The sequence below is a fragment of the Pogona vitticeps genome, chromosome 1 (genome assembly GCF_051106095.1).
Source record: "Pogona vitticeps strain Pit_001003342236 chromosome 1, PviZW2.1, whole genome shotgun sequence".
Classification (NCBI taxonomy): Eukaryota; Metazoa; Chordata; class Lepidosauria; order Squamata; family Agamidae; genus Pogona; species Pogona vitticeps.
In genome coordinates, this window is record NC_135783.1 from 96,836,321 (window position 1) to 96,895,266 (window position 58,946).

Genomic DNA, 58,946 nt, shown 5'->3' on the forward strand with positions numbered 1-58,946 from the left:
AGAAACACACACTTTGAGAAAATGTGTAGAACAAGTGGAGAGAGAAACTTTCGTGACCCAGTTAACTAACTGTAGAAGTGATACGGGAAGCCTTGGGTTTAGCATAGTTAGAGTGCCATCTGCTGACCACACGCAGTTGCTGAAAACTACACATCAGTTGGCAGCTTTGGAGCTAGAATAACTAACTGTTCAACACTGACAAATTGATTGTGGGCTAGGTCTGCATAGGCTGCAGCTCAGTTCATCAGATGAATTAACTGTTACCCAGAATTTTATGTTGTAGCTGGTGCCACTGGGTATATCAGTAGGCATGCCTGGGTATTTCAATACTTCCATCCCAGCTTTCATCCTTAGAGATTCCAGGGCAGCATATAATAAAAATACAATATAATGGAAACAACAACAACCCTCAGACGTCAGTAACAATAAGCCTAAAAGGCAGCAAGATTGTAAGAAGACCATGCAGATCAAAAAGATCTGTATTTTTAATTGCATTTTAATTGTTTTATCTTTTTACTGTATTTAAATTGTTGTAAGCCACCCAGAGACCTTTTGGGTAGAGTGGGTGGCATATAAGTTAAATAAATAAATAAATAAATAAATAAATAAATAAATAAATAAATAAATAAATAAATAAATAAATAAATAAATAAATAAAATAAAGATCAGTTTAATGTACCTGTACAAACAGAAATGTCTCAACTGGATGTGAAAAAGATTGTAGTGTGAGACTTTAGTGTAAGGCACCTCATCAAGTAGTGGTACTTCACAAAGGATTTCATGGGAACTTCTTCAACTGCTAATATTTCATTCATTTTTCTTTTGCATTACATACTTCATTGATATAATTCCCTGTTGTCTGGTAACGTATGTCCCATCGCATTTGCTTCATTCTCCCATACTGAGAGCCAAGCTCAGGATAAATCCTCCTCACTTATCACAGAGGCTAGTTTCTTTCTCCCTCTCTCTGGACTTTTAAGAAATTGACAACATTGTCAATTTCATTGTAACAAAACAAACACTTCGTTTTAAATTAACTACAGTTTATCAGGTCATCCAAAATCTAAGTTGTTGTTATTCTTGTGCTATTGACAGTGCAAGTACACCAGCTTCAGTAGTAAAATCTGACATTCGTTTGCTTCCAATAATCAGAATTAAGACCGGCCACATTTTGTCTGGGTTCAAACGACACAAAAGAATAGAAGAAATCACAAGTAAAAGCCTCTGCACTAATGGCTCAACTGGAAGAGTTTCAGTGTGGTAGTGGAACACATTAGGCCAGGAGAAGGCTAAGACTTGTCCTTGTAATGCTACATTACAGCTTAGTGTCACAACTTCAAGTCAATCTCTACTCTTGATTACATAAGGCCCACAAAAGGAGGCAATGCATTTTGAGGACTTTGTTTTATTTAAATCCTTCTTTCCTGCTCCTAATTGTTTTTTTTTTTATTTCCAAATTCTGCTATAGGTATACAGGTCTGAAATGGCCTTTGTACAAGTCTGACAATCTAACCTCTTATATTCCACCTTTTCTTTTGATTTCTTTCTTTCTATAGGAAGTTTTATGGGATCTTTTATGAATATCTCTGTTGCTGCACAATTCTTTTGTGCTACATCTGGTTTTATCTCATCTGTTCACCAAGCAAACACTGTATACTGATTCACAGTTCATTGTTCTTGTGTCATATATGCTCTCCAGTGCTTACATGCAAATGTTACAACCAAAATCTCTCAAATGTCCAACAAGATGCAGTTGATTTTGCAAAGTATCTCTGGACACATTTGTCATATTCAGAAACAATAATAAAGGTAGCTGCAGAAACATAGTTGGTCTGATACTTGCTCATGTTCTCTGATTGTGTAGGGGTTTCCAAATGACGGCCTGTGGGCCAGATCTGGTCCGCCTTGCCTTTTTATCCAGCATGTGCATGTGTGCAGGGTGTGCGCATGTTTGCAGGCAGTGGGTGTGTATGCAGGACTGCGTGCGAGTGGGTGGTAGTGCGTGGGTGTGTGGGCGGGTGGGAGTGCATGTGTGTTCCTTCGGCCCTCAAAAGTTTTGAAAATATATGAAGTTTGGAGACCCCTGGTGTAGACTCATATACCAGGTTTGGAAATATATCAAGTGATTGTAACTGTGCCAAGAAATCTCATCCCTGCTATAAATTGCATCAGGCAGCAAACCTTTCTTTGAAGTAACAAATTAATCCATGTGCCATTTGAGGCTCCTGTTCTCTCTCTCTTTTTCTTTGATGGAGTGATACTGACCACCAAACAGGACACTGATTTATTGCTGTTACATGTTGCTCAATAGGTTTTAATAACAACTTCCCTTATACATCCAAACATTACTGAAACAGCGACGTCTACGTTGGCGTAGGCACGTCGTGAGAATGGCTGATAGTTGGATTCCAAAGGATCTCCTGTATGGAGAATTAGTGCAGGGAAATCGCCCCAGAGGGAGACCATAGCTACGGTACAAGGACATCTGCAAGCGGGATCTGAAGGCCTTAGGAATAGACCTCAACAAACGGGAAACTCTGACATCTGAGCGTTCAGCCTGGAGGCAGGTGTTGCATCACGGCCTCTCCCAATTTGAAGAGACCCTTGTCCAGCAAGCCGAGGCAAAGAGGCAATCCCGAAAGCAGCAAAATCAGGGAGCTGGACAGGGGAAAGATTGGATTTGTCTTCAGCGTGGAAGGGATTGTCACTCTCGAATTGGCCTCCTCAGCCACACTAAACGCTGTTCCAAGTCCTCCATACAAAGCACGTTACCATAGTCTTTTGAGACTGAAGGATGCCTACCTATGGCTGATAGCTAAAAGGTTGCAATACCCTACTCAATTGTTTGGCAGTAAGTCCCACTGAACCCAGTGGGTCTTCTGAATAGGTATGCAACAGATTTTCACTGTAACTCATTACATGTACTGTATCAGTCTATAAGCTAAACCCATGGGGGAGTAATAACAGTCAACACAGGCCATGTGCATAGGATTACATTATATGTTATCTATTATGCCTCTTCTCTCTTAGGAAATATTATCAAAATGTCCTGTGATCTAGGATTGTCAAATTTACATGAACAGATTCACCTAATGGGAATTTCTTTCATGCCTGCTTGCACTCCAGATCTATTCTGTAGGGCCACTGAACTTTCCAAGCACATCTGGAGAGGGCTTGTCAGCAGAGGTGGCATTTGATCCACCAGCAATAGTTAGTCATCTGACTGGGACAGGGAGCCCACAGGATGCCATTCCCAGTTAGAAGTCCACCTCTACTTCTGGTTCCTGGTGGTTTTGTTTTTACATGCTAGTGAGTGACCAGATACAAAAGAGAAAGGATAGACGGCATTTCAACAGGTGCAGCATGCAAGGCGAGCTTTAACCACAAAAAAATCACATACTCTACACAACTATTAATTGCATAGGACTTGTGCTCTTATTTGCAGTTGGTCTCTCCAGTGCTATTCTTCATTTTCTGCTCTTTAGGATTAGACAGACTTCTACCTCTGAGCCATAACTTCTCTTCCCCCTGTGAGGGTTCAATGTGACGATCCCGGGATTCTTCCCTTTCCCCAATAACTTCACCGGACACCATTTGTATTGGTAATGATGGGACATTTATTTTTGGACTGGCAAATAAACCATTTTCTTGAACTGGCACACAGTTTCTTTCTCCTTCCTCCAATGTGTTGGGAAGGGGTTTCCAAACTTCTAAAACGAAGGGGTTACCAAAGCTGGAATTCCATGGTCTTGGTGGCTCTGCTGGTGACCATAGTTGTTCCCATCTGTACAGGTGACAGGGACATGTCTCCAAGGAAATTCTCCTACTTGGGATATCCCCCGGGTTCCAGTGCCTCCCAGGCCTGCTCCAGTCAGCCATCTTCATCATCTCCCATATTCGCCATTCAATCTTCTCCCTTCTCTCTTGTTCTACTTTGTCTCTTTCTTCTCTTAACTTCTTCCTCCACTCCTTAGCTTCTGCTTCTTCCCAGTAAGACGGTCTGGGAGGAATCACCTCTCTTTTCCTATGGTCTGCCTCTTCCCTAGGCACCTTCAGTCTCTCTCACTTCTGGGTCCAAGGATCTTGCAACCAGATCAATTCCCAACCTGGAGGTAATGACTCCCCTCTATCTCTTCTCCTTTTGCCACTTCTATCTCCTCCCTCTCTCTACTTCCCTTTCACACCTCTTTTAACTGCTCTTCCATCCCCCTCAAGCCCTGGGGCAATTCCTCCTCTTCTGCCCCCTAGCTGGACTCCTCTGGGGCTTTCTCTGGAGTCATATTACCCTCCTTTCTCTGTTTCCTTGGTGGGAATGGGCAGTGCTCCAGTGAGCAGTGACCCTGTATGAAGACAGCAATACTGTTCAGGATTGCTTTAACAGTGCAATGCTACACATCAAAGGTGAGCAAATTAGGGTCTTTCCAATGTTGTTAGACTGCAGTTTCCACTAGTCCTGGTCACCACAGCCAATAGTGGGGATTGATAGGAGCTGTAGTTCAACAGTTTTTCTAGGGCCTCATGTTGCCCATTCAGATGTATAGCACTGCATAAGAATATTATATACTTTAGAACGGGATTTAGTGGACATCCATAGTTCACGAAAAGGCTGAAATCCTGTTGCTCAGTGTAGCAAGTCAAACTAGAATAGGCCCATTAAATCAGTGGGGGGTTGGTGTGTCAATTCCTCCATCAGTTCCATGATTCAAATGGGCCTTCTCTAGCTACAGCTATCTTTAATATCGTCGTCGTTTAGTTGTGTCCGACTCTTCGTGACCTCATGGACCAGAGCACGCCAGGCCCTCCTATCTTCCACTGCCTCCTGGAGTTGGGTCAAATTCATGTCAGTTGCTTCAATGACACTGTCCAACCATCTCATCCTCTGTCGTCCCCTTCTCCTCTTGCCGTCACACTTTCCTAACATCAAGGTCTTTTCCAGAGAGTCTTCTCTTATCATGAGATGGCCAAAGTATTGGAGCCTCAGCTTCAGGATCTGTCCTTTCAGTGAGCACTCAGGGTTGATTTCCTTTAGAATGGATGTAGTACGAACCCAAGTACGTTTACAACCACAGGGTCGGTGGTTAACCGAACACTCTAACAATCTTTGTACAATGCCATCCAGTGAGTAATTGGGATATGTACTTGTGCATAAAACTGTCAGGCCTGGAATCCAGAGTTATGCTATCAGAAGTAGTAAGTAATGCAGTTGTTATGATAGTCCACCTATGGAAGCTTTCCTGATACATCCTGGCATTTTCGATCCTGTTTCCACGACAAGGTCTAGGAACGGCCCTTATGAAACTACTTTCTTAAAAGTGAAAGTGACAGGAAATAAGGATGGGGGGTAGCCTTGCTCAGAGGATGAAAGGAGCTGGCAGACAGTGACAGCCCCCTTTTCCAACGGACCTCCAGCCAACCGTTTGTCAGCGCGAGCCTCTTCGTAGCGACCGTCGACCCTAACGCAGCACGACCAACCCGCTGCAAGCGTTAAGATAAGCCCCGCCTTCCGGCCTCCCCCAACCAATCCAGCCCCACAAAGGCGGGAGGATGGATGAATGGATTCCCTGCGCCGTCAATCCAAGCCCGGGCAAAAGAGCCGGAAGCGCGTGCCTTGCGTCACAATAGTTGGGGTGGCGACTGCGCAGTGACACGTCTCCCTCCTGCGCTCGAGCAGGCTGTGCCGGGGGTTTGGGGGAACGGGGCTAAGAGCCAAGGCGCGAGGAGGGTGGAGGAGGCGGCGGCGGCGGCGAGCAGCAGAGTTGGGGGCTTGCCCCCCGTTCTCGCGGGATCTTGTGGCGAGGTCGCTGCTGGACTGGAGGTGGCCCGAGAGCTAGAGCGAGCGCGGGGGGCCGGGCCGGGGCCGGGCCGTGAGGTGAGCTGGCGAGGCCATGGCCGGGCAGCAGTTCCAGTACGACCACAGCGGCAACACCTTCTTCTACTTCCTCACCAGCTTCGTGGCCCTCATTGTCATCCCCGCCACCTACTACCTGTGGCCGCGGGACCAACACGCCGGTGAGTGGCGGGCGTCGCCTGCTTTCCTTTCGCTCCCTTCCCGAAAACTCTGGCCGCGACGGGCCTACGGCGTGCGTGAGGAAAGAACCGCGTCCTCCCTCCCCCTCTCCGGGGCTCTCTGGTAGCCTCGCCTCAGCCGGGCCTCGGTGTGTGTGTGTGTGTGTTCCCGGCCTCCCCCTCCCCCCTCATCCCCGGGCCCTGCTGAGACCTGTCGAGCGAGCCTCCTCTGCAGCCCCTTTGGCATTTTAGCCCACCAGGCTCCCTATATCCTTGCATGCCAGCTGGAGAATTATCTGAGCGTCGACTCCTACACAGGCGAGGGCTGGGGCGGTCAGAGGACCGCAGAGGCCGTCCCCCCCTTCCCCCCTCCCCGGTAGCCTAACTCCCAACAGTGCTTCAAACTGAAGTCTTCCTCCTTGGGTTTCTGCTGACCACGGTTGCCCTCATGAAAAGAAGGGGGTGGGTTGTATTTCAGTCAGTGTGGGCTCTTTTTGTTTGGCTTTGGGAGGTGCTCTTTACTGGAGGAGGTGGAAACTCCTGCAAGAACACGGTGTCATCTGTAGGAGGAAAAGCAATGTGTGTGGGAGGGGGAGGGAAGCCTCAGGTGAGCATGGATCAGCCTGCAGTATAAAGCATTGTTTGATGCATTGTTGCATTCAGCATTTCATTAATTTGGAAAAAATGTCCCTATTTGCTCATCTGGCCTGGCAGATGGTCTGTGGAAAGAGGAGAATTTCTCTTCATTTTTTTGTGCATGTGTGTGATGGGGAGTACTGTGGAGTGAGGATTCAGTTGCTTTGTGACATACTCAAGGCATGTGAATGATCCTTGTCATTTGAGTGAGTGTTCAAAACCAGTGGCACATTGAAATGAGCTGCCTTTCAATATAACATTCACAGAAAAGAGAGAGAGAAAAGGGAGAGGGAAGCTGTGTGGTCCTTCTATGAAACCCATAATTAAGAGTGAGTAGTGTCTTTATTGGACTACAGTACTAACATCTCAAAAACAGGCAAACTTTCAAGTGCTCCAGCAGCCTTCATTAAGCTGGGCATTCCAGAGTTTGGAGAGAAAAGAGACAGAAAAGTCCAGAAATCATGTTGGCTGGATGTTAACGCTTCAGGGTCTTGTAGTTTGAAGTTAAGTAATAAACTTTAGGCTGCATACTTGTAGAACCACTTTAATGTGTCATATGTCATTGGGGTAGTGATAATTGCAGAATCAATTGTTTCATTTCAGGTCGCTCAGTGTCTTTTTCATTGCCTTATATTGAAATATATGGATCCTATTTAGATGGGAGTTGAGGCACTCAGGAATATGGCAGTCCATGTGTCAAAGAAATGGAAAAGATGATGTTTGGGCTTTCCTGTTTCACCTTCCCAAACTTTGCAAGGCCTGTTCTGGTGAAGAGTCCTGCAAGACTAGAAAGCTTGTCTTGGCAGGAGAGGAAGTTGGACACGTTCCATATGCATTGTCTCCAACACATTTTTAGTATCACCTGGCAGGACAAAGTTCCAAATAGAGTAATCCTAGAATGAGCTGGAATTTTTAGCTTGTACACATTACTGAAACAGCGATGTCTACATTGGCTTGGGCATATTGTGAGAATGGCTGACGGTCGGGTTCCGAAAGATCTCCTATATGGAAAATTAGTGCAGGGAAAGCGCCCCAGAGGGAGACCACAGCTGTGATACAAGGATATCAGCAAGTGGGATATGAAGGCCTTAGGAATGGACCTCAACAGATGGAAAACGTTGACATTTGAGTGTTCAGCAGGCTGAGGCAAAGAGGCAGTCCTGAAACCAGCAAAATCAGGGAGTTGGACACGGGACCGATTGTATTTGTCTTCAGTGTGGAAGGGATTGTCACTCTTGAATTGGCCCTCTCAGTCACACTAGGCGCTGTTCCAAGACCTCTGTTCAGAGCATGTTACCATAGTCTCTTGAGACTGAAGGATGCCTACAGTATTTATATTAGGCAACAACAAATAAAAATTAATTTGAGAAAGGTGTTGGTGGCAATCTATAATTTTTGAAGGATTGTATTCCTACATAGTGTTCTTTTTCTTATTTCTGTTGCACTCAAGTACACACAAGCCAACTGTATGTTTTTTATATTGCCCTTTGTTTTAATAATAATCATGTGCTATCAAGTCAGTTCTGACTTATAGCTACCCTTTTCAGGATTTTCCAGGTAGAGAATACTCAGAAGTGATTTACCCCCTTTTTCTGGAGGCCTCTGGGACTCTGCAGCTTGCCAAAATACAGCACATTTTTAATGATCACTAGCTTATACTCACTGGTAGCATCAAATACTTCTGCTCTGTAGTTTCTTGATGATAGACTGCCCTACTGCCAAACTGTGAAGTCTGTGTACATTTATTTGCATGAGAGATAGACAAGAGAAGAAAAGATGGGGGCGCGGTTACATTTTGAAGAAAAATATTTTGTACATATATTTCAATATGTATGTCAGATGTCTTGATATTTAGAAAATATGTTCTTTCCAACAGGGTAGCAAAACATTTTTGCACAGTTTAGGAGCTAGTGGAGCCAGAGGTTGAGATTTCAGTTCCACACTGTGTATCCCAGGAGAGCCAACCTGTGGCTGCAGGTATGGGTGCAGCAACCAAGCTACTGCTGTGACTGGTGTGCTGGTCCGGCGGGGAGTGGGAGACAATCAGGTCATCCATCTATGCCAGGGAGCTTTGCATTCTTAGATCTAGTAGTAAGTCACAGCTAAATCATGCCCATTGAATCAGTGGAAATTTGGTGATTCAACTCTTCCATAAATTTCCTTGATTCAAATGGACCTACTCTAGTTGCAACTTATTCTTGGATTTCAGCCTCTGAGTGTTATCCTGAGCATGTATGAAAACTTCCATTTGGATAGCCCAACCATTGTTATTCTATATTGTTTTCTGTTTTGAATTTTCAAAATGAGATGCTCAGGGTGGGTGCAAATTATGTAATTTAAGAATACCCATAACAATGAAATGAGAACAAGTCAAATCAGCAGGTACTCAGCAGCATAATATTCAATAGCAAAATTTAAGAACCAGTCAAGAGAGCTTGAGGAGAGAGGCCTATTTGAATTTTCACAACTTCACCTCAAGATAGAAAATCATGTCATGAGCCCTTTTATTCATTGTTCTGGTGACAGGGCATGAAGCAAAACCTGTCTTTGAGATCTCAGTTAATAGGCAGAAAAATGTAGCAGGCCATGGTCCTTCAAGTAACCTAATCCCAGTCTGTCTAGCTAAGAACTCCAGTTTTTGCAGTGCACCAGTGAAGAGAGGTATCACAGTGAATGTTTGCATATACTAAAAGGTTAGTTAGCCTACTTGCTTCCCTCAGATGTGTGCAATTGCTTGTAAGTTAGTATATTATCATTTTAGTATTTTAAAAAATTGAGGTTGAGGATAGACCTGAGTATTGAAAAATCACATGTTTGAGCTTTCTGCATGTTAAATTGGTAGACTTAAATTGTATGACGGAAACTTAATAAGGTCCAGATATTCTAGAGCAGTGGTTCTTAACCTTTGTTACTCAGGTGTTTTTGGACTGTAACTCCCAGAAGCCTTCACCATCAGCTCTGCTGGCTGGGGCTTCTGAGAGTTGCAGTTCAAAAACACCTGAGTAACAAAGGTTAAGAACCACTGTTCTAGAGTATATAAGATACCATGATATAGTGTACTGATACAGTATATTGCAGAGTCCTATATGGTAAGTTGCTGGGTTGTGGTTGACAGTTTCTTTTGGAAAGAGAAGTATAAATTGTGTTTCATTTCTGTATTTAAGATATCTCTTAAGCTAGCAAAAATATGGTTGAACAACCCTACTGAGTAAGTCTCTCTCACACACACACACACACACACACACACACACACACACACACACACACACACACACACACACACACACACACACACACACACACACACACACACAATGGCCATTTTGACATTGATTTTGATCATTCAGTCATCTTGCTTACATTTACATGAAAGAGGCACTTGTAGGTCAGAGAAATATAACCTTAAGTTTATAATGAAATAACCACAAATGTCTTTTCTGTGCTCACATCATTATTAGTTTTTATTCAACCCCCAAGTGACATTCAATCTTAGTACTTAGTACAACATCCTTTTACAGTTATAACAGCTTTTAAACATGAAGCATAGCTTGACACAACTGTCTTGCAGCAATCTACGGGTATCTTCGCCCATTCTTCATGGGCAAAAGCCTCCAGTTCAGTCAAATTCTTAGGCTTGCGCACTGCAACTGCTTTCTTTAAGTCCCACCAGAGGTTCTCAATCGGATTTAAGTCTGGTGACTGCGATGGCCACTCCAAAATGTTCCAGCCTTTCCTCTGCAACCATGCTCTAGTGGACTTGGAGGTATGCTTGGGATAATTGTCCTGTTGAAAGGTCCAACGTCTCCCAAGCCTCAGGTGTGTGACGGACTGCATCACATTTTCATCCAATATCTCCTGGTACTGAAGAGAATTCATGGTACCTTGTACACGCTGAAGCTTCCCTGCACCTGCAGAAGCAAAACAGCCCCAAAGCATTATTGACCCTCCGCCATGCTTCACAGTAGGCAAGGTGTTCTTTTCCTCATATGCCTTGTTCTTCCTCCTCCAAACATAGCGTTGATCCATGGAGCCAAACAGTTCTAATTTTGTTTCATCAGTCCACAGAACACTATCCCACAACTTTTGTGGTTTGCCCACATGACTTTTGGCATACTGCAGTCGACTCTTCTTATTCTTGGGAGACAGCAAGGGGGTGCGCCTGGGGGTTCTGGCATGGAGACCTTCATTACGCAGTGTGCGCCTTATTGTCTGAGCTGAAACTTCTATACCCACATCTGACTAATCTTTTTTCAGTTCCTCAGCAGTCACACGGGGACTTTTCACCACTCTACGCTTTAGGTAGCGCACAGCAGTCAAAGTCAGCATCTTCTTTCTTCCACGACCAGGTAGCATTTCAACAGTGCCCTTTGCCTTGAATTTGCGAATGATGCTTCCTATGGTGTCTCTTGGTATGTTTAACTTCTTTGCAATCTTCTTATAGCCATTGCCCTTCCTGTGAAGACAAATCACCTCTTCTCTTGTCTTCCTGGACCATTCTCTTGACTTCACCATGTTTGTAACCACACCAGTAAATGTCTAGAAGGAGCTGAGTATCACAGTCATTTTAAAGCTGCCTAATTGGTGCTTATTATGCTTGATTGGTGCTCGGTGACATCCACAGGTGTTTTCAATACCTGATCGAAAACACCTGAATGAACCTCTCTTCTTCAGAGTGGTAGTCTTTAAGGGGTTGAATAATTGTGGCAATGAAGAAACCACAAAAGAAACATTTACTACTGTATTACATAAACAATTGATGTTATTTTAGTTGCATTTGGTTCTTTAAAACCTCCTTGTAGGATTTCATTCTGAATACAATTCCAAATGTACACTATAGTCCCTAAACCCCTTTACAGCATTGGGGGTTGAATAATTTTGAACACAACTGTATGTATGTATGTGTGTGTGTGTGTGTGTGTGTGTGTGTGTGTATATATATATTTGTTTTCATGTTGTACATGAAAAAAAAATTAAAACTTCCCCTGAAAATAAGTCCTAATGTATATAATGTATATATATAAAACAAAGAATTAATTTGTATGGGATGTGATTGTGGTATGGCTTTCTTCAAGAACATGTAGTTAATAATTGTGGGAAGCAGCTGCTGATAGCTGGCAACAAATACTAAGCATGTTCACAGTTAATTGGCACAGAATCTAGGATCATTTCAACAGAATGATGTTTTGTTTCTGTTCTACTTGAAGTGATTGGCTAAAGTTACAGTCCTTATTAAGCATTGCATTCCTTCTGTGTTCACCATTCAAATTGTGTAACATAAATTGGATTGAGGAGCAACTCTAGATACTTTTCATTATTTGCCTGTCCTGTTTCTTGGCCAGACTTAGGGCAGCTCAGAGCTCACAATATTCAGAAGATCAGATTCTATTTAAAACCTTCCAATTTAAACATAAGCCATCAGCATTGGCTTCTAGTGGTCCCCAGATCTTTGGCTTGTTTTTGTTGTATTATGAAGTTTATTTTTTCAGTGTTGAGAGCAGCCCCTGCATCTTCTTCCATGAAGACACCAAAAGTATTAACAGAAACAGGCTGTTTTATTGGAGCAACTCAAGACTAACAGAATCAATGTGGCTCAGCAACAAAACTTATGTAATACTATGGGCTCCAGGGAGTTAACTGCACTCCCAAACAGTTCAGGTTAACAGGACGAGCCCAAAAGAGTCTCTGTTGCTGGGAGTTGCAGAGCCCCACCTCCTCTACGAGCTCCAAAACACCTCTCAGGTGTGCCAAGCACAGGGAACTGCAACAGGGCGCTGAATTGAAGGCACTCAACTCTTTCTGGAGTAGAGTAACCTAGGCACCTTCCCCAGCTACTCCTTGGTAGTCGCCTCTAGCAGCTGCTATCCCATATGTGCAATACTTGTTGGAGGCAAATATTAACAATTAGTACCAGCAAGAATGAGTCTCTACATTTAAAAATCATCATTTAAAACTAGTCTTACTGTCTAGTGATTTAAATCATGATTCAAATTGTGATTTAAATTGACTTGATTTAAATCTAATCCACTCTGCTCCCAACCATCTTCATTTCATGCAGAAAATTTAAGATGACAGATTTTAATTGATGTCTGCAAATTGTAAAAGTTAGAGTATTTCAGGCACTTAGTTATTTGTATGTAAAATTAAAACTATCAACTTATAATAGGAATATATGTAATTATGTTTGAATTGGGTTGCTTGTTTGCATTGGTGACTCCTATCTAGTTCACAGTGTTGTACCAGAAAATAAATCGTTATGTGCAGCTTAGTTAGTGACACACAATAATAAACGAATTAGAAAAATAAACATTTTTATTGCATTATGCCTTCAAGTCAGAAAGCTATTTGCTTCTTTGAAGAATGTTAGTGGAAGTTGACTCTAATATAAGGCATACTTAGAATAGACTTACTGAATTGATTTGGAGTTTCTTAGTCACAACTACTGTGTTTCCCAAAAAACAAGACAGAGTCTTATATTAATTTTTGCTCCAAAAACACATTAGGACTTATTTTCAGGGGAAGTTTTAATTTTTTTTTTCATGTACAACAATCTAAATTTATTCAGATATAGTCATGTCATCTTCTGGTTGTTGCACAATGAGTCCCTGGTGGAGGGCAGTATTTCACTTAACTGGGGCTTATTTTTGGAGTAGGGCTTATATTACGAACATCCTGAAAAATCATACTAGAGATTATTTCCAGGTTAGGTCTTATTTTTGGGGAAACAGGGTAAGAAATCCAATTTCCTCCAATTTACTCTAATTGGGATTAACATTTTGTTTATCCTAATGAAGTTTGGACTTTCAAAAATAATATGCAATTTAAAGTATAAATTCATGTGAAATAGTACATAGTGACTAAATAGACATAGTCCTTGTGTATGGAAAAGCAGAACTAATATTTTCATAGTGTATATTGAAAACTAGGGCACAATTGTAGAGTGAAAATCTAAAAAGAAAGATCTGTGATTAAAATTTATTTTAAATGTTTGTAGTAAATTAATATTTAAAAATTAAATGGCCAGCTCATACAAGTATAAATGGCAGGGCAGATAGCCCCTTCTTCCTGCACCACCTTCTGTGTTATTCTGGAGAATTTCTTAACTCTTTGGAGCAAATTTGGGGTAGGGCAAGTATGGCTAGGGGGCATTGGTGAAAACCAGACCATACAGATGGGGTTTTTGGAATAAAAAGACTTCCAGTCCCGTAATTGGCCAGAAATCCTAGACAAAATTATGGAAAGGAAAACCCTCAAATGAAAAGGAGATAAAGCAGCTGTCTCTACATCTGTCGTATTCACCTATTTGAGTCATAGGGAATCTTGTGACTACTACAGTGTAGTGATGTGCTTTTCGTAACAGATTGAAGTGGCAGTAGCACAGTAACGACTGCCCTACCTCTATTTGGTTTGGGTGCTTTCACTCCCATAATTCAATCTGGGGTGGGGGGTTCTGGCCAAATTATGGGAGTTGAAGTCCTTTGATTCTGAAAGTTCCATCCCTAGAAACCACTTCCTCTCTGCTTTTGTTAGCAGATAGAATTGACTTGATGGCGCAGAATTTTTATCATTGTTAGAGTCATTTAAGCCGCCTAGAGTGGTCTAGTATGACCAGATAGGCGGGATAGAAATAAAACAAATAAATAAATAAATAAATAAATTTACTAGATTCAGAAGCAAGGATGGGGAGACAGTGGCCTTCTCCCTGTTCTTGAACTGCAGTTGTCAGTATGCATGGTGTCATGTTGATCTGCAACAATTGTGTCGATATCAGACAAAAAACAAAAAACAAAACACACACATCTTAGCCTACTTTTGCACCATTCTTTAAAATCCTCAAAATTAATGTCTGATAACTTCATATTAATAAACTTCATATTAATAAAAATATTTATTTTTATAATGCTTTTTGTAACTTAGTCCATACTGCTTAAGCTTTAAATAAGTTTGATATTAGCTGGTATTTGTATTCTTATTGTTGCGTAAGAGTTGAAGAGAGCATAAAGAGTACAGTTTGCAGTATGAAAAGTTAAACAACATTGTCTCTGTGCTTAAATTCATACTGAAACTATATTATGAATTAGTGTCCTATAACATTGCTTTTTTGCTTTAATTTATGTTTGCTGCAGCTCAAGAAGATGGCTTTCGAACATACATCTTCTTTTGAAAGTAAATTGGTAATCTCTTTGGATTGTTGCACAGAGAAGTACTGAACCATTGCAGGTGTCAAGTGTGCGGTCATCTCAGTAAACTAGTTATTGAAGCTGACAAGTAATTGAATGATGCTGTGAAAACGCAGACCTTCTGGTCTTCTTTGCTGGGCTTGCATTATTTTAATTTTGCTTTAGGATTTGAGCAGATGCTAGAGGAAATCTTCGTTCAAAAGATATTTTGCTGCTACCAAAAATGAAAGTAATTTTCCTTCTCATCTTCTCCCCCACTAGAGCAAATTCGCTTAAAGAATTTAAGAAAAGTGTATGGAAGATGCCTGTGGTATCGATTACGGCTGTTAAAACCCCAGCAGAATATTGTTCCTACCATAAAGTAAGTTTGCTTTCAGTTCTAATGTTGCCTTTTACTTTTTTTGGTAATAAGAACCATATTCATTTTAAAATAAAATAAAAATTAACTTTGCACAGTATGATAAAAAAAAAATCAGTGTTGTAACAGTAGGTGGCATCTGTAAAAAGTGTTGTAACAGTAGATGGCATGAGGAAGATAAACTCTAAATAATGAAACACATCTTCTACATAATGAAACAACCTGCACAATTCTAGAAATGAAATTAATAACGTATAACTGAGGAGGTATGCTAAAAAATTAGGGAAATATTTACTACCACTTTGTTTAATGGGCAGCGATGCTTTCATACAATTCACTTTATGTTCAGAAGCTGTATGCTCTAGAGAGTCCTTTAGGATTGCTGCCTGTAATGATATATCTCCTTCAACTTTCAGTATATAATTTGGCTATATGTAACTTATTTTCAGAATTTAAAGCATTTGAAAACTGATAGTTTTAACTTTTTTAAAAAATTTCAACAGGAAGGTAATCCTGCTTGCTGGATGGGCGCTGTTTTTGTTTCTTGCTTACAAAGTTTCGAAAACAGACAGAGAATATCAAGAATACAATCCATATGAAGTGTTAAACTTAGACCCAGTAAGTAATATTTTCCAATGTTTAATACTGTAACCCAGTTTGATATAAATATCTTTATACTCTCAAATATTATATCCAGTATTGTGGGAGTGACTTTCTTCTGTTTTTCCTTGATTTGGAAAAGCTAGAGCAAATTTGCAGGGATGCAGTCAGGAGCTGGGGGACCCTTTATAACTGGTGACCTAGAGCAGTGATCCTCAACCTTGGACCTCCAGATGTTCTTGGACTACAGCTCCCAGAAGCCTTCACCACCACTTCTGCTGGCCAGGATTTCTGGGAGTTGAAATCCAAGAACATCTGGAGGCCCAAGGTTGGGAACCACTGACCTAGAGAGAGCTAAGGGGAAAAGGAAAGTGTAGAAATTTCTTTTTCTATCCCATTTTTCTATCCCAAAATGGGTTAGACATTTTCTAAAATGCTGTTGAGGACAGCAAGAACAAAAGTAAATTAGTATGACTGCATATTAATGTAAAATATTTAAGCATCTGAGTTTTCCAAAATCAGATTATATATATTCATATAGAATATATGGTCTTGCCCAGAGCTATACAGGCTGGCTGTTCTCCTGGGATGCACAGTAGGAACTGAATCCCCAAGCTCTGGTTCTGCTGCCAGATATCTAATTCACTGAGCTTTTTAGCCAAAATGAAACAAACAAAAAAAAGGTTTCATTTACAATATACTTTGAATGGGAGAGTTAGACAATTCATTCTCATTGAACAGAAAACTTTCAATATTTTCCCTTGTTACAATTATTTGTTGAATGGTGGTGAGAAATTACCGTAGGTTTCTGAGGTGCACATAAATGATAGTGTACTACTCTTCACAATACAGTCCTAGCCATGTGTTTAATGGTAATAACTCCAGGTAAGAAAAGCATAGAATTGTAGGCTTAATGTACTTTATGTAACTAATATGAAACTTTTTCTCAACAGGGAGCAAGTGTGTCAGAAATTAAAAAACAGTACCGTTTGTTATCATTGAAATACCATCCAGATAAAGGAGGTGATGGAGTTATGTTTATGCGGATTGCTAAAGCTTATGAAGCGTAAGTTCTATGCATGGATAGGGTAGTTGATGCAAGCTAACGTAGAGACTTATTAGATTAGTTAAGTTTCTTTCTTTTTTTCTTCAAGGAAGTGAGTTGTGCATCATAGATGTTTTTCCTTGGGCTGATGAATATTTGTGCAGTATCCTGTGTAGAAAGCTGGTAATGTATTCGTTGTTCCTGGAACAACACATACAGTACCAGCCTTCTTCACAGGATACTGCACAAATATTCTTCACTACAAGGAAAAACATCTATGATGTACAACTTGCTTCCCTGAAAACAGATACTTATTGACATCCTTATCTAAATCTTTGAGTCAGTTGGTCTGCTTTTGGCATGAACAGTTGCTGCAATACTAGGAAAATAAGATCAGTAGTGATTTTGTGGTTTCCTAAATGGTATACCTCTTAGTTTAATGTGTGCTGAAACACTGAATCTTAGGGTCATGATGTCAAAGTCAGCTTGAAAAGCATAATGGGAATTACACATCTTTATTTTCTTTTATAAATGACAGCTTGTTATGGCAGAACCTGGACAAAATGTGGTTAGTCTTTGTTGTGGACTAAGTGAACAAAAGCTAGTAGGCTTGTTGGGTTTGTTTTGACAAGTTTCACTTTCATTTGTTTTGCATACATGTCTAGGGAGCTATCTAAGCTTTTAAAAAACTCCTAGGAAAAAAGGATTTGAAATATTAGTTGTACTTGGGGTTGTATTCAGCATTTCATTCCACTTGCAGCTTCCACTGCCACTTTCCCCACTGCTTTAGAGAGTCCTCCAACATTCCCAGACATATTTGTGGATTGACATAATGGATTGCACAGGGAAGGGGAAACAAATTAAAATCATATTCTCCATTCTGCCACTGGAAATGTTCCACTGGATGTGAAGCTTCCCACAGACAGAATAAGTCCCCCTATCTACTGGAAAATAATACTGGATTTAACTAAATATTTCGTATAGCTCCCTTCTACCTATTCGTTTTGGCTGCATTCATAGGCAGACCTATGGAGATAATTGCTAAGTCTAGCAATGATAGTATCTTGAGACTCTCACATTGATGCAGAATGCATGTTTCCCCATGTCTAACATGTTACATGCCATCATTAAAATGTATGACCTTTTAAAACAAGCTTGTTTTAGGACTAGGCTATTTGAACTAAGAAAAAAAATCACTATGGAAGAAAATTATGAGGTGCTTTCTAACTTGCTGTCCTCCTTTTGTTAGCTTAACAGATGAAGAATCTCGAAACAATTGGGAACTATATGGCAATCCTGATGGACCACAAGGTAATTCTGATGCATATTTTTTAATTGTATCTCAGTTTGTCAGTACCTGAAGTTTTGTCCTATGGTGTTTTTTTATTATTATTCGGTTCATTGCAGATGTACTATTATTTCAGTCATTTTTGTACCAGTCCTCTTAGACTGAGAAGTAGTGACATGTCCCAGGATCATTTGGAATAACTTCAATGGCTCACATTAACATACAGTATTTTTTCATGCACTACATTTCATGGATTGTTATTCAAAAAGCCAGCCTTGTAAACTTACATATGTATTGGTTTTGGGGTTGTTAGATTACAACCTTATAGTAAGCACAGGCTGTCCATACAGCATTCTAGCTCATTAATGGGAACGAATGGTGTGGACATACATGTAGAAATGCAGGATTTTAAAAAATATTCTTGTACTACTTGTTGGAAGAATCAGAAATAGGTGGGCAGGCCTCAAATAGCTGCTCGTACAGTCACACATGGAGTTTAGCCTCTGTGCAGAACTAAGTGCAAGACCATTCTAGAGCAGGGGTCCTCAACCTTTTTGTAATGCGGACCGGCGGAGCCTCTGAGGGAGGTGGGGTGGCCCCTTCTGCTCGCGCTCTCCAAAGCTTGCACTCTCCAACCCACTGCTTCACCTGCGTGCCCACCCCACCCCTGCATGCGGGGGCATACTTGAAAGGGTGAGGAAGTGCGTAGCGGCAGCGGCAGCCTGGGAGTCTGAGCATGGCAGGGGGGCCATCTAATTAGCCACAAACTGTATCTTCTCCCCTAAAGTTACTATCAGAACACAGATTGGTTCTATGAATCTTTAATTTTTAACAGAGAGCAGCTGCCCAACAGAGCAGGCAGGCTTGGGTGAGCTAGACCAGCGCCTTGCAAGCATGGCTACATTTTGCATGCCGTCTGGAGCAGCCACCTAGATCCCGAGCATTGAGCCCGCCTCCAGCCATGCTGGTGATGAAGGAGCTAGGGAGATGTATTCGCGAGCTGGGGAGAGTCTCCCATCCCAGCTATTTCCACCCTCACCAAAGAGCAGTCTCTGAGGGTGGCATGGAGTGGGTGGGTGGACTGGTCGTGAAGATAGCAACTCCCCCCCCCAGCATCAGCCCCCTCGAGCCAAGCAGTGCCCAAGACTCGCAGCTAGATGGAGATGAAACATCACTGCAGAAGCAGTAAGGGTGCCAGGAAGCGGGAGGAAACTGAATTTCCAAGCAAGGCGGGAAACCTAGAGCTTTGTTCACACAGGCTTTTCACAGTCCTCCCCCTCCTGCCGTCACAACATTCTCCTTGGCCCTTCCTTCTGCATGTGTACCACTCCTGCTCCTCTCCAGCCCTGTCATCTCCTTCCTCCTCCTCCCCTGCCACCTCCATCCCTTCCCCGCCCCTCTCTGCTCTATCCCAGGAGTTCCGAGCTCCTCTTTTCCTGAGGCTGCTTCGAAGCTCTGCAGGCGGATGGACAGCTAAGGGTCTGATTGTCTTTCCAGCTTGTGCAACAAGACAGGAGCGAGCACTCCTACCACTTCCAAGAGGAGGAAGAGAAGAGCTTGGCAATGGGCTGGAGCAGTTCCTCTCTCTCTTTTTCTCTTGGGGAGAGATCCACATGTGCCGAAGGAAGAGTGCCTTGCCAGGGGCTTTTCTCTAGTCTTTCCGAAGGCTGTCCCTTTTCAGTTGGGGCTGCTGCTTTTGTAGAAACTTAGCAAGGTGGACCTAGATACAGTGGTGCCTCACACAGCGAGGTTAATCCGTTCTGGATTAACCCTCGCTGTGTGAAAACATCGCTGTACGGATCAAAAAAAGCCATTGGAACGCATTAAACTTAGTTTAATGCGTTCCAATAGCAGCTTTACTCACCATACAGCGATGTTTCTCCGATGGCCGGCAGCCATTTTCACGCCCTCCCCTCGCTTAACGAGGGCGTGAAAACGCTGTGCGTGGCCATTTTGGGGCTTCCGGCGGCCATTTTGAAGCTGCCGAACAGCTGATCGGCGGGTCGCAAAGCAAAGGTCGGTGAGCGAACCGCTTACCGACCTTCGCTCTGTGATTTTGAGCCATAGGGGCCTTCGGTGGAACGGCTGGAATGGCCCCGTTGTGCGGATTCATCGTTCTACGGTGCACTCGTTGTGCGAGGCACCACTGTATTTCCCTTGGAGATTTCCCCTTCTTCCTCTGCGATTGCTAGGAACACCGGCCTGTGGCTTTGCTCTGCCCATGTTTTTGGCCACCCCCATCGTCGCTGCTACCGGTGCTGGCGCCGGGCTGTGAAGCCAGAGCTCATACGCTCCCCCATGCGCTCCCCTCCCACAGCTGCTTTGCATGCAGGGGGGCATGCGTGAGGGGGTGAGGGAGTTCTCATCCTGGTGCTGGCACGAGCACGGGTGCATAAAGCAGCTGTGGGTAGGGGAGTGCGGGGGGGGGGGGAGAGGTCTTTGCAGCCTGGTCGGGCTCAAGCCAGGGACCAGCAATGGGGACCGGGGGTTGACAACCTCTGTTCTAGAGCTTGAGTCAGAACTGGCACTTTGGTTTCGTTTCCTCATGGAGATAATGTAAACCTGTGTGTGCCTTGAGAAGCTGAACCAGCAAAATATGTATACAGCTTATGTAAACATTTTGCTGTATTTTATAACTTTCCCTCTTTATTCTATGCAGCTACGAGTTTTGGAATAGCATTGCCAGCTTGGATTGTAGATCAGAAGAATTCTATTTTGGTAAGGTAACATTGTGTTTATTGCCAAATTATCTGTGTCAAGTTGAAGTCCCCAATATACATTGTGTAATTTTACATTGTTTCCTTTCCATAACCATTTGTGGAAAAGCTACAAGCTTTGCCTGCATAGTACATGTTAACCTTGGTTTTTTAATAGCCTGTTGTCTGGAAGGCTATACTCTTAACCAGTTCAGAATAGTGGCTCAGAATTAACACATGCCTACCTAGCTCAGTTTAGCATGGTGCAATGTAATCTGCCTTTGATTTGTTTGAAATTGAGTCCTGGAGGATCTTTTGTCTTTATAGAGAAATGTTTAGTATAGTTGGGAGATCTATATTAATTTAATCCTCCCTTTGAGATTTAAAAACTCAAAGCAGTGTAAGAATCCAAATATAGGCAATTTGGCAACTCTTTCCTGGTTATGCCATAACTTAAATGATAATAGCATTGATAAAGTGATTTGTTGACTTTGCACAGGACAGTGACAATTCACAGTTGCTGAAGAGCAGAGTAGTTGAACCTTATTGGAACTATTTGGTTTGTTCTATAGTTTGGGGGATTATTTTTATTTATTATGTTGGACTTGAAGGGTGTGGGGAGTCTGGGTTTATATAATATTGTAATGACTGCCCAGAGTATGTAGTAGTTCCACTATGTTGGGTGGGTTATAAATGTTTTAAAATGAATAAATAAATGATGTTGTAAGGCTGGTGTAATGCTAGTGGTCAGGATATTTTTCTCCACGTAAGCTGAAGAACTGCTCTGGAATGTTGCCATCCCCCTGCAGCAACATTTGTGGCACATGGGGATTTGGATGGAGTTTCCACCCCACCCCCCCATGATGTTGATGGACGCCTACAAAGGAATAATCACATTGGGTTTTGTCCTACATATATTTTTCCTTTTCCTCCCCTTCCCCTTCTTCTTCTTCCTCTTCTCCCCTCCACCTCCACCTCCACCTCCACTTTCTTCTTATTGACATGTGTCTCTTGGAACAGTTTAAAACTGCCAAATTAAAAAAAAGTGCCTTTCAGTGTGAGGCTTATGAAATAGTGCCAAATTGTTTGTAAGGTTCCGAAATATTTGCTGCAATTCTCTTCAAATGTCTTAAAAGATGGCTGTAGCAGTTATGATTTTGTATCACTTTGCCTATCCTATACAGCTTCTATTAAATTTATTAGAATATATTTGATATTTCTTCTTTCCCTTATATCCCTTTAGGTTTTGCTGGTTTATGGATTAGCATTTATGGTTATTCTTCCAGTGGTTGTAGTAAGTATTGCTTTAAATATAAGGGACAGGGTGCATTGTGGTAAAAAGTGAAACAGTGTAAACCTTTGGCTCACAACCATTCCCTCTTCCTTCCTAATATCATGGAAACCTACTTTTATGAATAAATGACTGCTGTATGAAATGAACAGTTTGTTCCTGTTTACTGGACATTATAGAATAACATTTGCCTTCCCTTTCTGACATTCCAAGTATGCTATGTTTCCTGATAGTCCTTGCACCATCAGCCTATTGCTTTCTGTTTTGCTCACTTCACAAGCATTAGAACAATACATACCTTAAGTGTCTTCATTCTTTGCAGTCTGTTGAGAACTCCAGATGCTTTTTCCAAAGACTAGATTCTTTGGAGATTTTTAACTTCTTATTTTGCAAAGCTAACTCCGGCCTAGATAGAACTGTGGGGCTTTCTGTACTTTGTATTTAGTAAAAGGGTCAGAAAAAAAGGATATATCAGTCTATTAGTTTATTTCAGTTGTTTCTGTATATCACTAAAAGCAGTCAATTTTTCTGTTTTACATGATTTAGGGTTCCTGGTGGTATCGATCAATACGTTACAGTGGAGATCAGATTCTCATCAGAACAACCCAGATTTATACCTACTTTGTTTACAAAACAAGAAATATGGATATGAAAAGTAAGTCTTACGGTGCCAGTTAAACATAAAATGTTTGCAACAATTTATTTCACTCTTGTTTACTGATAAAAATATAGTTTTCCTTGGCATGTCTAAGTAACTTGTGGATTATGATTTTTAATAGTCGTTATGTTGTACTGCCTGATTCTTTTACAGCTCTTTTTCCAGAAGGCACAGTGGGGAATTGAATTCCCAACCTCTGAATCCACAGCTAGATACCAAACTCTCACTGCACTGCTATTTATTTATTTAAAATATTTACAGCCCACCTTTCTCTTCAAGAGGACCCAAGGTGGCTTCCAGAATTAAAACGAACAATATTAAAAGCTTTTCTAAAAACTTGCCATTACCTTGTATTGTACTGCCTGATTCTTTTATGGCAGCCCTTTCACACCTTAGATCAACCCTGTTGGCAAAAAAAAAGGTTGGAATTACAGAGGGGGGACCCATGGCAGGTTAAAATTGCTTTGGGTTGTGTGTGGGAAGTAGACTGCATTTTTTACAGACGTGCTGAGTCTGTACGTAGGCCGTACCTGCTTCAAGCATCATCTAGAGACTGATGTGAATGATTTTTTTCTCCTATGCTATCCATTAACACTTTAAAAATGTGTTAGTATTCAGTCCAAAAAGTTTCTTCTATATGTTGAAGGTAAATTCAATATATGTAAGTGATGGTTTACAATCATCATGAGTTATACCACTTCTTTCTTTGCAGGGCTCATAATGGTGCTAGCAGGAGCTTCTGAATTTGACCCACAGTATAATAAAGATGCAACAAGCAGACCTGCAGACAACATTCAAATACCACAGGTTTGCAGTTACTGAGAGATGTTTTACTGTTTGCATTGGTGTTTAAATGTCCTTTACTTACCTTTCCCTTTTTTCCTTGTTTTAGCTCATTCGAGAAATTGGGGGCATAAATTTAAAGAAAAATGAACCTCCACTTACTTGCCCGTACAGCCTGAAAGCCAGGGTGCTCTTACTGGCTAATCTTGCCAGAATGAAAATTCCTGAAGCGCTTGAACAAGGTATCTATCTTGCTTTAGAAATCATGAAGGTGTAGGGCTCAGGCCAGATGATAAAGTGGATCTTGACAAGTTATAAAATGTGTATTTCAACCTTGTTTATTCCTCTGAACCTATGACCTAGGATGTATTTGCACTCTGTCTATCTGTTATTTTATATCCAGAAAATGAAAAGCTACTAATATGCAGCTGTCTGTGTTTCTTCTAAATCTGCTGTGGAGACTTGGAAGAATAGATTAAATATAGATTTGGAACCTTTAGAACAGATTTCAAGGTATGCAAGGGGAGAAGTCCCATTGTATGATGATAGTTCTGCTTGCCCATAGGCAAGGTTCAAACAGCTGTTTGACATCCTGGACTGTTCAGTATCTCATGTCTTTCAGATCAGCAGTTTGTCTTGAAAAAGTGCCCTGCATTGCTTCAAGAGATGGTTAATGTAATCTGTCAATTAATAATCATGGCACGTAGCCGTGAAGGTAAGAATGAGTCTTGCTTTAATTTTTTGTGCCTTCTACAAGATATTTGAAATTTTGCCCTCAAAACTGGTTGTCAACTGCTCTAGACAAATTATTAGGAAAATGAGACAATATTGCTGCTCTGGCATATCCTGTGAGGAAGGAGAAACCTTGAATTTATTCCTAAATGCTGTGTTGCAATACTGGTATTTAATTCCACCCCCTGGAAGCTTTTATTGATTCTTCTTGCGTTATTACCAAAATATCATGAGCTATAAAAATGATAGTAAAATCAAGTTCCAGCTTTGAAGAGTACAAATAGAATATGGGTTAACATGAGTATGGTTTCTGACAAAGAGCAGTGTTTTAGAAAGAAGCTTCCTTTTTCATAATTGAAAGTGAAGCCAGAAAGTATATTCTAGCTTCATTAATATATTCAAGACCATCTTGGGATAGTCGTGTGAGTTGCTTATTGTACGAGATGCCTTTACTGATCCATTGTGTTGCACATTCACACTCGCAGTTGAGTCCCTCATATATTTTTAATCCCACTCCCTCAGAAAGGGAGTTCCGTGCTCCCTCATTGGGGTCCCTGGAAAACTGCATGAAACTTTCACAGATGACTGTCCAAGGGCTTCAGCAATTTAAATCTCCACTCTTGCAACTCCCACATATTGAAGAGGACAATCTCAGACGGGTCTCTAATCATAAAAAGGTAAAACATTAAAGAAAATCTTGTGCCTTCTTAAAACTAACTAGCTTATTCTGCAGATTTAATTCTATGAGAGGCTAGTTCAGTTAGGTTTTCATTGCAAAGAGCTGTATTCAGGGCCACACGATGAAAGAGGAAGCTAGTGAGGACACAATTTGTAGGCAGGTGTATTTCCATACCTGGATAATGCAGCTAATATTTTCTATACCAGGTGGCAGCAGCAGCAGTAGCCATTCTTTCAAATTGCAGTTATTAATTCTCTGACTGTGTGATGTTAAGTGGGTGCTGAATGCCAGATTTTAACAACACAAGAGAGAACTGTCTGTTCCGACCACAGTTGAGTTTGTAGCAGATCTGCATTTACTGTTGTTGCTGTGGCTTCTGCTACAGTTCAAAAAGGTGGATTGAAGAGTTAGTAGATTTGCTGTTAGTATGGTTCAAAGGGAAAGAGGGTTTGAAGCTAATGGGAAAAGGGGAGCATAGCCACACCTCCAATTTCTTCTTCCTTGCAAAGGTTTGTGGCCCTGCTATTTGTACTAATACAAGTACATTTTAAGGAAAAGCCTGCCATCTTTTTTGGGCAATCACTTTGAAAAAATTATTTGTAAATATACTTTTTTCACTTCCATTTTTACCTTTGTTTAGAAAGCTTGTTGAGGAAGCATTTATGATGTTTTGTTCCATGTGTAAATTATGGGCTTTCATTTTAAATCTTAACAGAAAACCAGGTTTTGTAACAAATTTACTAACTTTTGTAAATCTTGATATGTTAATAGTGCCTTGTGCAAAATTTTGTATGCAGTGAAGTTCATTGATATTCCAGTTGCATATTTTCAACAGTCTTTGGATACAAAATCATATATAATAGAATAAATAAAGAATTTATGTATAATATGTGTTCACACAGTAAAAATGTGTATTTTTTCTTTTTTAAAACTCAGTATAAAATCAAAACAATCCAAGACTTAGTGAGTTTAAAAGCATCAGATCGTCACAATCTATTGCACTTTCTTGAAGATGAAAAATATGAAGAGGTTATGGCTGTTCTTGGTAGTTTCCCGCATATCACCATGGATATAAAACCCCAGGGTAAGTAGTGTTGTTGTTCATAGTTTCTTCTCATTTGATTATTTGGACTGTACCTATGGATTTCAAGTAGCATATAGAATATGTTATGGATTGTGACTACTTTTGATAGGTTATGTGAATTTATTTGAAAGAGTATAGAAGAATAGTTGAAAATCTCTAATCTTGATCAAATATGTGTGCCTTATGATTAGAATAAAGACCAGAAATTAATGAAATTGTGGTCCTTTCTAGCCATCCCTCTTTTTTTTCTCCATTTTGCATTTCTTGCACTGTATCCCTTTGTTTTCTCATACAGTATATTTGCCAGTCCAGCTGAGGATTTAAGCCTCAAACATTTTCTGATGCTTTTTCCTTCAAAGACATTCTTAAACAAGAATAATCTACTTTGATATCACCTACTCACAAAAGAGCAAAGGTATAAGGGAGTAACCAGAACAAATTCATATGCCTATTTCTCCCCTCACTCTTTTTACTTTAGTTTTGGATGACGAAGATAGCAACAACATCACAGTAGGATCACTGGTCACAGTTTTGGTCACCCTTACAAGGCAGACAATGACAGTGAGTACTATTTATTTGTAGACATTTTTCTTGTACCTGCTGGAGCCCCTTGCCTCTTTCTACTTCTGTAGTCCTTTTTACCTCTTTTTAGGAATGGAAGCTCTAGCCTTGGTGGAAAACCAGTGTGGAAACTTCCATATTGGCTGGACAAGGCATCTGAGATTAGAGTGTTTTTGATAGTCCTGGAGGAGACTTTTGATATGTTTCTTGGCTGAGGGATGTGTTCCTGAGACCATAGTATTACAATCTTTGAGATTTTCAAGCAACATAGGTATTTGACATGAGCTTTTAAATATTAGTACCATGCAGTGGTGACATTTTATATTTCAACTTGTTAAAAGAATTAAGCCTCTTTTTCCATTTTTTATTTTAAAACAAAAACAATTATAACAACAAAAATAGAAAAGTACAAAAATACAAATAATAGTGCTAATTGAGACTACATTCTAATGTGCACCCCATACCATGGGACCCCATTGAACAATTTTTATTGCAAATTTCCTTTCCAAAATTGTATAGGTTGTTGCTTAGAGGCTTTCCTCTTTCCTTTCACTAATATTTTAATTGCCCTTTTCCTCTTATCTACAAACCTTCAAAACAGCTTGAGCGTGGTACCTTTGTTGATAAATGACAAAATCTACCAGTGAGTTCCATTTATGAATGGTGATTGCAAATCCAAAACTACAGATGGATCCTCTTTATAGCTCATTGCATATAGTTTAGTTGCCTCGTACATGCAGCTAACTGTGGCTAATCTTTGATCTCCTGGGGCATGTCTTGGTTGTGTGCCTTGTCATGTAGCCAGTTGTGCAACCACGATGTACCCTGACACCTCATCAATTAGTTGCAGAAAGTTATGTAAACGTTACATGAGCACCAATAAAGTTTAGCCATTGGTTAGCCAATTTTCTAGATCAGAAGGGCAGATACCAGATTTTAAATTGGAAATGCATGTTCAGAAACATCGGTTCCCCTAATTCTTTTAAGTGTGCATTCCCCTGGAGCCATTATTTTTGTATCTTTCTTTAGGAGTAAAAGAACAGTACAGAAGCCTGAAGTCAGTCTGTCCTTCTCTAGATTTGCTGTTGAATGAAAAGTGCCCTTTCTTAATAATGAGAATTTTAAAGTTAGAGTTCAGTGTCTTCCCTAATATTTTTGTAGAATATTTAATTGTTGACTGTTCTTTCACAAGAAGACTAATAGATTTCACTTGTCCTTCTATTCAGGAAGTGTTTGAGAAGGAGCAATCAACATGTTCAGCTGAAGAGCAGCCTGCAGATGATGGGGTATGTTGAAAATGAATTACTGATTACATTAATTTTATCAAGTCCTTAGATTCACCTGAAACATTTTTATTGGAAAGCTAGCTGTGTAGGAAGTATGGTCTGCTTCCATTTCCATGAGTACAACATGAAGCACCCTACTTCTGGCAGAACAGCGAGGTATCTCTTAGAACAGGGGTCCCCAACCCCCAGTCCACAGCCCGCTGCCAGTCTGTTGTTGCCTTTGCAGGACTGGGCAACGGAGGCAGATCTCTTGCCCCCCTGCACACATCCCCCCCATATGCCCACATGCAAGCACAACCTGCCCACCCGCACGCATGGGTACCCTATCCACCCACATGCAAGTGCACCCTGCTCACCCATGAGTGTGCCACGCTCACTTGCACATGTGCGCAAGTACACCCCTTACCTACGAGCATGCCCCACCCACCTGCGAGTGTGCCCCGCCCCCTCAACCAGTCCACAGTTTGGAAAAGGTTTGGAACCACTGTCTTAGAAGATAGAACAGATCCACCTCACCTTCTAAATTCCATGTATAGCAGCGATTCCTGAGTTCATATATTAATTTATTGTATCATTTGTAAACCATCTTTCTCTCACTGAGGAGAACCAAGATGGCATTTAACAATGTTAAAACAAGAGACACTAAAAGTGCAGTAAGTTACAGATTAAAAAACAATTAAACATGCAGTGATAATTAAAAACCCATTAATTCATTAAAAAGCATTTTAAACTTAAAGACACAGTTAGAAAAAAAACCCCAATATATCTTTTATTGGTGGTTTCAAATCCTTAAGCTAGCCAAATGGACTATATTGAAAATACATAAATGTTGTAAGTAGATACCTTTTTTAAATGATAGTCTCAGTCCTGATATTTATCAGTGTTCTTGAGTACTAGCTATCATGTGGTAGCCAGCTTCCAGAAAGGTAGCTATTCTCAACTGAAGTGGTCAAAGGAAGGCCAGAAGACTTTTCATACAGGCTGCTATCTTCCCACAGATAGAAAAATGTTCTGTTCAGGCTGTCTGTTTAAACTAGCAGACACTGACAATATTAAATATTCCTTGTTAACTTTGTAGCAAGGTGATACTAACAAAGTGAAGAACAAAGGATGGCAACAGAAGACGAAAGGGGCAAAGAAGGCTTCAAAATCAAAGAAGAAAAAACTTGTGAAGAAGAAACCTGCTCCTGTACCTCTGCAACAGACAAAGCAGCAGAAGCAAAAGCAACCAAATGGAGTAGCTGGAAATGTATGTATCACTTCAAATGGATTTGATGGGATCTGTCTTAGGATTTAATAAAAAGTTTGTAGAAAAACATTTTCCTGAAAAAGTCTCATGAGTGCTCCTGGCAAACAAAATTGCCTGTAAATTGTTGAAAGTAGCAGGAATCCTATTGGTCTTTTAAAAAAAAGTTTGTATGTGTTACTGTATCTAATTGTGGCTAATTGATGATGTGCTGGAATGCTTCTCAGTTCTGCAGTCTAGTATGTGACTAGGCACCTGAATGTGACTTACCCTGGCACCTTGTTAATTAGCCACAGTGCACAATCCTTATATGAACATCAGTAGATTTCTGGTCATTAATAAGTACATCACCTCCCTGTGCTGGATGAAAATCCCTTTATTTTTTTTAACTCATCGCTAGGTCCCAGTAAAGACTGACAGACAACCAGACCTTCTGGGGAGAAGAGCCCTGGTTGGCTGCAAAGTGCTTCTTAGCAATGGTGAAAGTAAGACAAGTTAAAACTAGACCAGACTTGGGAGGGGAAGGGGCTGAATCAAGGACTGCATGAGCAAACTTTACCTGTTGTGCAAGCAGTTTTCTTTTCCCCCTCAGTGTGGGAGGATTTCAGTCTGCTAATGGTATCCATTCAGCTAGTGAATGGGCAAAACTGTATGGAAGCTCAAGTTCCTTTTTCATGTTTTAAACACTATTATTTTGTAGCATGGCTTTATTTTTTTTATTAGCAATTATAAATATCAATTATCAATCTTTTTGTAGGAGGTTCTCTATCATAAGTAATGCAATAAACAGTTTGGTTCAACGAAGTATAATGACTATGATGTACCTTACTGTAGTTCTATTTTTAAAGCTTAATCTGTTCTGAGTAGTATCACTGTTTAGAATGCAAAAGAATCACACCGTTACCCTTTTTTATTTAGGAAATTGTCAAGGAGGAAGATGATGATGTTTCTGATAAAGGAAGTGAATCTGATGAAGATGACACAAATAGAGACTCTTTAAGTGACAAAGATGATGGAAGTGATAGAGATTCTGACAGAGAACAAGATGAGAAACAAAGCAAGGATGATGAAGCTGTAAGGCTTTTTTTCCCAAATTATCTGGTGGAAATTCTGTGGGGCTGGAGAAATAGCATGGTGGTCAGTTGGTCGAGCCATGTTTATTGGAAAATGTCTCTTGAATTTAAAGAAATCCCTTTAATCCACAAAGGAGTGAACGGAATATTGTTTCGTTGTCTGTAATGCTATAGAGATCATAGAGGAATCTGGACGTTTTTTGTAGGTGCCTTGTCATAATGGATTAGGTTTCTGTAAATACACCAAAATTTGTTTCAATATTGAATGCTGAGATAATATTCTGAGCATCGTATTGTATGACTTTGCCAGCACTTGGTTCTAGAGCTAGAATTTCAGAAGACTGAGTCTCCCTAGTAACATTTAAAATATGTTCTTACTTCCTATTCTAGGCTATTTATTTTAATGTGATACCAGAGATAAGGTGAATGCTGTAGAAGTATGGTACTGAAAAGATAGTACTATGAGCTTGATTGTTCCCAGACTTTGTTTCAGAATAACTCATTTTCTCTGTTCTCATAGATGTCAATAATATTCAGATGTGTTTTTACTTTGTTCTATCATTCTGGACTATTACTTTTTGAAATGCTACACAAATGAGCAGTGTTAACTATACTGAATTCTTTTTGTGTCTCCATCAGGAGTGGCAAGAATTACAGCAGAGCATACAGCGAAAGGAACGTGCTCTTTTAGAAACCAAATCAAAAATAACACATCCAGTTTACAGTCTCTACTTTCCTGAGGTCAGCAAAAGATAACAAAGTAATATTGAAATCAAACATTTATCATATTGAGAAATTACAATGACAGTTTGCCATTTTGACAAAGTATAATGTCAACTTTAAGTATCATCATAGGTCAGAATCCTGTTGATTGATTACACTGGTGTAAGTGCAGTGGTAAAATGTGCAACAGAAAACTGCCATTATCCAACAAGTTGCCATTTGTACCTCATGATGAAGGAAACAAGTAGTGACATTAACCAGCAGCAGTTTCATAGAATCATGAAGTTGGAAGGGGCCTATAAGGCCAATGAGTCCAAATCCCTACTCAGTGCAGGAATACAGATCAAAGAATATCTGCCAAGTGGTTGTCTTAAGTTTCTCTTGAATGCCTCCAGTGTTGGAGCACTCACTACCTCTCGGGGTAATGGGTTCCACTGTCTGTCTTACTACTCTTAACAGTTAGGAAGTTTTTCCTGATACTGAACCGAAATCTGGCTTCCTGTCACTTGAGCCCATTCTTGTGTGTCCTGCATTCTGGGATGATTGAGAACAGATCCTGTCCCTCCTCTGTATGACCTTTCAAGTATTTTGAAAACTGCTATCATATTTCCCCTAAGTCTTATTTTCTCAAGGCTAAACATGCCTACTTCTTTCAGTCTTTCCTCCTAAGGCTTGGTTTCCAGCCCTCTGGTCATCCTGCTTGCCCTTCCTCTGAACTTGTTCCAATTTATTGGCATCCTTAAAGTGCAGTGTCTAGAACTGAACATAGCACTCAAGATGAGATGTAACCAGTGTCAAATAAAGGGGAACTAGTACCACATGGGATTTGGAGACTATGCCTCTGTTAATGTACTGCATTTGCTACTGCTATTGTACTTAATGGCAGCATATAATGAGCAAATAGGCTTATGGCTAGCTACAATCATTTAAAAAAAAAGAGATTTTCTGATCTACTAAAGTGCTTTCCAACCTTGAGTCCCCATATGTTCTTAGACTATCACACCCAGAAATACTGGCCTGCACAGCTTGTGGTGAAGGCTTCTGCGAGTTTAGTCCAAGAACATCTGGGGACCCATGGTTGGGAACCATTGCTTTAGATTTAGAAGATTTGTCCTGTAAAATGAGATGGTCCTCAGAAGACTGGGTCTCATCAGTGGCATTTTAAACACATTTCTGTTTCTTTTGTGTGTGTGTGTTTGTGATTTATTGGTGCTCTGCATACTTAATATTCTTACAAATTCCCTTACATATTCAAGACAGTTTCTCTGTAAGTGCTGTTTTGATAGTATAGGAAGTGGCAATCCATGAAATCATCTGCTATTCTTGATTATGACCATTCTGTTTTCTTGATAAAAAATATTGTTTTGCTAAAGTAGGGGCTGCATTTGTGGAACCTTTTGATATGCAGCCTCCCACTTTATCCCTCCCTCTCTGTGAGTAGGTGAACAAAACCCAAAAGAGGAGAGTTTTACATGATATCTGAACCCAAGTTTATGGCTTATTGCATGCAAATGAGGGAGGATTTCATAAGCCAACAGCAGACTCTGATTTAAAGCTGGCTTATGATCATAGCTTGTTTGAGTATATTTGATCATCATGTCACATTCTGACATCACACAAGGAAAATCACCTGAAGGGGACAACAAACACACCTTGTGCCCCTAAGCCAATATATCTGCCTCTTATGTTGAAATGAAGCTTAAATCTTCTAGTCATACATAATTTTTGAGAGTATATTTAGGAATTGCACAGATTGCCTTTCTGTTCAGCGCAATACACATGCTGGTTCCTTGGCATGCCTGCATTTGCTCTCCATCTGTTTTAAAAGGAATGTTGCCCACTTGGCAGGTAGTTGTGCCAGCTTAATTCAGGCAAGTTCTCTAGATTTTAACAATGATCTACTAACAAAATAAATACTTAGGACAAAAATTAACATCTTCCTTTTCAAATAGTGTCAAATATGGAGACCACATGCTTAGTTTTGTCTGATACCTAGGGCTAGGCTATGCATGTCCTTGAAAATATGCCTGATAATCTTACTAATATTGGCTTTCTGTTAACAGTTTCTTCTTTGTCCATCTGTCTAATAATATGCAGAAGGCTGTAACTGGCCTTTGTGATATTTTAATGATACAACAGTATTTATTTTTTGTAAACAATGTCCCTGTTTAATCCCTGATTAGACAGTGTGCCATTCAGAGGGCAAATTAAGGCAATTCACCTTTCGCTTGACCTATTTTGTGGATATTGGAAATAAACTGTAAACATTCTTGAGCTTTGCTTGAGAGAAAGAACAGAATAATGTAAAAACAAGTGGGACCTGTTAGAAAATCTGACAGGCATACCCTTGTCCTCAGGGACAAGACAAACTTATTCTACTCTAGGAAACAATAGACTAGCAACAGGAAGTATTTCAACTGTTCGTATCTCCTCTGTAGGTTTCTGTGGCCTCTGGGCTCCTTCAAACCCATACAGCTAAATTTAAAACATGCATAAATTCATGTATTGGTCACAAAGCCACTTTAAAACAAATATTTCCTACTAGTTTTCAGCCAGTATGCCTATTTTCAGTTCCATAGAAAATGAACATTGTCTTAAGGTTTTAGACCAGATGTGTGCTTTTAGCCTTCCAGATGTTACTAGCCTGCAGTTCCCATTAGCCTTAGTTGTTGTTGTTGTTTAGTCGTTAAGTCGTGTCCGACTCTTCGTGACCCCGTGGACCAGAGCACGCCAGGCCTTCCTGTCTTCCACTGCCTCCCGGAGTTGTGTCAAATTCATGTTGGTAGCTTCGATGACACTGTCCAACCATCTCATCCTCTGTCATCCCCTTCTTCTCTTGCCTTCACTCCTTCCCAATATCAGGGTCTTTTCCAGGACGTCTTCTCTTCTCATGAGATGGCCAAAGTACTGGAACCTCAGCTTCAGAATCTGTCCTTCCAGTGAGCACTCAGGGTTGATTTCCTCAAAAATGGATAGGTTTGTTCTCTTTGCAGTCCAGGGGACTCTCAAAAGTCTCCTCCAGCACCACAATTCAAAGGCATCAATTCTTCGGCGGTCACCCTTCTTTATGGTCCAGCTCTCACTTCCATACATCACTACTGGAAAAACCATAGCTTTGACTATTCGGACTTTTGTCGGCAAGGTGATGTCTCTGCTTTTTAAGATGCTGTCTAGGTTTGTCATTGCTTTCCTCCCAAGAAGCAGGTGTCTTTTAATTTTGTGGCTGCTGTCTCCATCTGCAGTGATCATGGAGTCCAAGAAAGTAAAATCTGTCACTGTCTCCATATCTTCCCCTTCTATTTAAATAGTTTTTATCCTAGAGCTATAATTGCAATTAATAATGAGCTTAAAGACCACCAGTAGTGAATAATTAGTTGGACTGTGTTACTTGGCCTGCAGTGTAGATGTTTGTATTTTTAGTGGGGGACTTCTAGTGGGTGGGGAGTGTTTGGGGAATGTTATGTGTGTGCATGTGTCTGGTCTCTGGGTGTCTGTGAATTTCGTTGTATGGTATACTGTGTATATACTTACAATGACAATAAATTATTATTATTATTATTATTATTATTATTATTATTATTATTATTATTATTATTATTATTATTATTATTATTATTATTATTATTATTATTATTATTATTATTTGCCAGCAGGTGACGGGACCAGTGGCCATGGTCTTAGTTTTCTTTATCTTGAACTTCAGACCATTTTTTGCGCTCTCCTCTTTCACCCTCATTAAGAGGTTCTTTAATTCCTCCTCACTTTCTGTCATCAGAGTGGTATCATCTGGTCTTATGTATATACTCACAGCAGCTAGATTACTCTGGGCCCAGAAATGGAAAACAGAAGAGGTTCCGACGATGGAAGAGCTGTTAAAGAAACTATGGGACATGGCAGAGTTGGACACTCTATCAGAAGCATTGCGGGAACAGCCAAGAGATTATGTAAAACAAAGCTGGGGACTAATATATCTCTGGGCCCAGAAGAAGACTGAAGTTTAGGGTGAAATTTAGGATATATGTAGAAATTTATTAATATATACTGTAAACAGATATAGGGAGAATAGAGGACTAACGAGGCTGAAATCTTTGACTCCGTGGGGGGGGGGGTACTTCAGATAGAGGGGTTAGTTTAGTTTTTTTTTTCTTTGCTATATGGTCTTTTTTTTCCCCCCGTCTCTTCGTTTTGGTTTTCTTTTTCTTTTTTGGTGTCTTGTGGTTTTATGTATGTTAGAGACTATCAATAAAAAAAAAGAGTGTTATCATCTGCATGAGATGGTTGATATTTCTTCCGGCAATCTTAATTCTGGCTTCATCCAGTCCAGCCTTTCACATGATGTATTCTGCATATCAGTTAAATAAGCAGGGGGACAATATACAACCTTGTCGTACTCCTTTCCCAATTTTGAACCAATCAGTTGTTCCATATCCAATTCTAACTGTTCCTGTCCCACATATAGGTTTCTCAGTAGATAGATAAGGTGGTCAGACACTCCCATTTCTTTAAGGACTTGCCATAGTTTGCTGTGGTCCACACAGTCAAAGGCTTTTGCATAGTCAATGAAGCAGAAGTAGATGTTTTTCTGGAACTCTCTGGCTTTCTCCATAATCCAGCGCATGTTTGTACTTCAGGGAGTTCTCAGTCCACATACTGCTGAAGCCTGCCTTGGAAAATTTTGAGCATAACCTTATTAGCGTGTAAAATGAGTGCAATTGTACGGTAATTGGAGCATTCTTTGGCACTGCCCTTCTTTGGGATTAGGATGTAGACTGATTGTTTCCAATCTTCTGGCCACTGTTGGGTTTTCCAAACTCGCTGGCATATTGAGTGTAACACCTTAACAGCGCCATTTTTGAAGGTTTTAAATAGTTCAACTGGAATGCCATCGCCTCCACTGGCCTTGTTGTTAGCCATGCTTTCTAAGGCCCACTTGTCTTCGCTCTCCAGGATGTCTGGCTCAAGGTCAGCAACCACACTATCTGCGTTGTCTGGGACATCCAGATCTTTCTGGTATAATTCCCCTGTGTATTCTTGCCACCTCTTCTTGATGTCTTTGCTTCTGTTAGGTCCCTACCCTTTCTGTCCTTTATCATGTATATCCTTTAATATTTCCAATTTCTTGAACAGACTTTCCCCCCTTTTAATTATTTTCCTCTATTTCTTTGCACTGTTCATTTAAGAAGGCCCTCTTGTCTCTCCTTGCTACTCTTCGGAAGTCTGCATTCCATTTTCTGTAAGTTTCCCTATCTTCCTTGCATTTTGTTTCCCTTCTCTTCTCTCCTATTTGTAAGGCCTCGTTGGGCAGCTACTTTGCTTTCTTGCCTTTCCTTTTCTTTAGGATGGTTTTTGTTGCTGCCTCCTGTACAATTTTACGAGCCTCCATGCATAGTTCTTCAGGCACTCTGTCCACCAAATCTGGTTCCTTAAATATGTTCTTCACTTCCATTGTCTATTCATAAGGGATTTGATTTAGATTATATCTGACTAGCCCAGTGGTTTTTCCTACTATCTAGAGGTCTACTAATGATCTACAACTATTCTAGTAGGTGCTCCCTTGTAGTGTGGTATTTTGCATATCTTCTGTTATTTGATGCCCTCTGGAGGTTTCTCTTCTTTTTGACCTTTGCATTGTCTACACTCGGAACAACTGGGGAAATCTGTATGACTGTGATACTCTGTGGCCATTTGCTGGTTGGGGCTGATGGAAGTTGAGTTCAGTAACATCTTATGAGCTACAGATTCCCCATTCCTAGTCTGGAAGGTGTCCCCTTTATCTATATAAGTTCTGTAGTAATGATGTGCAATAGCAGTGAAGCCAAGTAGGCTATCTTGTGTGACTGTCTTACTGGAATTAGCCAGCCAGAGTTAACTGTAGCTGTTCCAAGGAGGGTGAGATAGACTGTGAAGTTCAAGACCTTTGAAATTTCAAATCCTGTCTGCCTGATGAAGCTCAGTTAAGGTTTTTCAATCCTTTCTGTTTTATTCCTCAACAGGAAAAACAAGAGTGGTGGTGGCTATATATAGCAGATAGAAAGGAACAAACTCTAATATCTATGCCCTATCATGTGTGTACACTTAAAGATCGAGAAGAGGTAAATATCTTGGTGGTACCTAACAATCACAGGTATATCAGTTATTTTCTGTCATACAGATTAAGTTGGGTAAGACATGCCATGCTGCTTTAAAGTATCAGCAAGTTTTTCTGTTTTTTGTTTTTATTTGTGTGTTTTCTGTTTTATTTTTTTAAAATTTGAAATGCCAGTAGAAACTATTCTGCCTCTTTTCTTCCAGAGGAAAAGAATTACAGCTCTCAAAGCTCACACAAATGAGTGAAATTAATGCTTGCAGTTCCTGTACATTCTGGTCACTTCCTTGTCTGGCAGGAACTATTTTGAGTGCCAGGGTGGTAGAAGACTGTAGTCCTACAGCACTGGTTCTTAACCTTGGGTTACTCAGGAGTTTTGGACTGCAACTCCCAGAAGCCTTCACCACCAACTGTGCTGGCTGGGGTTTCTGGGAGTTGCAGTTCCAAAATATCCAAGTAACAAAGGTTAAGAACCACTGTCCTACAGCATTCTACAGTGAAAAACAATGAGATCTGCTTTCTGCTGCCTGTGTCTCTTGCAGATGTCATACTTTTTGATCCTGAATTATGCTAGGGAGGAGACTTTTCCTTCTTTGTACTTCAGCTGCTCAGGAACACTGTGTGTGACTCATGTTAAGTTTTACAAATGGGCAAGTGCAAAAAACACATTTAATAAGGAGGTTTTATATGTAGAATGCATTCGAAATATGAATGGATATTTGTTAGGACAATTCCAGTAAAAGGATCACTGGTATAAGAATGTGGTTGGATGGGTATAAATAACATTTGGCACTTAGTAGACATGGGGTATTTGCATATGAATACGAATATCCCCACACAGGTGGACATAATGAAGGTCCAGCCCCCTGGGACTGAACTATCCACTCACTATTCCACTGTTGCTGTGGATGCCATGTTCCCTTCCTATTGCTCCGGAGCTTGTGGATGATGAGCATCGCCAACCGGACACTCTGGAATGATAGGAAGGGAGTGCAGAGCCAGCGGCGGCAGTGGAAAGTAAGTGGACCCTTATTATGTCCACCTGTGCGGGGGTATTTGTATTCATATACGAATACCCCCATCTCTAGTAGTTAGTATTGCAGATATTTCAACTGTTCCTGAAAATAATGGGGGGAAGGCAGGGGTCCCGAAGAAGAAAAAAAGGTTTTAATTCCCAGTCTTGTATTGTTTTAAAGAATCTCTCCGATCACGCTACTTTCATTGAATTAAACAGTAAAATAGCAGTAAAATTGAAGCCTAGCAAATTCTGCCCTTGTGTTCTTTTTACTATAGCTGTTTCATTGTTCTCCTTGTCAATGCCAGGTTATAATATGTTGTGAATGAATTTTGTTTCTAGGTGGAACTAAAGTTTCCTGCACCAGGAAAACCTGGAAACTACCAATATACGGTATATTTAAGATCAGATTCCTATATGGGCTTGGACCAGATTAAACCATTGAAGGTAGGAGTTCTGACACTTTTGGGATTTGGCTGGAATGAGGGATTCTGAAAATTCAGTGAAGCTTTGAATATAATGATTGCCACATAGGACTGAATTGGTATGCAGTGTAGCAGTAGTCTTTTTCCAAGGGAAGAAGTAGATTTTCCCAAAGACTTTGTTCCATATGTGTAAGTCTTTCTCTGTCAAAATGGCAGCTCTTTGTTAAATTGGCTCACCCTGCCCCTGAGGTTCTGTCTAATGCAAGTGAAGTGTAACTGGGTACACTCAAAAGTACCCAGTTGGGGCTATGGGGCTAGTAATTCACTTGTTCATGACTCCATTCCACTTGTACTGGCATTGAAATACATCCCAGGATTTTCTGGAGCCACTTAGTAGGTGATCCCAGTACATCAAAGCCAAATGCAAGAGTAGCATTATTCTTATTTTTATATAGCTTAATTTACCAGCCATTTCAGTGAGTAAAGTTTTGTTGACTCTGTGAGTGGAGTCCTTTAAAATTCATTGTAGTAAATATCACTCACACCCAGAAACTACCAGTATACTGGACAAAATACATTTGGTGTAAATTTGTGCTGGTAGATTTTAATTGAATTGAAAGCTTCTTATCCTCTCATTTTACGTTTGGAGGCTCCCTGGGGCCCCTTTTCACCCTGGGGAATCCCTTGGGAGCCTCAGGATGGGAAGAGGGGCTTTAATCATACAAAATGCCCATCGATCAAGCTACAATAGGCTTGAGACTCCTAGTGCCCTTTTTCTTTTTTCTTGTGGTGATTAATAGCTCTCTGCCCTCTCAAGGTTCCAAAGGCTTCTCTAGGGGCAAAAAGGGAGCCCTAAGGAACCTTGGAACTTAAAATGGTGTGTAGGGGGAGGATAGGCATTTTCCAATTAATTTACACCAGCTTTCACCCACATAAATTTACACCTACAAAATTTTGGCTGCTGTGTATTTAAGAGTAGTGAGTTGAGCAGTGTACCCGGCTGCTGCAGCCCCGCCTCCCTCTTTGCCCAGCCACTCCGCAGCTGAACAGGGAGACTTGACCTCCCGCCCCCTTGCCAGAGTGGCTGGGCGAGCAGGAAGGTGGGGCTGTGGCAGCCAGGCTGTTGCTGCAATTGGGGCAAAGAAGATTACGTCAGCCACATGCACTGTATGCTGCGTGATAAGTGGTCTGGTGGGTTCTACGCTGGGTGGTTATCGTGCCAACCTCCTGTGTTGGCGGGTTTCATATTCATATATAAATATGTAGCTCCCATGTCTAGTGTGTACTAAATGTGTTTCAATCTATATTCAGCCTTTTATCTAGATCAGAATCATGTGTGACACAAGCATTAATAATTGAAAATAATCTATCACTTTTATGGACAATCACTCAAATTCTTTTTGCAGCTGGAAGTTCATGAAGCTAAACCAGTGCCAGAAAATCATCCACAGTGGGATACGGCAATAGACGGTGATGAGGACCCAGATGATAGTGAGGGTTTTGAAGACAGCTTTGATGAAGAAGAAGAAGAGGAGGAGGAGGATGACTAAAAATGACTGTGAATTAACTGTGTTATATGGGACGACTCTACAAACTTTTGACCTGGAAAAGAATAAAACAAAACAGTGCAGAAGTACTGAAGATGGATTTTCTTTTTTAGTTTCTCTTTACCAATTATGAGTGCTTTATGTATCTTCCCAGTGGACGTCTGTCAATCAGTTGGTATAACCTGGGAGATGTTTATGGCTCTTTACAGCCTTTAAATACAGGACAATGCATTTATTCCAACTGAAAATAAAAACTTTTTTATTCTCAATGTCCAGCAGTGTGGGCTATGTTGTCTGATTGACTTTTGGTTCAGTATATTAAAGGGTACTATTATTAAATAGAAGAAATCATTAAATCAACTTTTCATATTAGCAGGCTTGTTTTACAGGTTTGGAACCACCAGTTAAAATTAACATCCCTTTGAATTCCTGTTTCATAAAAAGATCTTTATCAGTGACATTTTGAACATTTTTGAAGCCAGGCTGTTCTAAAAGTCAGATTATTCATTGCTTTAAACCTTGTTTTATTTCTTTTGGACTTCACAAATTGGTATTCTAGCTTTAGTTGGGGACATTCCATATTGTCATGAAGGCTGATCCTACCTTAAAGGAGAGGAAACTTTTAGTCCCATATTTTCATGCAGGTTTTAAGTATTCTTCAATAATATTAAGCATTTTAAGCATTTAATGTCAGCTAGTCATACCAGCTTAATTTCTTATAATAAACTTGTATGTATAAAATGATTGTGGGACCAATCATATTATACAAAGTGGTGGCTTAATACAGAATACCTTTTACTAAAGGTGAGACTATCAAAAACGAAATTATTGGCTTTTAATCTACCTTACCCTCTCAGAAGTCTTTAAAGCAGACACACAAGACACATTAAAATGTTTTTGTATTTATTGATAATGATTCAAAATAAACTGGACTAAATTTGATAACACTTTGCTTTGTAATAGTGCATTTTTCCTCTACATTGAAGTCTGAACAGGGATATTAGCATGGATAACTAGGCTTCATTCCCAACATATTGGGAATGCTTTTGGTTTCTACATGCATATCTGAAATTTTCTTTGAAGGAATAAAAAAAAAAAATCTACCCTCTTCACCCCAGTTTTTCTTTCCACTGGTAAAAGTAATAACTATCAATGTGGTTAGAAACTATAGAAATGCATCCAAGTGTCAATCATGTAGTAAGATTTTTATTACTAAATGTTGAGGAACTACAAGACTGAAATACTGTAAAAATTTTTTTTGTGACAAACACATTTGTCATACAGGTAAATTTCCATATAATGGAAGCCATCCAAAGGCCAAATGAGCTGCTCACTAATTTGTGACCTTGTTTATGAAATAGAGGATTGTCACTTTAAATGCAAACTTAATTGATATATTTCTTTGTAATTGCAATAGTTGCAAATAAAATTTGAAAAATACCCTAAATGTGAAAATGGTTTCATTAAAAACAACAGTGGCATTCCTGTGATAAAATGCTATGTATATCAGGCAGAGGAACTGTGGAAAATTTCTCTTTTAAATGCGCCACCAAGACCATGATGTTGTGGTGGATTACTTTAAAGTGAAGAACCTTGTTTGCAATGGCTTGAACTGTCACATTTCCAGTACTATATGTTTTCTGTGCTTTGTTACCATATACTTCTGATTATGCCCTTTGGTAACTAGCATAGTTGTAGAGCATTATTAGAGTTGCAGTTGAGATTTAATTGAGTAAACTTGTTATTTCTTTATTATTAAGTAATTAAGATAATGCCCTTAACCAATGCCAGTACTGTATTGTTTTAACTGCCTATTAAGCTTGTTAAAGAGGCTCTAGTTCCATTCCATAATTGACCATAGGCTAGCAATCTATGTACACCCTAGTCAGTTCACTAGGCAATGCACTGAAGCGTAAAGTGCTCTGGATTTTAAAAGGCCCCGATTTTTACCTGAAATCATTCATCTGGTTGAACAACTATCTGTTTACGTCTGAAAACTGACTCACTGAGGTTTATATTGCTTCCAACGGATGCCATAGGAGTTTTTCCTCAGCAAATGGTCATTCATCCTTGAGTGATCCAGCTTCTTCCTTCAGCCTCCTCTTCCTGTGTCTTCTGTCCCATCTGGATTGCCTCTCTCTCCTAAATCTTCCCATCTGGTTGTGGCTTCTGCCTTTTATATGATTAGAAAGACCCTTTGCCAGACCAGTAAACAATTGCATACAAAAGCACCAGCATTCTGTCACCCACTGCTTAGCTGATTATTCCCCAGAAACAAGTTTCACTGAAATATATCAGGACCTTCCAGTCCCATTTGTCCAATTTGGATTTTCTCTATCAGAATATATACATGTGAAATCTGCCTTCGTAACATATTTTTACTGGTGATTAAACAATGTAGAGTTCCTTAAAAACCTGTTTCAAGACGTGTTCTTTAACATGCATACATGATTTGGAGCAGTAAAGTGGCTTGGGATGATTAAATGAAATCAAAGAATTCTAAATTTCCACAACTAACTGGAATAAAGGAAAGTACAGTTTAGAGCAAGCAATGGTGTAAGTGAAGCACACTTGGGCAAAAATGCTTAACTTCCCAAAGACTACTGGTGTGTGACCCTGGTGATGGTTGACTGGGTAAGTGTTCTTGTGCTTGTAGTTGATAATAACTATGTGTTGTCAAGTCATTTCTGACATGTGGCAACCCTTTTCCAGGTAGAAAATACTCAGAAGTGGTTTACCACTCTCTTTTTCGGGGGTGTCCTGGGACTGTGTAGTCAAGCTCAAGGTCACACCGGCTGGCCATACAGTGGACCCTCTACCTACGGAATTAATCCATATTGGAACGGTGGCTGCAGGTCGAAAAGTCTGTAGGTTGAGCCTCCATTGACTTACAATAAATTGAAAACCAATTAATCCCGTAACTGGCCGTTTTTGTTCCATTTTGGTTTTTTTCTGCTCTGGAGGTCGATTCTCAGGCTGCAAGTTGAACCTAAATTTTGTGGCCAGAGAAGTCTGTAACTCAAAAAGTCTGTAAGTCGAGCCGTCTGTAAGTCGAGGGTCCACTGTATTTTGAGAAGGCACCATGGGCAATTGAACTCCCAACCTCTGGCTCCACAGCCAGATACCTAGCTCAATAAAAATACTAATCAAGACTGCTGTGAAAAAGACATTTTGTGTTGCAGGAAGTAAAATGGCCAACAACCATTTGAATAGTTCTGGCTTCTGCAGTACTGTTTTGTGTGTGTGTGTGAAAAAGAACACAGAAGGGCAACACAAACAAAAAGGCCAGGGCGGTTCTCATGTGTGAACAGATTCTGATCAGCTTAGAAAGATGTAATGTGGGGAGATGACAAGAGATTTAAACTGCATGGTATAAAAGCAGTAAATAGGGGGAAATTTTCTTCCCTGTAACACTAGAATAGAAGGGTTGTTCATTGAAGCTGAACAATGAAGTCAGGAGAGATTAAAGGATATATGCTCAGCAAATAATTCAGCTATGGAAATCAAGATATAGTGGTGGTCACAAACTTGGTTGGTTTTCAGAGATAATTAGATACATTATTAGAAGTAAGGACCATCAGTGGCTATTAGTCAGAGTAGCTACATTGTGCCTTTAGCAGCAAAGCCAGTCTGGTTTTGAATATCACTTGCAGGAGAATGTGTGTGTGTGTGTGTTTACGCATGCTGTTGTCTAATCCTCAAGACCTTCTGTGGAACAATATGCTGGATTAGGCAAAACATGAATGGTCTTTTGCTCTGGGGTTATGCCTCATTTTATGACTTTTTTTTCCTTGTGAGATTACAAATTTTTGCCCAGGTTATCTAACAGTTTCATGTGTTGCGGAAGGAACTTGGATGTGCCTCTAAGGGCTGCCTTAACAGCGAGCTGAAAACTTTGCTAACTCTTTTCTTAAGCGTATATTCAATACAAGTGTGTTTGAATGCCTGTTTATCACATTTACAGTTACCGTTCTCAAAGTATACATCTTTTGTAAACATCCAAAGTGCGGCCCACAGAAGCTTATACCGAATAAAAATGGGTAGTCCTTAAGGTGCCACAAGACTAGGGAATACTAATCATGTGCTGTCAAGTCAGTTCTGACAGGGTGACCCATTTCCAGGGTTTTCTGGGTAGAGGGAAGTGGTTTACCATTCCCTTCTTCTGTGCAGCTTGCCCAAGGTCACATAGGTTAGTTCTTCTCCCTGGAGACACAGTGGGGAATTGAACTCCCCGACTCTGGTTCTGCAGCCGGATATGTACTTTACTGAGCAATGAACAGCGCTTTTGGCTGAGCTTGCAGAGGAAAACCATATTGCCTGATTCCAAGTTGATGAAGACCTCAGAATGGGTGGCTTTTTTTTCTTTTACTGTTTTATACTTTAGTATATCTTTAATTTTTAAATTGTATTACTTTTCATTTGTTTGACCATGGCTAGTGCCTTGACCTAAGTGCCTTTTATTGGCAGAAAGGTAGCAGTGAAGTGTAAATGTAGTAAAAATGAAGGGAAAAACAATAAATGCATAGATGGAACGAGACCAATCTTTCTGTTTTGGGCGTGCATTTCAACCCCATTCCAGATTACATCACTGCTCCCCACTTCCAGTATCTTTCCCCCATTCTTTCTGTTTTAACTTTGGGTATAATTTGCTTTTCTTTCTCCTTTTCATCTGTTGCATCTTGCTTTTCAATATGCATCTTGGGACAGTGGAACACCTGCTTCCTTTGTTCTTTGGATTCAAAAGTATGTTTTGGCTATACACTCTATAAGGTCATCATTTCAGCTGTTCCACACTGATATTTGAGGAACCCAGAAATAAACTTTGTCTCCGTAGTAAAAACGTGTGTTGTGATGTCTCATTCCTACCCCAGCAGGGGGAGACAAGCCCATAACATTCCAACTAGGAAGACCAACTCATGGGCAGGGAAAGAAAGAACAAAAGTGCATAGCTGGAACTCAGTTGATACTGGAGGTAATAAAAATGTGTTTGACTTCTGTCGGCACCGAATCCAATATACTGAAAATAAATTAAATTCATCTTAATTGATCTTCTATGTGATTAGCCTTTGATGCTGATTCTATGTGATCTTCTGCGTGTTGTTGTTAAGCTATCAGTGCTCACAGTATTTCGGAGAGACCAGGAGGTCAGGATCTACCTCTAAGGATCTTAGAATCTAAAATAAGTGACAAGAGCATGTTGTCTTCCAAGTGGTGGTGGATTACAATTCCCATCAGCTCCAGATGGCATAGACTCAGTGTGGGTTGTATCCTTCAGCATCTGAAAGACTCTAGATTCCCTAATCTAAAATTTGACAGTGTGGGAGGAAAATAGTAGAAGGGACAGGGTGCTATTTCCGTTACACACTCTGTGGATTAAGTACTCAAAGGTGTGTGTGGATAGCCTTGATTAGTTTTCTCACAGTCCTGTCATCTGCTTCCTGCTGAAATCTTGTCCCCCAACTTTATTGATCAGTTGTTCAGTGGGCCGTGGGAGTATGATTTAAATGGTCTGCTATGTACAGGCAGAGGAGAGGCAGTCCGTGTGATCCTTTCTCATCCAAAATAGAGAAGAGTACTTTGGAAAGTGTCCATCTACTGGGACCTGCATTTTTGAAGGGCTGGCTGGCTGGGGAAGACACAGGCCCCTATCCAGCCAAATGCAGAAAGAGTCATTATAGGCATCCTTCAGTCTCGAGAGACTATGGTAACATGCTCTGAATCTAGGAGTGTCCTCCCCAGAGCATGAACCCTGGGTAAAGTGATATGGAGGATAGGCTGTTACCCAAGCAGCAGATTCCCCCTCTCCACGTCGCTGAAATGATCCAATGGAAAGGCAAGAGCCAATACAACTGGTTCCAGCAACGTTGCAGGAGTTGGCAGAACGAAACGAACTGCCTTTGGGACTCCAGCTCTGGATTTTGCCTCTAGGTTAACTCCTGAAGCCTATTCCATGAGTGGATATAGCCACAAGGCAGTGGAGGTTTGAAATCGGAGTTTTCCTTCTCCTAGATGGGTTGCCTTCCATGGCTGACGAGCCCCACCTACCCGGCCTGCTCTTTAATAGTGCGGAAGTATGATCCAACCCTTAGAACTTTCCTGCCTCCCAGGTGTATGCAATCCTAATTTGGCGCTTAATAGGAGGCTGCCTTATACCAGGTCAGGTCTGGTTTCCCAACGGGCAACAGCTCTCTGCGATCTCCAGCAGAGAACCTTCTGACTGAAGAAGCCAGGGATTGAATCTGGGATTTTGTGAACGCCAAACAAACGTTCCAGCCACTGAGAGATGGCTTCCCTTCATTTCCTTGAAAATGATGACCGAAGATCCCAAAGATACTACCATTGTCAAGACCAAGAAAAGCGGTTGGAGTAGTGTTTTGGAAAATACAGATCACACAACAGCTTAAGGGAAATGAAACTCACTGGTCTTTAAGATGTCACAAGATTCTTGGTTTTCCTGACAAACACAACTAACCACCTGGCAATGGGTGCCCACTGGATTGGGCTGTCCCCTAACTGGCCCTCAATATCCATGTACTTTACAAGGGTTGAGACAGATGGTGTATTGTGGGTGAGGGTCATTTGAACCTATTTAGATGCATGGAGTTTCTCACAAGATAATCACCAGCTCCACACTGTCCATGCTTCAAAGAATTCTGTAGGCTTAGCATGCTTTTAGAAGGGGTGTATTTGCCATAACATATAATTGTCTCCAAATATAATTGTTTCATTTTGTGATTAATCATTAGAAGAGAAACACAGGATTAATTTGTAATTCTTATTGCTGAGGCAATAAGCCGCTTTGTTTCTTTTAAAGGAGAAAGGCAGGTTAAAAATATTTTAAATAAAATAAAATAAAATAAAATATCTCTTGTGGGAGGGAAAGCAAGTTAATAGGACTCCACTTCTCCCCACCCCTAGACCTTGGAAGACTGTCTGCTTCCACAACCACCCATGGCAAAACCAAATTATTTACATTAAAACAAACAAACAAACAAACAAACAAGGTCTGACCTGTACAGTAGTGGCCACCTCTCTCTCTCTCTCTCTCTTGTGTGTGTGTGTGTGTGTGTGTGTGTGTGTGTGTGTGTGTGTGTGTGTGTTTGTGTGTGTGTGTAAAATAAAAGTCAACATTTTCAGGTGCTGAAGGTACAGGGGCCTCAAAACATGGCATAATTGTATCAGTCTTGCCTTTCTCAGATAGCAATAATGGGAGGGATATATACGTAACTGAGGGCAAATTTTGGCAGGAAGAGGGTTGGGAGATAATGGGAAAGCATGCTGAATACTTGGGCATTTTTTGCAGATACTGCTTATTTTTCTTTAGCAATTACATTAACAATCAGGCACAAAATTGTGTTTTGTTTCCAAAAGTTACCCCCCTCCCCTTTCTGGAATCTGAACCTAGATATAAGAATTAGGGCCAGCCTTATCATTATTCAGGGTGAACCATTTGTATGAGGCAGCATCTTTGCTGTATCATGAAAGGTAATTTCTTTCTTTCTTTCTTTCTTTCTTTCTTTCTTTCTTTCTTTCTTTCTTTCTTTCTTTCTTTCTTTCTTTCTTTCTTTCTTTCTTTCTTTCTTTCTTTCTTTCGTACGTACGTACGTACGTACGTACGTACGTACGTACGTACATACATACATACATACATACGTACATACATACATACATACATACATACATACATACATACATACATACATACATACATACATACATACAATGATGGGGGAGAAGTGATTGTGGAGTTCCTTGATCCCACCTCTCAAGGCCCGTTGTGCTGCCTTCAAAGAAAATCCATCACTTCCAACATTACCTCTTTTAAATGTGAACTAATCAACTGCCAAACTAACCTGGTTTCTGCCATTCAGTTACTGTATATGCTTAAGTGACTGGATTTAATTTAATTACTCCTCCTAGGTGGTTGAGCTGTTTGCAACAATGAAGTTTAATAAGAAGTATAATTTTATGCAATTAGCTTCAGTAGGCTCAAAGCTGATATTAGGGATCTTCTCTGTCAAGTGGTTTGCATTGGCTTTGGCTATATTTCATGACTTCAAACAGTACAAAATGCATCCTTCTCTTTTGCATGTGATCTGGAGTGCATGCTTATAATTAGCAAGTGGATATAGATCAAGAATGAATTTTGCAGCCTTCCTGGTTTTCATCTTTTAAAAGAATGGATGGAATAACTCTTTGACTTTCAAAAGGGAAAGAAGTTTAAAAGGTGCTCCATAAAAGGGTTTTTCATGTAGGATAATAGCCTGCTTTCTGTGAAAATAACCTGATTTATGTTTAAATATAATGTTCCTGCCCACTGCACTGAGAGCCACTGTACTGTAGTGAATGAGTACATTCATACTAGGACTCAGGAAACCTTGGTTCAAATCCCTGCTTGGCTATGGAAACTCACTGGGGAGTGGCACTGATAAAGCCACCTCCTCAGTATCTCACACACCTTGAAAATCCTACCAGGATTACCATGATTCGGAATTGACTTGACAGCACATCTCACACATGCACCACTAGGTCCTCGCTGTATAATGTTGGAGTCAACAACCGTACACCCCACCCACCTCGTTGAGGAATAAGTAATTGAGATCGATTGCTCTGAGTTGGTTTGTTCCCGCATGCATGTCAATCATTTTGAGTTTTGCACTATTAAGTGATGAGATTTGCTTGTATGAATGAGCACATACATATTGGACCACAGATCTAACATCCATTTATATCGAGGCCAGAGAATTTGGGCTTGTTTCCACATGCTATTCAGCTGTAACTCCTGTGATCCCTCCTCGTCATTGGCTATAGAGACATGGGCTGATGGGAACGGCAGTGAAGCAATGTGTGGAAACCTCACTTCCTCCACTTCTAATGTATGCGGTTCACCCAATGCTTTTCAAGGGCATTGCCACAGCAATTGGTTGAGTCATCAATGCCTGTCCATACTGGATACATTTCAGTTTGTGCAGCCTGATGGTGTGGATAGGATTCTTGGAGAGGTGAGTGCCACCACATGCGTGCTTAGACCTCTGCCTCCCTGGCTATAAAAGCAGTCAGAGAAGGAATGGCCAATTAGGTATAGGGAGTGGTAAATGCCTCCTTGCAACAGGGAAGGATCTCAGCATGCTTAAAGACCATTATTGAAGAAGCCCTCCCTGGATCCCAATTTACTGGACAACTATTGGCCAGTCTCAGATATTTCTGGGCAAGGTACTGGAACGTGTGGTGGTTTCTGGGCTCCAGGGATTCCTGGAGGAAGTGGATTATCTAGACCCATTTCAATCTGGTTTCAGACCTGGTTATGAGATGGAGACAGTTTTGGTCATGTTGGTGGATGACCTACACTGGAAACTGAAAAGGGGGAGCATGTCCATGTTGGTTCTGGTGGGCCTCTCAGTGGCTTTTGATACCATTGACCATGATATCTCTCTGGGCCGTCTCTCTGGGAGGAGAGTTGGAGACACTGGTTTATATTGGCTTCAGTCCTTCCTGGAAAGGAGAAATCAGAAGGCCTCTTGGCCTGTGTCGTCCCTCAGGGTTTGTCTTCCATGCTTTTTAACATCTACATGAAACTGCTGTAGATTGTCCTGAGTTCTGGTGTTCACTGTCACCACTGTCGCACCCAACTCTACCTCTCCTTCTCATCTAATTCGAAGAAAGCTGTCTTGGTTCTAAACAAATGCTTGGCATCAATAATGAACTGGATGAGTGTAAATAAACTGAAACTTAATCCAGACAAGACAGAGGTGCTCCTTTTCAATCAGAAGGCAGATGCGGGAATAGGATATATAACCTGTACCGAATGGAGTTACACTCCCCCTGAAAGCTAAGGTTTGCAGCTTGGATGTACTCCTGGATTCATCCCTGAGCCTAGATGCCCAGATTTTGGCAGTGAACAGGAGTGCTTTTGCACAGTTAAAACTGGTGCATCAGCTGTGCCATTTCCTTGAGATATTTGATTTGGCTACAGTGACACATGCCTTAGTTACATCTCACTTGGATCACTGTAACACAACACCCACCTTTTCAAACAGGCTTTTAATAATCATGATTGAGTCCCCGAACATCATTTTAAAGTTCAGCTAATTTAAAAAAGTTTTAATGTTTTAAATGTTTACCTGCTTTTAATTATTCAATTATATTTTAATTAGTGTATAGTTTAATTGTTTTTTAATATTTAAGTTATTATGTTTTTAATTCTATTCTTTTAATATTGTGACCTGCCCTGGGTCCCCTTGTTGGGAGAAATGCAGCCTATAAATCAATCAAACAGACAGAGAATCAGGCAGACAAAGAAAGAAACCTATGACTTCCAGGCACATAGTTCTTGGATCACCGCCATCCCACTGCACAGTACAGAGAAGTTTTTTGGCTAGACAATTAAACACTTATTTAGACCAATGTCCACTTCAAAAGGCAATTCGATTGCTAAAACCCGTTCTCATGTGTTAATAGACACCAACTCTGTTTTCTAATGCTAAAGACAATGAGATAAATCTAGTTGTTAGTCTCATCAAAAGCAGATCTGCCTGAACGGACAGGATTTGTTAAGATAACCTTCCTGTAACTTCTACCGCTTCAGTGGGTCTATTCAATGTAGGATTAACAATTGGATTTAGTCCAAAGTGAGGCTATGTATATGTGGAAATCAGTCATGCTGCATTAAATGGAACCTTCTCCTAATGAAGTTCACTTAGGATTGCAATCTGAGAATATCACCTAATGTGCACCCTCACGCCTTCTCGAATACAAAAAGTTTCTTGGGAGACAAGACAATGCAGGAAGGTTTCCCTGAACTGCGTATCCGGTGTTTCACAAAAGCCTTATCCAGGTCTGCCTGTCCAGGTCTCCCTCAGTGAGCATATCAGGCCAAAAGCAAAAGAAAAGAAAAGAAAAAAGACAAAAACCTTGTAGAACCTAAAAGACTGTCATATTTTAAGGTGAGCCTTCATGAACATGTCCACTTCATCAGACATTGAGGAAGTCGACTTGTCCATGAAAGCTCACCTTAAAACATAGCAGCTAGTCTTTAAGTTAGCTACAACCTTTAGGTCTTATTTATTTATTTATTTATTTATTGGACTTATATACCGCCCCATAGCGCTACAAGCACTCTCCGGGCGGTTTTACATTTTTTTTTAATTATACAGGCTACACATTGCCCCCCCAGCAAGCTGGGTATTCATTTTACCGACCTCGGAAGGATGGAAGGCTGAGTCAACCTTGAGCCGGCTACCTGGGATTTGAACCCCAGGTCGTGAGCACAGTTTTAGCTGCAGTACAGCGTTTTAACCACTGCGCCACGAGGCTCTTCTTAACTTTTTTCTTTTTCTTTCTTTCTTTTTTTTTTTTTTTGGCTGATATTCTAGCACAAGCTGAGAGGGACGTGGTGGCACTGTGGGCTAAACCGCAGAAGCCTGTGCTGCAGGGTCAGAAGACCAAGCAGTCGTAAGATCGAATCCACGCGACGGAGTGAGCTCCCATCGCTTGTCCTAGCTCCTGCCAACCTAGCGGTTCGAAAGCATGCAAATGCAAGTAGATAAATAGGGACAACCTTGGTGGGAAGGTAACAGCGTTCTGTGTCTAAGTCACACTGGTCATGTGACCACGGAAGATTGTCTTTGGACAAAACGCTGGCTCTATGGCTTGGAAACAGGGATGAGCACCGGCCCCTAGAGTCAGACACGACTGGACAAAAATTGTAAAGGGAAACCTTTACCTTTACCTTTACCTAGCACAAACTAACACAGCTCCCTTGGTGAGGGACCCGTGAGAAGCCATAAACAAGTGAGTGAGGTCATTCTACAAGCTTTCTTTCACCAGTAAAAGGTACAAGCACAAGAGGAGGCAAGTATAAATTTATTGTGCCATTAAGTTAATTTATATATCCTCTCTAGATTAGACTTGCTGTCTTATATGCAATTCCAACATGTATTTGCAACATAACATGATTAGACCCATGTTTCTTTAATATGGCACCTACATTTTTAATTCTGTCAACACAGGAGTGCCAAGCGTAGAGTTTTCAAAAGTTAGTCTTTAATCTATAGCTCCTAGAGCCCATTGCTGGCATACCTTAGTGGGGAGATGTTATTGAGATCTAGATGACCTTCATCAAGGGCTTTCAAAATGGAGGCTTTCAGCACTTTTTCGAGAGGTTTTCTCAGATATATATTTGTCCTTTGTGGCTAGCCATGCAGATGCCAGCTTCTCTGCAGATCACTATTGGTCAGTCCTGGTGCATTTTATTTTAGTCCTTTGTTTTTGTTTTCAACCAGTTTTATACTGTCAGCCTGTACTATTGAAATGTATACGCTTTCATAATTTAATTAATTGCCATGATTTGTATTCAGGTGGCATGACAGATTTATTAGCTTTCAAGGCTTCTGTAATTACTCTGTGTAAATCATGTTTGGAGAGATTAGGTTGTAATGGCTGCAAATGTACATTACTCGTGACAGGGCAGAGGTTGGCCATACAAGAGAGGTTATTTGGAGGTATATATATTAATGACTGGAGTTCTGTAAAATATAGAACTGGCACAATATTTTTAAGCTGGAAAAATATGCAAAATGGAAATCTCAATATATTGACAAGACATTGTATACATTTGGATAAGTTGGAATGCTGTAGGTAAATCACTCAATGCATTGGCTTTTAGAAGCCCGTGTTTATTTGAATGGTCTTTGGGGGGGGTCTTGAAAATGATGTTTTTCAGTTGAGTGAGCTACATAGCACAGACCTCCTGAAACGCAGCTATGAGAAAGACACGTTTCTAATGTGGACCAAGATCTTAACATCATAGGATAACTTGGCACCTTCTTCCTTTCTTTTTTGCTTTGAGTTTGCTGAGGAGTGAAAACATGGCTCAGCATGCACCCAGAAAATATATATATTTATTTAAAATATTTTACTCCACCTTTCTTCTTAAAAAGGACCCAAAAGGATCATGCCAGAGGTGTGCAGAATTGTGTTTTTGGTCTACTGTATCCATAATTCCTCAGGCAGCAGCGTTGGGAATTCTGGTTGTAGTCCGTTTTGCTCACATAGTTAAGCTTCTAGCATAAAAGGCACCTTTAAAACAGCAACACATCTTCCTCAACTCTCCTTGAAACTGCAGAACTCATTTGTGTCTGCAGTTTTAATTTGATGATGGTTTTCAGCAGACTCCTGCTACCTACCTGCCTACCTGCCTACCTGCCTACCTGCCTACCTGCCTGCCTACCTACCTACCTACCTACCTACCTACCTACCTACCTACCTACCTACCTACCTACCTACCTACCTACCTACCTACCTACCTACCTACCTACCTACCTACCTACCTACCTACCTACCTACCAATAGGTTCTCCAAGAATTAATGTGTTTATGCTAGAGTGCTTAATATCCCACAACCAGCTTCATCTTCTATTTGTATCATCTGCACCTGAGAACAGCACCCAGCTATTAAATTATAGTTTCAATCATCAACATTAGATTGCAGGAACCGTCTGGAAATGCAAAGATCTCACATATGAACAAGAAACAAGGTTGACCAATGAAAGGGGAAGTGAATCTGCCAGTTCAGAGGAGCTGCCTCTCTTCTACCCCCTTTATAGAGAACAGACCAAATGGAAGAGTACCGGGGAGCATCACAGTTGGATGTAGATCTTAGCCTTGGTGATTTACATGATGGTTGACTTAGCTCCTCTTTTTCTCAGGGAGCCGACATGCACTGATATTTAAGGAGGAAATGCTCCCAATGTCAGCAGTAGACTTGTCTAGCACTGCCGCCACAGAGGCCCAGGAGCTGCATGAGTGGGAAATTCCCTCGCTCAGATATACAACCTCCCTCTCCCAGCAAGCCTCAGAGAGACCAGTTGGCCTTGTGGCATTAAGAATGTGTGGGCAAGCCAGGCATGATCTATCACACCCCCGCCTCCCAGTTATCGGATAGCCCAATCCCATTGGCCTATGACTGACTGAGTTCTAGTCCTATCTGTGTGGAAAACAACCCAGTGCCATGTTTAGCAGGAACCCTGTCTTTCTCTACCACATGGAGCCTTATCCCTTACTCCCGCTGCAAAGACTCTTGATTCTTATTACCCTCTGTCACTTCCTGTCTTCTCTTTTCTCTATTAGAGACAAACGAAACATGATATTTTATACACAATTAGCAACTGCACATTTTTAAAGTGTGTGGGTGGTCAGATGTTAGATGCGAGGCTGGAGACAGACAATAGTTTTGTCTAAGGGACAATAGAGAATTGAAAATAGTACGTTAGACATACCATTTCCCATGGCGTTCATGCACTTGTTCTTTTGTCCTACTATTGTCTGTAGTCAAACAGTTTCTGTGGGTTTTTAAAGCATGACAAAACCTTGTTTTACCAGAGATGATCGTGGAACAAAAGAAAGAGTGTTTATATCATGGATTTTATCATGCCACTTTCAACTGCCTGTCTCTCTCAAAAAGTAATCTTAGCATTACCCTTGAAATGTATCTTTCTTGTTTGACAACCATTAAGTATATTCTTGAATTTTCCGCCTTAAATCATCACAGTCTTTAAATGAAATGAAACCTTACCTGTGTTTTAATTGTCTGCATGTGTAATAAAACAGTTCTGATAATAGAAAATAATGGGAAACATATTAGTGCCTTAAACTCAACCTAATTCATCTTTCTCAGACCTGGTAAAAACAACAGTAATAGACACTATGCCAGTCCTAGCAGTGAGACTACACCAGTTCTCCGTAAACAGAAGCGTAAGCCATTCTGTTGAGCAGGTATTTAATGCTGAAAAAAAGAGTCAAGATGCACACCAAACCATGCAAGCCAAATTGCTCAAGAAGCAATAGATGTGTATCTTCCTCTATAAGAATATTGTGTGTATAACTCTTATTTCCTGAGTTTTCCTCACATAAAGATTCTTGGCATAACTACAGAGCATATGCCCACATATATCAATTCAGATTTTTATTTCATGCTTTTCACCTAGTCTGTTTTACTTATAATGAATAAGTGACAGGCATTTGGTCAAGCGTTGATTTCTGCTCCTAATTCTTAAAAGATCCAGAAGGAAATATTAGAAAACATTCATGCATGCTAATAAATGCCATGACAAACAAGAATTCCAAGAGTTGTCTTTTATTTCATCAATAACTGGCAAATGATATTTTCCATATCATAAATGTCAAATAACAAAACTTGCTGCTTATATTTATCATTTCCCATCACATCAGTAGAGAGCCAGTGTGGTAAAGTGGACAGAGTGACAGACTAGGACTCGGAGACCTGCATTCAAATCCCTGCTTGGCCATGGAAACTCAATGGGAGGTGTTGGCAATGCTAATTACACTCCCTAAATATTTCCCATGTCTTAAAAATCTGATAAAGGCCACCATAACTTGGATATGACTTGATGGTATATAACAACAGTATTATCTCAATAACATTATTGATTGATTTCAGTATACTCTAGAGTAAGCCAACCTCACATCATGAATTAATGAACAAGTCTAGATCAGTAGTTCCCAACCTTGAGTCCCCACATGTTCTTGGACCGCAACTCCCTGAAGTCCTGGCCAGAATAGCTACTGGTGAGGGTTTCTGGGAGTTTTAATCCAAGAACATCTGGTGACCAAAGGTTGGGAACCACTGGTCTAGACAAATCTCTCATGTACAGGGCACTGTCTGACATGTCTTCTTCACAGCAGCTATACATTAGCCAGCGTGGTGTAGTAAGGAGATTGTTGGACTGAGACTTAAGTCACGTTGAGTTCAAATTCATATTCAGCCACTAAATTCATTGGGTGACCTTGAGACAATCACACAATATTGGCACGACCTACCTTACAGGTTACTGTGAGGATAAAGTATTTGAACCAGAGAGATTAAGCGAATTTGAAGAAAGGCAGGATATAAGAGCAACAAATAAAGAAATTTGGTTTTGGACAATCAGGTCCATGTTGAACTGCTTTCCATGTGTGCAAGATAAATAATAAAAACAGAGTGCTTCGGTTTATGATTGCATGCCTGTTGTTTAAATAGGTCTAGGACTTTTAGCATGACCTTTCCTTATGCCAAGGCAAGGGGTAATTCTGACTATTCATACTTGGAAGTTCAGATTCATTCCCCTATCAGAGTTGGATGTCCATATGACTTCCAGGCCAAGAAACAGTTGCTGCAGCCTAAATGTGAACCGTGAATTATTCAAATCAGTGGGGGGTTTCTCACTGAGGTGGATCTGTGCTTCTTTAAAATCTTCCACAGGTGTAGAATTCATTGGTCACACACCTCAATTCTTATTAGTCTGGTTTCAGTTATACATTGAATTTTGACATAACCCATCAGCTTTATTATTCTACTGAAAGCTTAAGATAATGTGACTTAATTAGCTTTACATTTTGAGTTATTTAAATTATAGGAAACTGCTTGATGTTAAATGACATTCTGTGGGAATATTAATTTTTCCTGTATTTCTTCCATGTCAGTTAGTTGATGATATTGGGGGAATATCATCTGAGCTGAAGTTGGGATATTTGTGTAGACTTTGTAAGCAAGCTATACCAAGAAAAACAGAAAAGTGTCTTGTGGCACATTTGTTGATATTGTTGTTTAGTCGTTAAGTCGTGTCTGACTCTTCGTGACCCCATGGACTAGAGCACGCCAGGCCCTCCTGTCTTCCACTGCCTCCCGGAGTTGGGTCAAATTCATGCTGGTTGCTCCGATGACATTGTCCAACCATCTCATCATCTGTCGTCCCCTTCTCCTCTTGCCTTCACACTTTCCCAACATCAGGGACTTTTCTGGGGAGTCTTCTCTTCTCATGAGATGGCCAAAGTATTGGAGCTTCAGCTTCAGGATCTGTCCTTCCAGTGAGCACTCAGGGTTGATTTCCTTTAGAATGGATAGGTTTGTTCTCTTTGCAGTCCAGGGGACTCTCAAGAGCCTCCTCCAGCACCACAATTCTAAAGCATCAGCTCTTTGGTGGTCAGCCTTCTTTATGGTCCAGCTCTCACTTCCATACATCACTACAGGAAAAACCATAGCTTTGACTATGCAGAACTTAATTCCGGCTTGGGATTCCTCCAGTCCTGCCTTTCGCATGATGTATTCTGCATATAAGTTAAATAAGCAGGGGGACAATATACAGCCTTGTCATACTCCTTTCCCAATTTTGAACCAATCAGTGTTTCCATATCCAGTTCTAACTGTTCCTTCTTGTCCCATGTATAGATTTTTCAGGAGATAAATAAGGTGGCCAGGCACTCACATTTCCAAAAGTAGATGTTTTTCTGGAACTCTCTGACTTTTCTCCATAATCCAGTGCATGTTAGCAATTTGGTCTCTAGTTCCTCTGCCCCTTCGAAATCCAGCTTGTACGCCTGGGAGTTCTCGGTCCACATATTGCTGAAGCCTACCTTGGAGGATTTTGAGCATAACATTGCTAGCATGTGAAATGCGTGCAATTGTACGGTAGTTGAAGCATTCTTTGGCACTGCCCTTCTTTGGGATTGGGATGTAGATTGATCTTTTCCAATCCTCTGGCCACTGCTGAGTTTTCCAAACTCGCTGGCATATTGCGTGTAGCACCTTAACAGCGTCATTTTTGAAGGTTTTAAATAGTTCAACTGGAATGCCATCACCTCCACTGGCCTTGTTGTTAGCCATGCTTTCTAAGGCCCACCTGACTTCACTCTGCAGGATGTCTGGCTCAGGGTCAGCAACCGCACTATCTGGGTTGTCCAGGACATCCAAATCTTTCTGGTATAATTCCCCTGTGTATTCTTGCCACCTCTTCTTGATGTCTTCTGCTTCTTTTAGATCCCCCCATTTTTGTCCTTTATCATGTCCATCTTTGCACAAAATGTGCCTTTAATATCTCCAATTTTCTTGAATAAATAAATAAATAAATAAATAAATAAATAAATAAATAAATAAATAAATAAAAAAATAAAAACCTTTTAAATACTACTGATTAAATGGGGAATTACAGTGAAAGTAACAAAGAAATAAATAACAAAAACAGTAAAGTGTTGTCTGGGGGGAGGAAAGCAAAGCATAACTATTCCAGGAAAAAAACAAGACAGTGGGAAAAGAAGATCTAGTGTGAGAAGGATTGGCTTCTTTATAAAATAAATAATAAAGGAAGTGATGGTCTTTAGTTTACAAAACCTGAGGAGGGCTATTTCATGACAAGAGGGCATCACTTCATAGGGTTGTCATAAATCAGAAATGCCTTGACAGCATATATCAGCAACCTCCTACATCTCCAGTTCTGCTCTATTGTTTTTAAGGGCACTGTGCTAGTTAAAAGATTAAAGAACATTCAGCATGGCTGCAGGCACAGGGAGGTAATGACCTCTAAACATGTTGGATTCCCAGCCAGCATGGCCCGTTGGAAAGGGGCCAGCAGAAAAGAAGAAAAGTACTAGAGCTCTGGGGGAGGGGAAAGGGGAGCGAGCACATAAAGCCATAGCATGCCCAGGCACCCAGGAAGAGGAACCTCTTCGCAACCAGTTCAAAAGCTCTGCTTGGCTGATGGTATATGAGATCTCCAATACAAACTCTTCCTTTCCAACCAGCGGTGTCAGACTACAGCTCCCATCATCCTTAGGCAGCATGAGCCCAGAAGTGTTGGAGGATGCCAGGTTAAAGACTCTGTTATAAACCTAAATGTCAGATCCAATACTCATTGCAGACACAGTATGCCATGAGGTTGCCTCTGACTTACAGTGGCCCCCATGAATGAGCAATGTCCAAAATGTCCTGGCCTCAACAGCCTTGCTCAGCTCTTGAAAACTCAAGCCTGTGGCTTCCTTTAGGGAGTCAACCCATTTCATATTTGGCCTTCCTCTTTTCCTGCTGCCTCCAAACTTTCCAAGCATTATTGGCGTTTCCAAAGAATCCTGCCTTCTCATAATGTGCCCAAAATAGGACAGCCTTAGCTTCAACATATTTGCCT

At 40.6% G+C, this 58,946-nt stretch overlaps 1 protein-coding gene and 1 long non-coding RNA gene across 2 annotated transcripts; both read left to right on the forward strand.

Moving 5' to 3' along the window:
- The first annotated feature begins 5,736 nt into the window (after window positions 1-5,736).
- SEC63 (SEC63 protein translocation regulator) lies at window positions 5,737-40,263 on the forward strand. Its single transcript, XM_020801344.3, has 21 exons — window positions 5,737-6,009; window positions 15,081-15,180; window positions 15,681-15,795; window positions 16,731-16,843; window positions 18,072-18,133; window positions 20,770-20,828; window positions 22,050-22,100; window positions 22,644-22,752; window positions 23,468-23,562; window positions 23,648-23,780; window positions 24,161-24,253; window positions 24,793-24,947; window positions 25,886-26,033; window positions 26,512-26,594; window positions 27,821-27,880; window positions 28,959-29,129; window positions 30,045-30,200; window positions 30,839-30,940; window positions 36,916-37,014; window positions 38,365-38,469; window positions 39,854-40,263. Exons 1-21 carry the CDS (start codon window positions 5,886-5,888, stop codon window positions 39,995-39,997), a joined length of 2,277 nt encoding a protein of 758 aa, XP_020657003.1. The 5' UTR covers window positions 5,737-5,885; the 3' UTR covers window positions 39,998-40,263.
- On the forward strand, window positions 34,565-35,947 carry LOC144586682 (uncharacterized). The gene is made up of 2 exons (XR_013541641.1): window positions 34,565-34,698; window positions 34,792-35,947. It is a non-coding gene; the product is annotated as an uncharacterized LOC144586682 (long non-coding RNA).
- Window positions 40,264-58,946: the final 18,683 nt, after the last annotated feature.

Coding starts and splice junctions, on each gene's coding strand:
- SEC63 (XM_020801344.3), top strand. CDS start 5,886: ATGGCCGGGCAGCAGTTCCAGTACGACCACAGCGGCAACACCTTCTTC. Junction 22,101..22,643: donor TTATTCTTCCAGTGGTTGTA/GTAAGTATTGCT, acceptor TACATGATTTAG/GGTTCCTGGTGGTATCGATC. Junction 30,201..30,838: donor AAAGCAAGGATGATGAAGCT/GTAAGGCTTTTT, acceptor TGTCTCCATCAG/GAGTGGCAAGAATTACAGCA.